This window comes from Thalia democratica, chromosome 1, assembly GCF_965202585.1.
Source record: "Thalia democratica chromosome 1, ktThaDemo2.hap1.1, whole genome shotgun sequence".
In the NCBI taxonomy this organism is placed as follows: Eukaryota; Metazoa; Chordata; class Thaliacea; order Salpida; family Salpidae; genus Thalia; species Thalia democratica.
The window spans coordinates 42,502,927-42,575,015 of record NC_139165.1 but is presented as its reverse complement, the minus strand read 5'-3'; the positions used below and the strand labels follow the sequence as shown (position 1 = coordinate 42,575,015).

At 25.9% G+C, this 72,089-nt stretch overlaps 3 protein-coding genes across 3 annotated transcripts; all 3 read right to left on the bottom strand.

Moving 5' to 3' along the window:
• Window positions 1–16,026: 16,026 nt before the first annotated feature.
• Window positions 16,027–17,489, bottom strand: LOC145847482 (uncharacterized). Its single transcript, XM_082953628.1, has 5 exons — window positions 17,401–17,489; window positions 17,019–17,177; window positions 16,735–16,905; window positions 16,225–16,344; window positions 16,027–16,138 (listed from the first exon to the last, which is right to left on the bottom strand). The coding sequence occupies exons 1-4, from the start codon at window positions 17,447–17,449 to the stop codon at window positions 16,247–16,249; spliced, it is 477 nt and encodes a 158-aa protein (XP_082809754.1). The 5' UTR covers window positions 17,450–17,489; the 3' UTR covers window positions 16,027–16,138; window positions 16,225–16,246.
• A 4,130-nt stretch (window positions 17,490–21,619) lies between these two features.
• Window positions 21,620–29,413, bottom strand: LOC145843325 (eukaryotic translation initiation factor 3 subunit M-like). Its single transcript, XM_082950790.1, has 10 exons — window positions 29,355–29,413; window positions 28,780–28,927; window positions 27,744–27,873; window positions 27,331–27,442; window positions 26,852–27,033; window positions 25,387–25,486; window positions 24,715–24,796; window positions 24,342–24,491; window positions 23,298–23,358; window positions 21,620–22,211 (listed from the first exon to the last, which is right to left on the bottom strand). The coding sequence occupies exons 1-10, from the start codon at window positions 29,382–29,384 to the stop codon at window positions 22,097–22,099; spliced, it is 1,110 nt and encodes a 369-aa protein (XP_082806916.1). The 5' UTR covers window positions 29,385–29,413; the 3' UTR covers window positions 21,620–22,096.
• A 583-nt stretch (window positions 29,414–29,996) lies between these two features.
• On the bottom strand, window positions 29,997–30,942 carry LOC145828460 (cell cycle checkpoint protein RAD1-like). Its single transcript, XM_082936222.1, has one exon. The coding sequence runs from the start codon at window positions 30,925–30,927 to the stop codon at window positions 30,073–30,075; it is 855 nt and encodes a 284-aa protein (XP_082792348.1). The 5' UTR covers window positions 30,928–30,942; the 3' UTR covers window positions 29,997–30,072.
• Window positions 30,943–72,089: the final 41,147 nt, after the last annotated feature.

Here is a 72,089-nt window from a genome sequence, read left to right as displayed (position 1 = left end):
AAGAAGAGTCCTTATGTATAAAAATTATTTAATCTAACGGTACAAAAACTTGTTAATTTTGCACTCGCTCATCCAGTACTAGACGCGTTACGATTTAAGTATAGGAAACTGTTCACTACCTCTCAGTTAACAAAATATCAAACTATGGCAGCTCTAGTCTGCAGTACGTTTTACGGACGTTCTTTAAAAAATATGTTTAAAGTTTATATCTAAACAGTTGTAGTTCTCAACAACACAAATAACACTTTATGTGAAGAAAGTTGTTTTCAAAATCTAAAAAAATTGCTTTTTATCTTTAAAGCTAATAAATTTAATTGAAGCATTTAACAACAAATTTAACAAACACCATTCGTGTAGCTCTTGTTTTAGATAAAGAAATCAAGTTTTAATTACTACTCAAACGATCTAAACGTATTTATAAATTTAATAAACACTTGTCGTTAGATTTTTAGTTCCTATTTTTAACTTATATTTTGTTTTACTTTTTAAATTTTAACCAGTAGTTATTACTGATTATCATTAAGTGCAATTTAAGAAAATGTTAGATGTTTGTTTTTTTATTTTCTATTCTTGTATCTTACTTATAGTTTTTAATATCGTAAGTTTTAAGGAAAAACAGTTTTTAATAACACTATATGCAAAGTTAACAAGCACTTTTTGATTAAAATTTGTAGTTCTTGTTTATTTTTATTTTACTATTTAGTTAGCTAAGTACAAAGCTGAAAATTCTATGTTAACAAAACTTTGAATAAACCGACTAAAAAATTTTCTAATTACTACACTGAACTTTTAAGCTTTATATGTCAGAAAAAAATATTTAAACATTTGTCAAATACAATAAGAGAATAAAAAAAAAAAGTTTTTTTAAAAGAGCTAAAAACTATTTTCACAATCTGATAAACCACGATAAAAAGTAATAGACGTAAATGATTATAGTTCAAAAACAATGATAAAAATTCCCGATAAGGACTTTTTCTATAAAATCTATACTTAGGTAGTTTAGCTATACCTTCAGAATATTGTTTACTGATACTTGTTTTTAAAGACAAAGTTTAGTAAAAGTAAAGCGAAGTATGTGTATAAGTTATAATTATATAATAGGTTTCAGAGCTAGAAAAAACAAGCAAAATAATCAGTTATTAAAAAGTTAGATGTTCTAAAGTATTCCGGTTTATAAAAACAAACGATAAGTAAAAAACGTATGGTAAAGTTAACATTTTCTTTACCTTCAAATTGCAAAGATTGATATACTAAAAACAACTGAATTAAATTATGCCCACAACTAGCATTACTGTTTTTTTTTATGAAATTTATAAATTTTATAACAGTTTAAGATACGGTCAGTATTGAGAAAATAATACTATTACTTTTAAAAAATTACGTATTAAAATTTGTTACTTACTTTTTCTTACATTTGTGCTATACTAGTCCTTATGATTTCTGTAATTTTTATTTTTAAACTTGTATTATTTGTTGTAAAGAGAGTTTTGGGATTATTTAAAGCAAACAAACGTCTAACACATAAGCTTATTATTTTACAGTTAATGACTTTCTAAACGAAAAATAATTGTTTGAACGTCTTGCATTTCATTTAAAAAGTCACATTTTTTTCATGATTTCAACTTAAGGTTTACTTTTTATTCTTTTAAGAATATTTTATTTATCTTAAATTTTTTGACCTAGAACATTATATAAAATAAAGTTATTTTGTAAAACATCTTTTTTATAAGTCTTTATTATTATTTTGTTAATTCATAAGTATAATCAGTGTTACAACAAGCAATAAGTTATCAATCAATTAGAATGTTTATAATAACTTTCACAACAAAGTTTATTAAATAGCTTATTATAAACAACAACAAAAAAAGTAATGTATTACAAAATAAATTGTAGATAAGAGCAAGTTGGGAGTTAATTTCAGGCACGTTCTCGTTGTATTTAAAAAAATTGTTTGTTTTACTACATTTGAACCAAACTAATTTAATCTTTTTTTATTATATCAAGATACTTAATACTTTATTAGAAAAAAATAGTTCAAAACCAAAAAATACAATAGAAAATTTAAACTAACCTTATCAGTTTTAATAAGTATTTGTGTTAAGCATAAAATCTTTAGTTTATCCACACACTTTTTTGATATGTCTTGAAATATTTTAAAATTTTTTTGAAGCATTAAATTATTTACCTTTCTTTAAAATTTTTATGTTTTTTTTTTTGTAATATTTCAATATTTATTTAAATCAACAAAAAATGTAAAAAAGATCATACTTGTTGCTTTGATTAAAAAACATGTTTGAGTTTTTTATTTAAAACGGTAAATGTACTTACAGAAAAATTTATTTTATTAGTAAAACTATCATAAAAAAAAGTACGTAAAGGATAACAGAAAACGTTATCAATTAAAATTTAAGTTGGGTAGAATTCTAAAATAGTTGTCTGAATAGTTAAAATAGTTTAATTTTTAGTTTCACACATTGAGAAGTTTAAAAAAAGAAACAAACGAATATTACTCTAATTGTGTTATCTAATCTAAATAATTAACTCTACATAGAAACGTTCTTTCAAAAACATACTAATAGACTATATAAAAGGTTACACGTCTTAAGTATAGAACCACTTTTTGAAGAAGTTGTATACGACTAATGAAAATGTTTATTTTTAACTGATTAGATAAATTATTTTGTTATTTCGTACAGAAAAAATCAACAGTATAAAAAAGCTAGTATTAAAGACTGAAAAAATTGCATAAGTTTAAAAAAGTTTAACTGAAGAGTGAATAAACTGTAAAGCGTAAAAAATAGTTTTTAGTTTTAATTTAAGCACTGTTTTTTTAACCAGTAAAGTAAGTAACATTTATAAAAATTGTACATGCGGGCGTTTTTGAACATAAAATTTATGAATAATAAGTTTTTTCTTAGAAGACAAACCTTATATCTAAAAAGAATTATCTCTTTTTTTAGAGGTTTTTTAGCAAGCAGTAGATTTTAAATATTTAATGAACATTTGAGCAAGTTTATATTAGTTAGTTTCTTAACTAAAAATGTTCAGAAGCCATGAAAAGTATTATTTTTTATGATTTATTGTACAGGGATTATTAAATTAACCAGAATTTTGTTAATCGAGTTTAAAAATTTGATTGTAACTTGTATTGCTAAGTAGAACACCCGCACTCGCATACAGGGTCGTTCAGAGTCAAAGAGGCCTGGTTGATGTTGTACCTGCACGTGCAAGCTAACTTCTTTCTTTTTATCCTCACATCCCGTAGATCATGAAGCTCAATATGTTCTTGCGTCACACTTCTTGTTTGAGGGCTAACGAACATTTAGTTTGTGTTTAACAACTAACTTTATAACACAATTAATTTTTGGTTTACGCTTTTGTTACATATACATTATAAAACTGATTTACATGAATAACTTCACAAAGTTTAAGTTTTGTACTTACATAAAGTAGTCTAAAAAATTATAAAAATAATACACAAAATAAAGTACTTAGAGCCACCTTAAACCTTACAAAAATAAACAATATAGTCGAAATGCAACACATTTATTCAAAGTACAACATATTAAGTTTATTTTGTTTAAGGTTAAAAATAGTTTTATAAAATCAAATAAAGTTTTGTATAGAATCAGTTCATATGTAATCAAAAGTATACGTAAGATTTCTAGCTTTAAACTTGAACTAAGTTTCAAAAGTAAGTACTAAAGAAAAAAATATACCAAACTTATGTTATCTGTTATTTTACTTAACTTATACAGATTTTAATCTAAAAAAAAGTATGCTTCAGTACAAGTAAAACTATTGTCTTAAAAGCTAAAAATACCTAGCAGTCAACAGCAGGTAAGCTTATCTTTTAATATTTGTAAAGAATTAATTTACAATAAAAAAACAAAATATTCTAAACCAACCATCTCTTTAGAATTTTAATTATGAATATTGTTCCCACAAACATAACAAGTATGCTGATAACCACAATGAGGTATGTATACCAACCAGCCTTATTTTCTGTTTTTGATATACCGAACGTAATGTTTTAACAAATTTTAACAAACAAAGTTATTGATATTCTAAGACTATTACTTGCATGTTTATAGTGTTGAATAGCTAAGTACAAACTTATAATGATTAATAACTGTTTAAGTTTACTATTAATGATTTCAGCGATTGTTGTTATACTACTAAAATGATATTACCTTGTAGTTACAAAGTCAATTTACTTTAAAGATTAAAATATTACTCATATAATCCTAGCAAAATATAAATATCATAGTATGAACAGTTTTGGTTTTAATGTTTGAAAAAATTGATAAGTAAAAATTTTCAGATTTTACCTTCTACTGTTCCTTTGTTCTTAAATATATCAATGGTATCTTTTGAATGAACTTTCGTTTCTGAAACATTAACAAGTATATAACTAAATGATGAGGAATATACTTTTGTAGATTAATTTTTTGTAACCAGTAAATTTATTCTATTTAAAATATAGATAGACCTAGAATATTTTAATAACTGTAAAGTTTTGTTTTACTCGCGCATGTCTTGTTATCGAAGCTGACACTGTCGTAACAATGGCACCTTCTATTTTGGCCACGTTGAGAAAACGTGTCAGTGCACTGACCAAACAAACATAAATTTCTCCCGCAAGCTTCTAAAAAATAAACAGAATGTTTAAAATAGATACTTTGTTTTGTTAATTTTTTTACGGGCTTAGTAACAAAAGACTTACAAACTCTCTAAAAAACTCCGTGGATTTGTGTTATTGTTTAGACACAGAAAAACGTGCGTCACTTCAATAAATCAAATACTTTGCAATTTTTTTTTTGTTTTTTAATTCTATAGTTATATATTTCAGATTTTTTTTTTCTTTTTCAAGGTAAATAAAATTTTAAATACCAAAAAAATACTAATTTCTTTAAAGTTTTGTATTTATATAATACAAATCAGGTTTAGTTTTTCAAAAGTCTATTCAGTTTTGCTTATAAAAATATGTTGGAGAATCGCATAAAATCATTTTGATAAAAATCTTAGTATCAATTGTTATAGATTTTGTACTAGTTATATATTTAGTGTTGTTTTTCATAACTTAAAAATTTTAGATAGTAACATTACAATTTGTTTCAAAACTTTCCTAATTTGTTTTCTAGTCCTTTGTTAGTTTATCAACTTTTGATAATTTTTAACCTTTGGAGCAACAGCTTTAAATAAAAAGATAGCTTTTTAGTATATGTCATAAGCTCTAAAGTAGTATATTAGATATATTGTTAAACAAATTGTTAACATTTTATTTTTCATTATACTTTATAAAGGGGTATAAAAATTTTAAACTCACCAACTAATTTATGATGTGTTGTTTGGCTACCATTTGGAAATAAAGCAGTTAATTTCAAACAATTATATTTTGAAGTTGTTCTCTTGCAGAAATGTCCTGTTTTTTAATAGGTTAAAAAAAAGGTTTATAATAGCTTTAAATTACAATAAAAAATTTTAGTTATGAAATTATATAGCATGTTATACTAAGTATCGAAATAAAAAAAAGAGCTTAACTTTTATTAACAACAATAATACTGTTTTTAAAATCGAAACTTAACTTAAAGTTTTGTATACAAAAAATAACTAACCTAAAGTTTTTTCTATGTTTACATGATCTACTGGAATTAAAAACGTTTCGTTGTTGGGAAATACAAGTTCTACTTTATTGTTAATGACACCTGTTTTATTTTTATACTGTAATTTAAGTGAAACACTTTTTTAAGTTATATTAATTTAACTAGAAAAAGTTATTGAATTTTGTTGAAGCTACTGATGTTTTTTTATGATAATCAGAATTATAGACTGTGATACCTCTTAATTCTTAATTTTAAAGGTATAAATGAAAAAAAACTAACCTTTAATCAACCATGAATTATATTGTTTAACTTTCAACAATATAAGTATCAAAGCTGAAGCAATTACTTCTTTTTTCATTTTATAATTGTTTGATAATGGTCTGTTAACAAACTTAAAACTTTTCAAATAAATTACTTTAAAGGCAACGAACGTAAATATATTTAAGTATAAAATGTAATTGTTTATTTATAAAATCTTTAAATTATTTATATAATACAACTTATACTTAAAACAATTAGATAAACACTTTGAAAGGACATTCAATATTAATAATTTGTACTGCTCTTTTTCTTTCTTACCTGAGTTAAAAAGAAACGTAAATATAATATTTACGTTCTTTTTTATTAAGAATTGCTTTATCAAAAGTTCACATAAAAAAATTACAAGTTTATATGAAATACTAGTTTTATGGTTCTAGTTATTAAAAGTTTGTACAACTGAAAATAAGTTAAGATTCTTATATATTCTTTTAAAATTTCTCTAAAAACACAAAACTTTAGTTACAAGCATTTGAACCTAATAGTATAAGTTAAACTGTTATTGTAAATTCAAAAACAACCATTAAAAAGTACAGAATTCTTCAATAAATCAATAAACATACTTATATATCTATATAATGTTAACTTTAAACTTTACATTTAAGACTATTTAAAAAGTTTTCATTTTATCTTAATACAACCGTCATATATCTTTATTATCAGTTTTTTAAAGTGGAACGACGGTAAAAAAATAGATAAGAATGTTTTGTAAATTCATAACAAGGCACAGTAATCGTTAAGCAGCTTCTACATATTTGGGCATAACCTCATATTACAAAAATTATATTTTTAGCCTTATACATTTAAAAGCTAAACCTATTGTACTTAATAATTGTTCTGAGATTTTTATAGGTTTGTAGTATAACTTTCCTTTTTGCAAAAAGTTCCTTATTCTTTGCATTTTACTTCTACATACAAAAAAACTTGTTTGAAGAAATTAAAATCTATTTGATCCCGGTAAAATCTAAAGTAAAGATTTGATTTAATTTTGTAAATTTAAGTAGTTCTAAATAAAAAAGTAAAAATTTGTTTATTTTATAACTTTACATCATTATTCTTATTTCAAGCTTTACATTCATTTAATTATTTTTTATCTAATAAAATTATATTAATACATATGTGAAGTTTTTTTTTAGTTATCATAAGCTAATTTATCATTTGAATAAGAAAAATACATGATTTATCATACTTTTAATGGTTATCGAAAATGTCTTAAAACCAAACAATGATATAACTAATTTTGCAAAAAATTAAATGTATGTCGTGTTTTATTTAAACAATAAAACTTTTTAAGATTTAATAAAACAAGTAACACAACATTATTCTCTATAAAAACACAATCGATCTACTGTATTATAGGACTGAAACGTTATTAATAGATTGTAAACATTAAAATTTCAAAAATTATGTTTTTTAAATACAACTCCGCGCAATACTTAAACAAAGTGTTATTTTAAATAAAAACAATTTTTTGTAAACTACTTTTGTTTAAAAAAATTTAATTTTTTTATATACTAACAGATTCTATGTTAGCAGTATTAAAAATGTACGTTAAGAAATATATTCGTTTACTATTTGTTTTACTGGTCATGAAATTTTTATACGGTCAGAAACTTACTGGGAAGTTTGACCGAGTTTCCTACTTATCCGGAAACTTACAGCACAACTTTAAAGCTAGCAAGCTAAAATTGAAGGAAGTTTTTAATCAAAATGGTTAGTTTATATTTTTAATAAACTTCTCAGATAGTTAATTTAGCGAAGAAAAGAAGGTAAATATTCTAATTAATAAAATTATTAACATTCTTACAGAACAGGAAATGGTTCGTCCAAAAGACTGTGCATCTATTTTGAATAAATATCAGAGTGTGAAAAACGGACTATTTTCACTGTATAGAGATGAAAACATAAACTTTGGAAGAAAAGTGTTTTGTTATTTTGAAAAAGAAAAAAACAAAGGTAATAATAGAGCATAAGAAAAAACATAATAGTTGAACTTAGCAAAGTATATTTAAAAAAATTACGTATAACTTATAATCAAGTACGTATATTTGTTTTTTAATTACGTAAAATTTAAGGGTATATTGCACCAAGAAGTTGTGAATTTAAAAATTTTACGAAATTCGAGGGAGTATACACATTCACTGATAAACAAGGCAATCCTTACGAAATCTTTTGCAACAAACGTTTAATGCTTGATTATTACTGGAAACCAGAAAAACGTGCGTGGTCTGGATACAATGTGAGTTTAATTGAAATAATCACCAATTTATTTTTTTTAATGACGCAATAAAATTTGTCAATCTTTTTTAAATGAATGGTTTTTGACCAATTGCAGGTAATCCATAAAAGACTAAACTCTGATATATCTTTCAACCGAACTTTTGAAGAATTTGAAAACGGTTTTGGTGACATAAATGGAAACTATTGGCTAGGTTAGTTGTTAGCTTATATTTATTAAAGTTACTTCTTAAAATTTTATAAGAATGCAGTCTAGAAAAGTACAGAGCAGTGGCGTCGCGTGATATTTTTCTTAGGTGGTGCAAAACAAAAATTGAGTTGAAGGTGATCGATTTGCTCCTACTCGAGTTGCCTCTGCTAGAGATGCTTCTGCTCGAGTTTCCTCTTCTCGAGTTGCTTCTGCTCGAGTTGCTTCTGCTAGAGTTGCCTCTTCTCGAGTTACTTCTGCTCGAGTTGCCTATTTTCGAGTTGCTTACTCTCGAGTTGCTTCTTTTCTAGTTGCCTCTGCTTGAAATACTTTTGCTCGAGTTGACTCTGCTTGAATCGCCTGTGCTCTGCTTAGATTTGTTTTCATTTTTTGTTTACAATAACTTGTGGAATAATACTTAAATCTCTACTGTTTCAGGGAATTTTCAACTTAGCTTACTTACCGCAAGATATTGATTTTTCGGTAATTCTTGAAGAAATTTTGCTGTTTTGAGTACATTTGCGGCAGTCAGCTAAGAGTTTGCGGCAGTGAAGTGAGCAAAATAGTCGTTTTCTAAACTGGAGTTTAATAAGAGATTTTGTTCTAAAAAATAACGAAAACGTTGTAGATACTTAATTTTTTCTTACAAAATTTTAAGGTGGTGCAATTGCGGCAGTGCAACACCCCACGCGACGCCCCTGGTACAGAGTATTGCAGAAATACTATGTTGTCAATATTATATTAAAATAAATAAATACTACTTGGTTTTTTATAGTATTTTTTAGTATAACATTTAAAATATATATACCGTATACTATTTAGGTTTGAAAAAAATTCATAGCATGATGTCACGTGATAAACTCTACTTGTTAAAAATCTCATGGGTCAATGAAAGCGGAATTGAGTTCAAATCAAATTATAAGTATTTTTGTTGATGTTGTATTAAAATTTTAAGAAGTTATACCTGTTTGCTTTCATCTTTAAAGTTAAACCAAGACATTTTTCATTTGAAAAAAAAATCAAGTTTAACACTTTTCACTTACTAAAACACCTAGAATTAAAAATTTTTTTAGTACATTTTTTACTATTTTGTTTCAGCCAGTTTCGATTGGGAGAAGCACCAAACTATGATTTAAGCTTTTTCAAATACACTGAGGCTGATGATTATACATTTACGTGGCTTAGTCAGCGTAAGTTACTCTTAATTTGTTTGTTAACACGTTAAAACCAAGCTATTGAAGCCATTAAATAGAATAAAAACAATAAAATTAAACATTTTAGGTGACTTATTAAAACACCTTCGTGGAGCAGAATTCAGTACGTTCGATGTAAATCAAAATAATGTGAAAATAAATTCAAAAAGCGGTTATAATAAAAATGTTGACTGTGCTGAAGAAAAAGAAAATTCCTGGTGGTTCGGTGATAGTAATAACAAATGTGGTGGGATAAATGCCAACGCTTACAATTATGAAGACATGAATTGGGATGGTAGTAAAGTTACAGCTGTCCAAATTTCTCTTATAGAAATGGAACAAACAAAATGGTGGACTTTACGTAAGTTGGATTAAATAATTTAAAATTGGTTTACATTTTGTTTTAAGTTAAATGAAACAAATCTTAGTTAATTTATTAGTTTTTAAAATAGCAATTAAACTAATTTCAGCACCAGTATTTTGGAGTCCTATTGAAGTGTGTAATAGTCAGACCTGTGTATATGGAAATTGTGTTTCAACTAAGGGAAACCCCGAACTTGAAGAAAGATACCCACATGGAAGTTATTGTAAATGTGAGGGGGGATGGACTGGTGATGATCATTGCAGTAAACGTTTGTTTTATCAAAAAATTACACAATAAAAATTATTTCATTCTTTAAAAACTATTTTTTTGTGATTAAAAAAACGTATTAAAAACATTTTTGTTACTATCTAAATATTGAATTTAAAATACTTTTGTATAACCTAAAATAAAATGTTTAATGTAAGAATTGGAAAAAAGCTTAATAAATTGCATTTAAAATTTTGTAGATTTTGTGTTGATTAGCTTCTACTATGAATAAATATGAAGATTTTAATTTTCTTTTTTTTTTAAACGGTATTATAGACTTAATAAGGTTAATAAGTTGATGTTATAGACAACTTCCACTTACTAAAAAAAGATACCATAGTACTTTAAAAAAGATTTTTAACATATTTTCATATCTATATATGCTCTTTTTTAATGTTTAAGCAGATATAAAAAATTTACAAATTAAAAGTCTAATGTGTTTTCATTTCAAATTAAACAAACTTATTTTTGTTTCAGATATATGCCACACACAATATTTATGTAAAAACAATGGAGGTTGCTTGATTTCAACTGAAGAACCTTTTTATAAATGCAGATGTGATATCGGATTTACTGGAGATCATTGTGAATTAAAAAGTATGATTTTAAGTTACACTCTAAAAACTTAAGAATGATATTAGATATTTACTGTGCTTATGAGTGTTAATGTTTATTTGTAAAAACGAAAGTTTAAAAAAGACTTTGTTTCTAGGTCTATAAAGTTTTAAGAAAATAATAAGAAAGTTTTGTTAGTACCTAGGTTAAATGGAAAAATAAGACTATCTCACAAACTTAGATGAATGCTAAACAATTAACCATGACTTAGTATAACAGTTTTCATTTCTTTCAGCCGACTCAAAGACACCTGACAACAAGACGACAGATTTCATGGAAAACAGTGATTACAACGTGATCGTGAACTCGAACACTGACAAGTGCACTCCGCTTCTATGCAACGGAATATGTTCAGTGCCAGATTTTCCAATTAATTTCCCTAGTCGCCTTTGCTGGCAAAGTATAGGGTTGAAGTATTCGGATCGTGGCAGAAGTAAGTACATTTTATTGCTCTGATGAAAAGGTGATTTGTTTTAAAAAAATGAAATTTTAAATCGTCAAATGAATGTATGCAAATCGTGATCTAACTTCTAAGGGCTGCAGCTAACTTGCAGCTAACTTGCATATATCAAAATAAAATTTTTGATAGTTTTAATATTTTTTTAATCTAAACTGAACTATATTCTAACCCACCATACCCAAACATGTAACAAAATTTATATTTAATAATTGTAAATCTACATCTTGTTTTTCTTAGTCTTGTTTTGTACATGCAAAATAGTTGCAAGTTTTTGTATAAATGCACTTTTAAGAATGTAATAATAAGTATAATAAATACAATTATTTAAGTATTTAATACTGAACCAGATAATTTGATAGTATTTATTAATACGATTTTAGATCCTTTTCTTACAAAGTATAGTTTTATTTTCCAAAGCTATTTTATTTCAGTTTTTAAAACATAATTAAAATTTTATTTTTTGAAAGTTCTTTCATGTTATAAATAACAATAGCTTCACTTAGTACTATATTTTTTGTGGCTATTTCTAAAGTTTATTTTTAATAATTATCAAATTATTTTAGTCAAAATAAGTTTGTTGACTATAAAGTGAGATGCTTGGTGATGATTTGAAACTTATATTTAAGTTGTAAAATAATAAGTAGATAACTCTTTTAAATTTTATAAAGCAATGTAACAACGATAAAAAAAAACATAAATCTTTAGTTAAAAAAAAAGTACAAAATGTTTGAATCAATACACTTTTTTAATTTTAATTCAGTATTTAACAATTATTGTTATTTTTGAAGCATATCTTCAAACATATTACTTTATTAAAATTTTTAAAAACTCTGGTAAACTTTTGGTTACTAAACTTAGAAAAATAATCAAATATTGAATACTAAGAAGAATTTTTTTTTCAGTAACAATTTTTTTTACTCGGCGGTTTTAAAAATACTAATACTACAAAACTTTAGTAAGTTTTTAAAAATGACTTTCAAAAGCTACTGATTTTTTTTCACATTTTGAATAAATATAATACTTTGATGTCTATCTTTAAAAAGACTATGCAAACTTTTAATTTCTATCCTAAGGTACAAAACACATCAGATTGAAAAAAGTATCTTCTAGTTCATTGTTTTGTTTTTTCAGCGATATGCCAAGTAGATCCAAATGAATGGGACGAAGGAAGTCAGAAGTGTGAAAACGGAAGCGGTTGTATTGCTCATAATTACTGGCCTTACTACTCATGTGCTTGCTTGGAAGGTTACTACGGAAAATACTGCCAACATAAAGGTAGTATGCAGTTGCTTGTTGAAAGTTTATTTACTTGTTTAGTAAAGTTTTGTCTTAAACAATGCTACTTGAAAAATAAAAACATTACTGAACATCCAGATCTAAGTTTCGGCCATTAGCTGCAAAGGGGTCAAGGGAAGGGGGGAATGTTTAGTAAAGGGGTTATAGTGATGGCTTTAAGGTTTTAATTTACCTAAACTTACCATAGAGTTCAGGAAATGATGATGGACAGCAAAAAAAAGGTATTAGGTGCACTTAAGGGTTGTTTTGAAAATTTTACTAGATAAAATGGGAACATTTTCGAATGATACACTAGATATTGAGAGAAAACTTGAAACTTATACTTGATATTCTAGAAATTATGATGAAAAGAAAAAAATGTCTTCGGCGTATCTAAGGAAAATTTTTTTAAATCTAATTTGAGGGAGCAACTGCTCTTTTATTTCCTGAAAAGGAGGCGTTATGAAAAAAAAAGTTGAGAGGTCCTGATTTAGTTAAGTTTTTTTCCTAAACACTTTAAATTCTGGTAAAAAAGTAAATTAAGTATTTTTTTGTGTAAGTACAGCAGATAAAGTACAAAAGTATGATAATTTGACAGAAATTTACTGTTTTTATATAATAAAATTATAACTAATGTTTGAATTTAGATTAAATTTATAATAGTTCAGCCAGTCTTGCTTCATTAAAAACACAAGAACAACTAAATACTTGATCATCAAATAAAAATTTATACAACTTACGCAGATTGCTTTCAAATAGTTCCAGTTGGCTAACTTTGTTCTTATTTTCATAGTATCATTGTTGTCTTTTATTTTATGTAGTTTTTTTAAATACTAACACCAAAAAAAAAACTGTTTCTAAGTTTCTTAATGATAAAAAATATAGTACATTAACAAAAGTTAAAGCTGTAAATAAAATTTAAACATGATACTATGATTTATTAATAAGTTTTTACTTTCAGGGAGTGAAAAGAAATATTGATATCTACAAGAAAATGCATTTCATTTCTGATAATTTGTTCCTTTAATTTGTTCGCTTTTTTTTAATATAAGCTGAAAAATGTTTATAACACAGAATAAAAAGCTATTACAAAATGTAAACACAATGTGTCCAATTGTTTATCAATATAAGAATTTAAACAAAATAAGAACAAAGATTTAAAAAACTAAATTACATGAAGAAATATTTAAAAAACAGTCTGAATTTATTGAATACAAAGATTGTACAACATGCCTATTAGTGTGCTTATGAAAACGACAACCTTTTAATTTTCAGCTCAATTGTTTTTTCCTTTTTCGAATATCACAAAAACACCCTGTGCAAAATTAAAGATGATTTGAAGAAATATTTATGATGGCACTTTTGGATTTTCCGGAAACAACCCCAATGCAAACTGTATAGTACCCAAAAATGCGACCTTAAATATTTTAAGCTAAAAACTATTTTATATGTGGTTATTATAACAAAAACACATTGTGAATAATTTTAGAAGATTCAAGGAAAATTTTAAGAAAGCCATTCATGATTAAAAAAAACTGTAAGTTAAAGAAAATAATATTGTGATAAAATTAACATAAAATTAAGAGTTTCCTCCATAATTTTTTTTCTAATTCATTTTAAATTTCTCATAATGTACCTTATTTTATAAAAAAATATCAAAGAATAATACTAATCATCATTTATTTTTGCAGAAAAAAAAACATCTTTTTAAAGCTTAAACTTATAGTAACAATTTTTCGTCTAAAATTTAAAAAAAATATTCTTTAAATATTAATTTAAGGAAGGTAAAATTACATATGATGTAACACACTCACTTTTTCCCAGAAAACTTTTATCGTTGCAAGGGGTAGAGTTTGAGACTGCTGATTTTTTAACCATAAAAAAGAAAAAAAGTTACACAATTGAAGGTATATTTGCTTAATAGTACTTGATTTCATTTGAAAAACGTTTTTTTTTTGTTGCTAAATTAAGTAACTTACATCGATAACCCACGTTACTATTAAGATATCGTATTTTTTATTTTTTATTCTTAAGATAACTCTTTCTAAACTACCTTGACAAAAATCTTAGATTATTCAGGAATGAAAAAATTAAACTTTAGGTGACACTATTAGAAAAAATGTATAAAATGTCAAATTGTTAAAGTTGAAATTAAAGTGAGGTGGATTTAGGAAAATTTAATTCTTTTAGCACAAATTGACTTTTTGCTAAAAATATAAGGAATAACAGTAAAAAAATAAATTGCTAAATTTTTTCACTTGGTTAAAATCTCGATAAAGAAAAGCTCTTTTAAAATTGATTATTGCTAAGACTTATAAATGGTCCTAAAAATACTTACACAAATTTATTTTAATTTTCAATTTTTTACTTAAACTAAGTTCAATCTAAATCTAAATTTTTCAAGTTGATCGGTTAAAATAAAAGCTTAAACTGTTAATTAAGAATGCTAAAAATTTAGTTGTGTAAAATATTATAAACACACTCCGTTTGTCTTCAACTTAAATTTTAAAACCTTAAAGTAGTTTTTGTTAAAAATTAACAGTTTTTTAAGTAGATACAATAACTTCGCTTTTAAAGTAAAATTAAAGTTAAATAAAAAAATTTATTACTTTTTTATTCTCAAAGCAAATGTAGTAAATAATATCACAAGTCTTAAGGCGATGACTTGAACAGCAAATCAGTTGTTTAATTTTTATTAGTTGAATTGACAAGGAAATAAATTGTAGTCAAAACGTTACAAAAAGTGATTCATTAAGGTAATAACGTCTATTGTTAACAAACACTGTTTAAAATTTGTTTAACCAAATTTATATTTGTCTAGAAAAAAAAAATTTTAAGTTTATTTTCTTTAACTCAAAAATATTATATAATTTTAAAGTTTTCGGTTCGTTTTTCCGACCCTTAGTTGTTTTATGCCAATAAAACTAAGTATAAATAAATACTTTATGTTAAAGTTATTATCCTAAAGAAAAACTCATCTAGTCAATAATTGGGAATAAAAAGGTAAAAATTAAAGATAATTGTCTTTTGTTTAAAAATTCTTGTTTTGATTTTTTAACTTTTTTTGCTTATTTCTCATCTGATCAATTTTCGTTTGTGTTTTTTTTAAAGCGAGTCAGTTTTTATCATAGAAAATTATGCTAAAGAAATATATAGTAAAATTGCCGATTTATTTATGTCCGTCGTATAAGAGTAAGAACATATTAATTAACAAATGGTATAACTTTCAACCTTATTCATTAAATGAGAAATATTTCTAACTATCTTTTAAAACTTAGTTGTACCTTATATAAAATTAAGTTGTTTATCATATCATACCTTTAAATTGGTGGCATTCAGATAAAAACACTTAAGATTGCAAAAAATTAGATTGGCGTGAAAAGATACAAGAAATAAAAAAAGTACTCATTGCAAAAAGGAACTTTTATCAAACCTACTTGTAAAAGTACTAGATCAAATAAGACTACTTTAAAGTTAGAAAATACGTAAAAGATATATTTTTGCTACCTTTTTACAAAAACAAATACTTTTTCTTTGCAGTTGAATTTTTATTTATGACAAAAACTAAATTAAGATTGTTAAAACTTAAAGTTGACTTCTTCGATTATCCAAAACCTAAAAAAAAGAAAATTATTAACTTTAATTAACACTATTGTATATTTGAATTATTATTCTAATTACATATTTTTATATAACCTTACCAATAAATCGTAACATGTGCACTTATTCTACTATGGGTGGTGGAACACAGTCTTCTTTACACTCGGTCACACATCCACATTCAGTGTCACATGCTCCACAATCAGCTGGTTTTTGACCACCTAAATTGCGATTGTATTATGGTTTGTTGAAGGAAAAAAAAAGCGCTCAAAGTTTTTGGTCCTTGGACCTGGTGCACGAAAAAATCTTTATGTCGCACACAACTTGAGTACCTTTTAATGTCTTGTCCAGGACATGTGTTTGTCTTTTTTTGGTCTAAAAGATATGTTTAATATCTTAAATATTTTGTACTTTTTGCAAAACGTTTTTACCAAATATTGTCTAAACTTAATTTTTAGTTTTTGAAGATAACTTATTTTAGTAAAAACTTCTAGTTTCAATCAAATTTTTAAAATTTTTGTGATATATGTAGAAACTATTAAGGTAACATTTTGTTAAACATTTTTATTTTTAATACAACAAAAACTTTTACTGTCAATAAAATAACTAACGGCAATTTCTTCTAAAACACATTCTACAGTCCTTCTTGCTGCAGTTTTCTTTTCCTTCAACGCAAGTCCTCATGCACTGCTTTTGCGTTATGCACTCTTCTTTGCACTGATCTAAGCAAGGAGTTGCACATCTCGGGTCAGTCTCACATGCAGCACAGTCCTTTCTTTTTTCTTAAAAAAAACAAACGGTGAATAATAGAACCTTAAAAATTCTACTCATTAAAATTGATCTTTTTTAACTGTCTGATAGAACTAAAACATCACAAGTTTTTTTTAGAACGTACCACATCCGTTTTGGTCGAGGCAAGCTTTGCATTCTTCCTTGTTGATGCAAGTGACGTCAGTTGAGTTTCTCAGCTTACGCACGCACTGGCGAACACACATTTTTCCCATCCCCTTTCTTCCCATGCCCCCACCTCGTTTGCCGCTTTGAGCAAAAGCAGCTGAAAAAAATTGTAGTTTTTCATTACAAAACTATTTTTCAATTAATTTAAGCTCTCGTTTTCTGACATGCGCTTGTAAGCAATTTGAAACAAAAGGATGAAAATTTAACTGAACAATAAACTTTTGTTTATATTCTGTAAAGCTATTTTATTATTATTTTATGCTTAAATAACTGAAACTACAAATATTATTTTAAGAGAACAAATGCGAAAAAGAACCTACCATCTAAACAGACAAGTGTAACAACTGCTACCAGAAATAATCCTCTCATACTTAATAAATTACTAATCAACTAATTAAGTATTAGACCTAAAATACGGTAGCCTTATTTAAATTTATTACGATAACTAATATAGTTTATCTTTTGCTGGTTTTCTTTTATTTAAGCTATATTTAAATTATTTTTCAAAAGTTTCAATATAAGCTGATAATAGACGTGAACAAAAAATTCAACATTTTTTGATTTTATGCAATGGTCGTTTTTAGTTTAAATCTTTATGGATCTTTAGTTTGTATCTATAGTTCACATTTGATACATATAACAACATTTAAATTGAACTTTTGAAAACAGCAAAAAGTTATAAATTTATTTGAAAAAAACAATGTACAAACGTGCATAAAGTGCGCTAAAATATTTTATAAGATCTATTACTCATACTTAAGTACTAATAAGCAACATTAGTTAAATATCTGAAAAACTATAAAATATTCAATTTACTTTACTTTCAGTTAATAGTTAACATTTCTGACAAAAATTACTTAAAACTCATCCTTTATAAGTCTTAAAATGATGACACGAACAGCATATCTAGCAGTTGTTTAATTTTGATTGGTTGAACTGACGAGGAAGTAAACTGCAGTCAAAACATTACAATAAGTGATTCATTAAGGAATTGACGTCAATTTAAAAAACAATTGTTTAAACTTTGTTTAAAAAAGGTTGTTTTAGTCTAGACAACTTTTTTTCGAAATATAATTATATATAATCTTTAGTTTTATATCTGCTTTTGACATATATCTATTCTATAAATTAAAAAAAATTGTAAAAATATTAAAATAGAACTTATTTAAATCTCTTTCTAATTGGATAGGAATTATTTTAACAGCTTATGATCTCTTATAGTTTACTTGATTTAGAAACATTGTATTGTTTGTAAAAATCTGGGAAATAAAATCCTATTAAGTTTATCAGAAAACATATAGTTCGCAGTTTATGTAACATACATATTCTTATACCTGAGACTTTATATACATATATATGCAGTCAAAAGTATTTTGTCACTTAGTTAGAATCTAATGGCAACGAAATCAAAAAAAAACTTTTCGTAAATGATCTAAATATTTTTATGAAAACTATAAGCTGAATTTTGACCGTATATATAGTGAGCGCAAGCACTTTCTATGCAATTAACTAAAACACTTTTTTTATCAAAAATAATCAAGTTAAGTTGAGACTTTTATAAAAGCATGTTTTAGAACAATTAAAAAAAAAACATAAATCTTAAATTAAATTTTTTAAAGTAGAAATAATACAAAAATATTAACTATTTTTGTCTTATCAAAAACTACTAAAAAAGTAAAGTATCTTTTTTATTATAATTTTCAGCTGGCTTTTTTACTGGACTTAAATACAATGTCGAGGCACCGCGCTCACTAAATGGCCCTTTTTAATGTATAACCGCATAAAGTAGATAATCAAAAATAAACTATTTTGTAAAGTCTGTTAATTGATATTTTCTGATATTCAGTTTTTTTATTTTATTGCATGGTAAGCATAATGTTGTTTTTTTTTTGGTTTTAAAGGTTGGGAAACATATTAAAAACCTGATATTGCACAGGTTGACATAAAATGGGATTATAATACACACATATTTATAGTTTTAACTGTTTTTTGTTATCATATATTCATATCCAATAACGAAAACGCTCAATTTACAGTAATTCTTGGTAAATTAACTTTATTTTATCAAGTGTTTTGAAACAATCACTTAATTTCGTTGACGGTTTTTTGATCGTGTCTTTTTACAAGGCTATATGCTTATCATAGTAACTATTATAATATTAGTACATATTTTAGATTTAATTTCATCTTGTTATGCTTATCTTAAAGCTATTTACCAAAAGTGCGGCTTTAAGCGACTTGATTTATGGTCCCAGAAAATTTTACTTAAATAAACAACGTACATTACTGAAGATAATATTCGTAAATTTCGAATATGAGTTTACGAAAATGTTATATTTTTTAAGTAAAAAAAAACTTGACCTAACTGCCCCAACTTAAAATAACAATAGCATTAGTTTTTTTCTTCGAATTCTATTCATACTTAATAGAAACTACTACTGCTTTTATTAAATATCGAACTTTATTATTTTGTTTATTTTTATAACAGTGCAACTGGTCAAATAAAAAATTAAGTAAACAACTGTGTATTCTTTATAAACACATATATTTGCACTCCCTATAAATAATTTAATAGAAGTGAAGCTTGAATAACTGTGTTCACGGAAGACTCTTCTTTATAAAAGTTATATATATACAGTTTCGGCTTTGGTTGTATCGTGATTGGTTCAATTAAAAAACTTAATAAAATCTTTACACTTCGGAAGTCAAAACATTACAGTAATTTGAACTCAACTAACAATTTATACTTATATTAGTATTGAATAACCCCTAAAAGCCGGGGTCAAAAAGAAAATTTTAAGTTTTAGACAGCTTGTATTTTGTAAATTTATTTTAGTAAATGCTTTTAAGAGCTATAAAACGGACTGAATCAAGCAAAAAAATTACCCCGGCTTTTTAATTAAAAAACATGACCCCGAAAGTTTGAACAAGTAAAAACAATAAACCAAGACATAGTTCAGCAGAAAAGTTAACTTCTTTCAAATGAAACAAGTTTGTTCAACTTTACTCAAGTTATTATAACAAATAAAAGCGAAGTTGAACTTTTTTTTTATAAACAATTTTTTCTTTTTACTTTCACTGTTATTCATAACCATAGTCAGTAACTTTTTTTTCTCCATACTATTTTTTTTAATTATTACAGTTAACAATAATCCTTGGTAGTTTTTTATTTGTTGTTTACAGTTTACTAACTTGATCAAGTAAAAACAGTCCTAAAAATTTGAATAAATAAAAAATATGACCCCAGCTTTTAACAAGCAAAAATAATGCACCCGGGTTCATTTTAATACTTGGTCCAACAGACTGTCAAATGAAATCAACTAAACATTATATAACATTTTTTTTTAATTAGTTTTACTAGTTTTATATTTGTATCACAAGACTTTTTTTTATGTATAATTGTAATAGCTGCTTTTCATTGACAATTTTGCAATAAAACGACGACAGCTTTAAAAACATTATTTGGTTGATTTAATTGACAGCCTATTTTGAAGCTCTTATAAGCATTTTCTAACATTAATTTAAAAAATATTACTTTTATCACAAGTTTTGAAAAAAGTGTGCAACAAATAAAAAATGTAATGTGAATTTAAACTATACAAAACAAGTTCAGTTATTATTCCCTTCATTATTAGACATTTAAAGTACACAGAAAGATTATTTAGCCTGAAATGTTTAAATTGGCTATATTTAAGAATAAAACCTAAAAATATTATCTCATATTTGTTCAAAGTAGTTTGTTATTTGAATAGTTTAAAATTTTATACAGGTCCTAATAAGTTTTGGAAGTTACATGACAATTCAAATTCGGACAACTCAAATTCTTAAAAAATATTTAAAAGACTACCTCAATAATTAATACAAATTTGAAAAAAAATAAAACTATATATGTAGATATTATTAATATCTACGAGCCAATTTTCTTTTTTTTTTAAAGTCTAAAATACTTTTCAAGATATTCTAAAATTACTAAAAATAATTATGTTTTTTACTTTATTTGAGCCATATGTAAAAAAATATTTAACGATTTGCAAAAAGAAAAAAATTAGTTGTAGATATTAATATGACCCACATATATATTTGATAAATATACATTACTTTATTTGTGGCTGTTTCAACTTTTTTTTCAGAATTTGAATTGTCGGAATTTGTATTGTCCGAACCTGAATAGTCGTGTACACAGTTTTAAAGTTAAAGCTGAAACATTTAGCACAGAAATTATTTAAATTTTAAATTCTTAAAATTTTTATATACATACATTGTAAAAAAATACTCAACGTTTAAGTAGAATCATTAATTTAACAATTTCACAACTTAGATTATATTTGTTTCTGTATAAAAAATTGTTTAGCCTAGCTTTTATACTGTTTTTCTTTTTTTACATATTCAACTCTAAAATATCAGTTGGAAAAACTAAGGAACAAAAACCCACATATATGAACATGCATAAACTTGTGCACAGTTTAAGATGTTACAAAAACATTGAAACTAAAAAAGCTAAAGTTATCTTTAGTAGACCAAATTTGTTATATAGTTTATTGAAGAGTAACTCAAGTACCCAGTAGGACAAAATAATTCACTCTAAATGCATTGAAAAAATGTTTATCTACCAGTATTCAAAGTATTTATAATACAGTAAACTAAGTAAATTTAATATACTTTGCAGTAAGATTTTTTTTTTGTAATAATGATAAAAACATTATTTGAGCTTTTTTTAAAATGTGTGTCCAAATAAATAAGTGAAGTCCTAACAAATAAAATCTTTAATCAGAATTTAACTAGAAGAATATAAAATTATCTAAAAAATTTTAAAAGTAATAACTTAATCACCCAAAAAACACAAAGCTTTAAAAGCAAAATCTAAAACCTGGCTTTGCATAAAGTCTAGTGCAAATTTAATATTCGTTATCGTTTTAATTTCATTAAAAACCATGACAATTTAGGATCTGCTTGACATTACTGCAAAAAACAAAAGACGCCTAAACTCGTCGAAATCGCAAAGCCAGTCGGGAAGATTTATGCGGTCTGCGAGAAGTCCATGGCGGTCTGCTGGATCTGGTTGTTGCACTGCTGCAAGCAGGACAGCATCTTCCTCCAGTGGTCCACCGTGAACAAGCGGTTCAAAGCGTCGCTGTTGTCATTTAAAAATATGCTATATTTTGTTGTATACAGGGTTGCCAAACGTTTTTGGCAAATTTTCTCCAGGTTTTCAAAATTTCTTCCAGGTTTATAAAATTACACATTTTACGGTCTACTTTTGGTTTAAAATCAAGTTTAAGGTAAAAAACTGTATTAAATAGTATAACAACATTGAAAAGATATACTTAAGCTACTGTAAATGTGTATAATTTTTTTTTGATTATGTCAAAAAAAACATTATCTATACGATAGATCTTTTGTGTCAAATCGAAATCTTGCTATTTAACATGTAAAAGTTGTTATAAAGTGTTTCCATGTTTTCTAGTGATTTTTGTTCAAAATTCCAGGGTTTTTTTTGGCCTAAATTGTCAAAATCAGGTTTTTCCAGGTTTTTTGGCAACCCTGTTTATATCAAATTTATGTTATTAAAATATAAATTGAACTGAAAATATCATACAGAAATTTTTCTTTTTGAAAAAAAAAAGTGCTGCCTTTTAATATCAACGTTCTAAAATTGTTTTAAAAAACACGGTTCGGACCGGGTGTACTTGAGAAAATTAAATTTTGTAAAACAAACTAGTTTTAAAAGATTACGATTCAAGCTAAAAAACAAAACTTTGATAGCAAAATCATGGTAAACAGGGTGCGACTTATTTTTTATAATTTTTACCAGGTTTTCTGCTTACCTTCCAGGATTTTAAACGCTCAAGTGATCTTGTCCTTTTTTAGTATTAAATTAGGATTTTTTTTAAATAATAGTAATAAATACTGAAAAGATGCTGCAATGCTACTTTAAATGTGTTTAATAGTAAATCAAACTACAAATACAGTAAAAAAAATTCTATAGTTGACAGTTACTTCTTATACAATCAAAACTTAACTATGTTGTGCATAAAAACTGTTCAAATCCCAAGGATTTTCCAGGTTTCAAGGTAAAACAGTCACAAGTAATCAACTAAGACAAAAATTTTAATGTAATCTGCGGGTCGCAGTTTGGACAGGTAAAATACAATTTTCCATTAATACTTTATTCTGCACTCTCTTCATACAGACAATAATAAATTATTAATAAATTTACCTGACGACCATTTTGCTGTTGACTTCATCGATTCTGCATCTCAGCAATTCCTTGGCCATAGCTGTTATTTTCGTTTATCAAAAAAAAATCTTTGTGTGTTCTTTTAATTTTAATTTTTAAAGAAGAACAACTAAAAATTCTGAAAACTAAACAAATACACATGATGAACATATCAACAAATTTTATTTAATTTGATAGTTTAGTATAAAATTTTTTTTTACGTATTAATGTATAATCAATTTTTTTAAAGCGGGAACCATAACAGAAATTAACTCAAAAAATATAAAAATTACAAAAACATTTGGATTTTAAAATGTTATGCTTATCAACAACAAAAAGTAACAGTGTTAAAATGCATTCAATTATCAGTTATCATTTTTATAATCTTTAAAATTTATTTTTGACAGAAATTTTTACAAACAAAGTTTTAAGGATTATTTTAGACCATCACTTAACAAGCTAAAAGATATAAGATACTATTACAATAAGTTCATCGTCGTTGATATTGATATACTGAAATAATTTACTATACTTTATTCGAAATAATTTCTTATTTTTATGGCAAGCTTGAAATTTGTTTACAAATATTAGGCCTTAAAACAGTTTTAATACTTTATCTTATAGTCATTGATTGTTAGTTTTGGATAATTGTGGTTTAAGTCTAATGATAATGAACTGTTTTTAATGAACTAATTACTCCTAGATGTCAAATATAATTTGACTACTATTAAAAACTAGTTGTTAAAAAAATTAAGTTTTACATTAGTTGCATAACTTAAAATAAAAAAGTTAATTATAATACTGTTAATAACTTAAAACTGAGTACTTTAAAATATACTTTTTGTCTTATTAGCTTATATGGTTATTTCAAAATTAAATGAATACAAACTTAACTTAGTTAGCCAGTATATAAATTCATTAATTCTTAAACTACTTCAGTTTTCTTAATTTTAAATGCAAAAATAGTAAACTAACTTTTGATTTGACTGAAACCGAAATATTTAATAAATAATGAAAAAGATATGTGCAAAAAAATCAGCCTACCATCAAGAATGAATTGTTCTACGAGCTCTTCATCATTTTCAAGCATGAGAGACTGCATAATGACGTCATAATAGACTTCTTTGTTCTTGCTCGCAAGATCGACCAAGGTGAGAAGCCTCAATTTGTCTACGTTGGCTTCATGCGAGACTCCTGTTTACAATAGAAAGTTAATTTGTATAATTAGTACCAAAATTCTTTACCTTAAAACAAAATGAAAACCATAAAAGCATTATGTAATAACGTAAGATTATTGTTTAGATAACAAATGTAAACAAAGGAAAATGTTATTATAATACATTGAAGGTATATAAATGATAAAGTGATTTATTAATTTAATAAAAAAAACATAAAATACATTGGTATTTTAACTTACCTAGTTCTTTTACTTCACCAGCGTTGTTTTCATAGAAGCTTTGGTAGTCTGCAATTGAGCCGCTGATGAAAATTTGTAGCAACTGTTTGAAAAAAAAAAGTGTTTGTTAGATTGTATAAAACTGACTTTAACTTTTAAATTATTAGAAATGTTAGCTTACGTTGTTATGTTTTTTATATTTTTTTTAGTCTTTTAATATCATAGATGCTTAACTTTTACCAAGATGTTCAATAACAAAATTTAAAAGTTTCTAGCATCAAACAGGGTTGCCACTGATTTTTGGCAAATTTCTTCAGGTTTTTAAATATACATATTTTTAGGTCACTTTTAAGTTAAAATTAAGTTTAAGATAAAAACTGTGTTAAATAGTATAACAACATTGGAAATATACTGTAAAGCTAATTTAAATGTTTTTTCGATGTTTTTTTTTGACGTTGACAAAAAATTTACATAGAGATGATAAATTTTGTAAATCAAATCGAATTTTTATTACTTAAAATGTAAAAGTTGTTTTAAAATTCCGGGTTTTATAGTGGTTTTTATTCAAAATTCTAGGTTTTTTCAGGATTTCAGGTTTTGTGGCTACCCTGAAAAAACTATCTAGAACAAAATGAAGCATTAAAATTTATAAGACATACAGTGAACAAATCTTAAATGAAAAGCAAAACTAACTTTGTAAACAACGCTTCCTTGAAGTTGTCTTACTGGAGCCAGTTCCAACAAATCGTCGTATATAAACACACCCTCATCGTTGATGGAGTTCACAATCAACCTAGAATTATGATGTTTCATTTAAATTACATTTTATAGTTAGTTAATTTTACTCGAAGTGATGAATTAGAATTTAAGCTTTTAATATTTTATTTTTAGAGTTAGAAAAAAAAAGATATATCTTTTGATGAAAAAAAGTGTCTATCATTTCTTAAATGCTTTATTAAGCATACTTAGTGAGTTTAAAAAACGAGTAAAAGAACTTTTAATCTAAATAAATACAAAAAAATAAGCCATGTATTTTTATACAAAATTTAAACCATTAAGCATTTCTTACTAGTTACATGGTATTCGATCAGTTGAAAACCTTCATTAAAAAAATTTAATTGAATACTTGTAAATAAACTTGTTAATGATCATCAAACTCTTTAAAAAATTAAAAAATTATTAAGGCGATGGGGGTGGGTAAACCATGTTTTTTACAAGTTGATCTTATTTTATAGAGTTTTTTCTGAGCTTCAAGATGCTTTTTATCGTTTTAAAAAATTCGAATTATTTTTTGAGATATGACCAGTCAAAGTCGGGCCGCATAATAGCTTCCCTATAGGAAGGGAAAACTAAAACAGCGAAAAAAGATTATTTCATTTAAAATTTATCTCCTCCTACATTTTTCAAGCAATCTTCTTCAAACTTTCACAGTCTAATCTTTATACAATAACAAAAAAACGTTACTTTAGAATTTGAAAATTTTTTTGTAAAAATTTTTTTTTTGAAAAAAAAGACTTTTTCTTTTAATTTTTGTGATAAAATTTTCATATTTTAAAATTACTAAAATTCTAAAGTAACGTTTTTTCTTTTTATTATAAGGAATGTTTCCTGAAAATTTGAAGAAGATTGCTTGAAAAATAAAGGAGGAGATAGACTTTTAGTTAATTTTAAAATTTCCGAGAAAATTGACCAGGAAAAATTTGCGGTCCATACGTTTATATTGGAAAATTTTTACAAAAAATTAAATATCTCAAAAGTTAAATGATATTTTTTTATTCTATAAAAACTGGCTTGTAGTTTGTACTCAAAGCTTTCATATAAAAGCAAAAGTTAATTTTTGTAAAAAAAAATGTTGGGCCCCGCCTATGGCCTTAACTAGGAATTATTAGTTCTATTGTTTAAGAAAGATATTTATATCTTTAAAATAAGAAAATACAGAGAGTTGCATGTTTTAAATATCTTGAAAAGTCGATTTCGAAAATATTTTTCAGTTACTAAATATTTTAAGTACTATCTTTTTCGACACAAATTCTAAAAGTTCAGTATATCGTATAGGCGCCGTTTGAAGTTTGCATTAAATGCCACAGATTAAAAAATAGTAAAAGCTTGATAGACAATTACTTTAGGTTTGCATATTACTATATACAATAAAACTCACTTTGCTGCGTCTTGTTGCGCGGATTCATCGCTTGTTTGCTCGCTGAACCTTCTCAGCAGCGTCTTCATGGTCGCTCTCGCCTGCGCGTTCTGGCTCTTGTGCAGCTGAACGCGGTACAGCTGCCGGTACAAATCGCTCTTGAACTCCTCGCTGCACTCCCACTTTTCCATGCACTCGGACAGCTGTGAATGCATTTACAGTTTTATTGTGTTGTAAAATGATAGGTTGTAATGAAAAGTAAACTCTTTTTTTTTTTGAATCAATCTTATATTTTTAAAACACAAATTATTTACTATTATTTATATTATTTTTATAATTTGTTTATTAACTGCTTTATTATGTTTATAAACTAAGTAGAGCTAGAAAATATTCAACCTTTGATCATGAATTTAAAAACTTAACTAGATAACCTCTAATATATAAAAAACTCAAGTTTTCGAGTTAAATATGTATTTTTCAATTGATTATTAAAATCTAACTTTTTGCAAGCTCAATGGGAAGTCTCTCTTTGTTTTCATTGAAATTTTCACCCACGCATCAACCAAGTTGGAGCAGTTGTGTTCGGAAACCTCATAAAACATCAAGGACATCCTGTAGAAAAAAGCATGTTTTTGAAAACAATCTAATCGAAATGTATTAGAAAAAGTTAAACTTTTATTTCTTTTAATTACAGTTCAAACTTGTACAGAATTTTCAAATTTATAGTATTAAAAATGTTGAAGAAATTACTTATAAAAAGCTAGAAGATACACTGTCAAAATTAAATAAAGCTCAAAATAAAAATTTCTTTAAGCCTTTGTTTATCTGAAAAATAAAAAAGTACAAACTTATTAGTAAAAAACTACAAAAAAAGTTTGATACTTAAAAAAATAATTTCATAAAATCCACATACATTTTGAAGATGAGGTCAACTTTTCCATCGGCAGAGCTATCCAAGAAGCTTTCAGCAAATTTATTAGCTGCATTGAGTCCATCTAATGAAAGAGATTTGCAAACCATACCGTTCAACAACTGCTCCATGTCTATTAGCATATATTTTTGTTTTATTAATTTAAAGATATATAAAAAACAACAATATATATCACTTTATACCAATAATAAGATAAGATGTAACGTTAAAAGGCGTTGAATCCTGGAGATCCTGACAAGCTAAGCTTATCGGAATATATACCACAGATGTTTTTGTGTCAAAACTTTATTCCGACTAACGGCGTTTCACTGCTCTCAAATAAATTTAAGAACAGATATACGGAGTCTCAAAAAAGCTTTTTTTGAGACTCCGTAGATCTGTTCTTAAATTTATTTGAGAGCAGTGCACCACCATTAGTCGGAATAAAGTTTTGACACAAAAACATCTGTGGTATCAATTTATACCTTAAGAAATAATACTTATTATTAAGTTTAGTATTTACTAAATCACGACCATGTTTAAAGTTAATTATAAAAACTTTATATTTCAAGTATCATTTTTTGTTCTAATAATTTAGTCCTATTTATTTAAATAAATACATTGTATACTTCATAAAATTAACTTAAACATTACAACTCAATACAATATGGTTTAAAAAAGCACCTATAGATTGTTTATGCTTAGTCTTCGTATCTCTAAAATCATCATTAAAACATGAATAATACCTTTGTGTATTAGTTGTTCATAACAATTAGTTTTATTTAACAAAACTGTTTATGATTTTAAAAGTTTACACCAGGGTTTCTCAAAACAGGCAATATGCTTGTTATCAGGGGGCAATATGTAAGGAGGTGGTAAATATTGAAATTAAATGGGTAATTAAGAAGAAACGAGGCATTATATAATAAATAAGGAACTATTATTTAAATTTTTGTTAAGCTGACGATTACAAAATGAATATTGTGAACTTTCAACGCATTTCAACATCAGCTGAAAAGTATAACAAGCAACAACCAACCTTTCATGGTGAACTTTTCGGTCAAGGGTAGCTGGAGAACGTACTTGACTGCTTGAGCCAAGCAACTAATAACCTCACTGCTGCTCTCAGGTACTTCGGTTGCAACATCCACGCCTTGCTCCTTCAGAAACTCCCAAATCTGACTTAACTGTTTTATAAAGGTAAAATAAATATTGCTTCAACTTTCTTTTTATGATAGTTGTTTAAAATGTTGTTTATAGTACTCAATGCACTTAATTAATAGAGTATGATAATTAAAAATTTAACAAATAATGGATTATCATCTCGTTTGCAAAATAAGTGTTTGAAAAAAATAGTTTTTACAATGAAATATATCAACTTTTAGTCTTATGTAAACTTTTCCAATTAAGAAAAATAGTAAGTATTTCTTTGAAGTACATAAAATACATTTATAGTAAAATCAGTATTATGAGTTAATTGATATACATTAGTATGCAAATAAAAACTTGGTTAACTATAAATAGAAGCAAAAATAATCATTAACATATAAAAAATATTTTAATTATTTTTGTATGAATAGTTACTTTGATACTTTAAATATATAATAAACTTACTTGATCAGCATTTGTTTCAAAGAACACCATTTTGTATTAATAAATAATATATAAATTCTGTGAAAAAAAATTACACTATTACATGAATTTTTAACTAATAATATTTCAAACTATGTTTTGCATTTTTTCAATAATGTAGTATTTGTTAAAATGGGATATTGAGTAACTTTCTACAAAAAATAAATACTAAAAACATTAAATAAATAAACAAGTGTTTTTTAGAGCTGAAAAGAGTTTTTGTAGTTTGATAATGATTGATTTTAAGTTTTATAAATATAAGTCAGATTATATTTTTATAAACACAACTTATAGATGACATGCGTTTTTTAGTCCAAAGTACTAGTAAACAAAATAAACTTTTCAAATATTTTTTTAAACCAAAACAAAAATTACGGACATTTACACTTTAACAAACACAAGGCCTAATAACTATAAGTTATTGATCTTGTTAATTTAAAGATTTTTTTATTTATAAATAAAATTATCTGTTAGCAGCTTCTTTAAGCCAAAAACTAATAATCTACACAAAAGTGGAACATGTTCAATAAAAAATTACAAACTATTTATTTTTAACTCTAGAATGAATCCAACTATCAAACTAAAAGCTAGAGTAAAATCTAATTGTTCGTTTATTACACTCATAAAGTAACAAGCAGAGAAAAGGTACTTTAAATTCTTGGCTTATGTTAGACGTTTCATTTGCAATTAGTTACAACTTTCATTTAAAAGCATATGTGTCCTGAGTATCTACGGCATCATCTTCATTCGGGCAGCAGTAATACTCCACAAAGCAAACCTGGCCGCTCTCATTCTTAATCATGCACTGCAGCGAAAGGAACCCCCTGTGGTCCACCCTGATGCACACTTTGTTCGCCAGGCTGATGGCTTTCAACGTGGGCTTCAGCAGGCTCCACCTGTAGCTGTTCGTCTGCGTTTGGGTGCACTCGAAAAAGTCCACCATGTCAGAGTCCTTTGGTATGTCGTGGTGCGAGTCGCCCTGGTCGCCAGAAGTCGACAGCCTGAAGTAGGGTTGGTCGGGGGACATGAAGATCTCCAGGTTGTCGCTGCTCGTGGTGTCCAGGTCGTTGAAGGCCTGTTTCAGGCACTCCGCAATCACTATGACTTTGTTGATGACGTTTGAGGAGGAAAATTCAAAGTCGAGGATTTCATCCGGCTCGTTTGTTTTTATGCTGCAGTCAGTGACTGCACCATCCTCCTCAAGGGCTAACACTAAAGGGGTGCCATATCCATTGTGAAACATTTTCAAGGCAGTTGAACCAATGGAGTTGTTGCCAAAAATGCTCAAGAGCTGCTGCAAAATGTCCAGGTTTATTTTGAAGGTGACAGAGTCTTCCCTGAGTATGTATTCCTGAAAGATCTGATCCTGAATGAATGCATTTCCTTGAAGGCACTTTGAATCTTCTACTGTAACTTTCAACCCATTTTCAGTGGCAAAAACTGTAGCTGTGTCTTTGAAATGGACAGCTTTTAAGATATGATAAACGTTTTTAGCATTACTGATGCTAGCACTAAATATTGAATCTTCATCTACACTTTGAGACAAAACTGACATACTAATAAGTATTTAGGTCCTAAACACAATTCATGTTTATAATTGAATTACAACATATAACTTATGGCATTAACTTGTTTAGAGATTTATAGTTGATAACACTTAAATATTCAAACTAATGAAAGAAACTAAAAATCTGTTTTTTTTTCAAGTTGTTCAAAATCTTTAAAAGACTAGAGAAAGTTTTAAAATAGTTGCTCAACAACTGTAGGAAAAGATCTACTTTTAGTGAAAAAGTCTATTTTTGCATTTTATTTTGCTTTTTTAACTAGAAACCACTCTTTGAGTCAGAAAAAACAGTCTTGTTTGACCTTAAACTGTCATTCGTCACCTTGAGATTTTTTTACTATCATAAATTTTTTTTTTTTAGTTTTACTTATAAAAATTAATAAAAATCTACTTGTTTATCAAAATTGGTTATAGAATTACAAAATATTGAATCTAAGTCAACTAAATCTCATTTAAAGTCTTTCTATACTTTTAAAAAATAATGAAACTATCTGGAGTTTTTGATTAGAAAAAAAAACAAATTATCCTTTGTCAGCCTGAGTTTAAAAACATAATTCAAAACATCTTGAGTTATCATGAGCTGTCTTGATATTTTCAATAACTTTAAAATGCTATGAGTATCCTGAGTGTGCGGCAACTGTGTAGGAACCTATTTAACTCCCTTACTTTGATTGCTTATATTTCAAAGTTATTTTGAGTTTAAAAAAAGGGCAGCAGGTGCATTGCATGGGATGGAGCATAAAGGCAAACGCTATACTTAAAATACCTTATTATAATAATATAAAACCACTTAAATTATAACTTATAAATTAAATTTTGTCTACAAACAATTTGTTGTAAATATGGTATTTTTATATTACTAAATTTAAGTTTATTGTATCAATTTTTTTTTTGTTAGCTTTTGCACCCCTTACAAAAATATATCACAGGCTGTAAAAATATGGTTGCCACTGATCAAGCTGAGAAAATTTTCCTGACTTTTTACTAAAACTTTCCCGACTTTTCCAAATCAATTTCTTAAACTAAACTTATTCTAAAATACATAATCTAACACTTGAAACTATATAAAGCTTTCAATCTAATTTTAATACAGGGTAAAAACAACAGTTTTTTGCTGAATTCTATCATCAAACTTTGAGTACATCACATGAACCATCTGTGTATGATTGATGTTTGTAATAAACAGCTCTATCAGCAAAATACTTGTATTATTTCCTTATAAACACAGCTTAACTGAAAATAAAACTATTAATACAAATATAAACTATTTTAAAAACCTTATAAACTAATTTATACTAGATGAAGGCATTGGAAATAAAATTAAATATTTTTGTAAATTTCTAGGAAAACTTTGGAACTTTTTCTGAATTTTAATTAATTTAAAGGACTTTTAACTAATTTTTACCATTTGAAGGCTTTGGAAAACAAGGAATTTTGTAAATTTAAACTGACAAAATCTGACTTTTTTTTTAATTTTATCAAATTTCCTGACTTTTCCTGATTTTTTTTCAAAACTCCCCATTTTTTCCTGACTTATGTCATTTTTTTAAATTTTTCCTGACTTTTCCTGATTTCCTGACTTTTCCTGACCAAGTGGCAACCCTGAATGTATCACTTACAGGGTTGCCACTGACTTTAGGCAAATTTTCTCTAGATTTTCAAAATTTCTTCCAGGATTTTTTAAATAGTTGTTTTTAGGTCTATTTTTAGTTTCAACTAAAGTCTAAGGTAAAAAAACTGTGTTAAATTAAATAGCTTAAAAACATTAAAAAGATATTTTAAAGGTACTTAAATGTGTTAAAAAAACTTTTTGATGGTGACACAATTTTTTTTATCAATGTGGTAATTTTTTTTTTGTAAAATCATAATTATTTCTTCTTAACATGTATAAATTGTTTAAAATTCCAGCCTTTTCCAGGTTTTTAAGTGATTTTTGTTCAAAATTTCAGGTTTTTTCAGGTCTTTTTCAAAATTTCTTGAATTGCATGTTATTACAAGTTTTTTTTTCCTAAATGGTCAAGTTTCAGATTTTCCAGGTTCCAGGTAAGTGGCAACTCTGTTAACATAGGTGTAGTTTTTTGGTTAAACAATTGTTTTGTTGAATTTAATTAAACTTTTTTTTTTCAATGACAGACTCTAGGAATGACTCCTGGTAATTGATTATAAAAAAAAAAAACAAGCTAAACTTGAGGTAAACTTAAACATCATTAAGAGACAGGTGCTCTCAATAATCATAATTTCTAATAACGGAAAGTAATTTATAATGTATTTTATATATATATATCAACATGCAATTGAAATGACATTGCATCAGTAATATCTTTCTGCCTAGCTGAATCAACACATTTTATATTCTTAATCAAAAAACTAAAACAGCAGAAGAATTTGCTTTTTATATTAGAAAAAAAAAAAGATTTTACAGACAGTGTAATGATGACGTCATAATACAACAAAAGCAGTTGTTTATATAGGCTTTCATTTAAGATATAATTATAAGTCTAGGACATGTATAAGTAATTATATTACTGTTTAAGTCAAAAAAACAAAAATTATGTGATTTTTTGGGTTTAAATCAGTTTTTAGGCAGCAATTTTTTTTTGTAAAGTTATAAATTTTTTTGATTCTTTTTAAATAAGCAAAAACACATCCGAATCGTATGTACTTATTTGAATTTAATTTTACAATATGACCAAAAAAATGTGCTGTAATCCTTATCCCTACATTTTACAGACAAATTTTGCACATTTAGGGTGATTATGACGTCATAATACATCAAAAGTAGTTAACATGTCTTTAAATATATGTCAATAAGTATAAGCTTTAATTTAAGACACAAAATATAAGTCTAGAACTTAGTAGTCATCTAGAATTATAAGTGATTTTATTAGTGTTTAAGTCAAAAATCAAAAAGTATGTAATTTTTGGGGATGAAATTAGTTTTTTGGGCAAACTTTTTTTTTGAAAATTCTTTTTTTTCAGATTCTTCTTAATGAAGCAAAAACACATCCAAACCATATGGACTTGAATTAATATTACAATATGACCAAAAAAATGTGCTGTACTCCCTACCCCTAGATATAGCCACTTAAAGTTGGAGGCAACAATAGGTTCCTTATGGGAGGCGCAAACTAAAACAGCAAATAAATAGAAATCACTAAAAATCTATCTCCTACGTTTTTTTGAGATAACTACCTCAAATTTTCAGGAATGTTCCTTGCAATATTTAGAAAATTCTGTATAAACAAAATTTAAAAACATTAAAATATGAAATTTTATCAGGGTTGCCACTTTTTTTTCAAAAATCTTTTCAGGTTTTCCAAATTTCCTCGAGGTTTTAAAAAGTAGACATTTTTGGGTCTACTGTTAGTTTAAAGTTAAGTTTAATGTAAGGAACTTTGTTAAATAGTATAAAAACATTGAAAAGATACTATTAAGCTACATTAAATGTGTTTTTAATAAAAAAAATGTTGATGATGAAAATATTTTTTTATCTATATGATAGATTTTTGTGTCAATTCGAAAATTTACTATTTAAAATGTTAAAATTTTCAAAAATTCTAGGTTATTCCAGGTTTTTTTTAGTGATTTTTGTTCAAAATTCTAGGTTTTTCCAGGTTTCCAGGTAAAGTGGCAACCCTGTTTTATCTAAAAAATAAACAAAAATAAACATGTTAACATCCAGAATTTTATAACATTGCAACATATCTTAAATAAAACAACTTGAATAAAGTTCTTCAAAATCCTCATCATAGCATTGTAAAAAACCTAAAGTACTAATACAACTTAAATAGTCTTAATTATACCTAGTTACAATTTAAAGTTTTTGTATATTTTAATTAGTACAACTTAAAGCTTATACTTTCAGTATTACTGAAAATGTAATATAACGCCACTTACAAAATATTTTTTATATTTGCTAAAACTTTGAATAATTTATTATGTATTTGTGTAATGTAATAACTATTTTGTATCTAATCTGAACTTCATCATTTTATCTATAAAAATTGTTAAGTTCAAAAATCGTTCAGGTTTACTATTGAGTTTTTTTTGGCTACATTTTCCTAGGATACAATATTGTACAATAATATCTAATACCATTAAAACTTGTATTATAAACATTTTTTTATAGAAAAAACCTAAACTTTGCAGGCATGTTGTTTAATGTATTTTTTAAAGAAACTATTTCTTTATTTTAACTTATGTATTTGTAAATTTATAACCATTCAAACTTTATCTAAAAATTTGTATTTTCAACATGTATGCTAATACCATTTGACTTCTTATAAGAACTACCCTCTATATAAAAAGCAAATTAAATATTGAACAAATTCTGTTGAATGTTGTATCTTCATGATTTATTTTATTTAGGTTCAATATCAGAGGTCAACAGCCTTTTTAATTTGGTTCTTATTTAGTTTTGAATTAAAAGCTTTTAAACCTTAAAACAACAATAACATATACAACAAGTTTTTTTTATTTTATTTTAAGCTAATAGAATTTAAACTATAATACATACAATTTTTTACATAATCAACTAAAATTTGCAGGCATGTTGTTCAATGTTTAATCAAAATGAACCTATTTTAATCCAGTTGTAACTTATGTATGGTAACTTTTTAAAATGCTAATAACAGTAGCATATAAAAGTATATTCTAAAGAGACAACATTATTTTTGTTTGAATAAATATTTTTTTTCATAATTTTTATTTAAAATTCAAAGTCTTTTTCAAAAATTATCAATTTTTGGTTTTATCTGGATAAAATGACCACCTTCTTACAGATAAAATGGCAAACCTGATGAACAAAAATTGATAAAAGGTTTTAAGAAAAACCAAAAGAAAAGACAGTAAAATAAATTTACACAATATTTTTTAATTTACTTTAATTTTTTGTAAGATTCGTATTTACCATGTATCTGACACTCTAAAATAACCTTTACTGCTTTATACCTTCACACAAATAACTACCAAAATAAGAATTGTTAATTTAGTATACTAAGAACTTTTTAAAAGTTATATCTTAACAAGCACTATAAAATAAAAAAATAATTTTCATGTTGTATATTGTTACAACAACTATTTTATAAAAAAATAATATAAATTGCTTACTAATTTTTATAATGCTTTCTTTAGTACAAAAAATGATTGGTTCATAGCAATATAAAGTTATAAAATACTTTATATAATTTGAGTAATGTAAATTTAAGAATAGTTAAGTTGTAATTTTAAAAACTTAAGCATTTTGTAATTCTTAAATATCATTTTTATCAGAAAAATGTTTGCTTCTGTCTACAAAAAGATGTTTATACCATCATATTATTAATAATAAAAATGTAACTAGTAACAACATAAATATTAAACACAAAAAATAATTCAGAAAGAAAACAATCAATATTCAACTATCAATAATAGGAAAAAAGTCAAATATTCAAGGATTTATTTGAGGCGACCAGGTTTTGATCTAGGAAGGTTGTACTTTAGATATTAAGATAGATAATTCATTTATGAAGAAGATAAATAGTTACAAGTATTTGGGTATTACAAAAGAAAGTAATTTAAATTGGACTGAACACAGATAGTTTGGAGCTAAATTACTAAAATCAATACCTATTCTGTATAAAACAAGATATTATTTAAATGAAAAAGCTTTGTATTATATTTTCAATTCACTTTCAATGAGCCCAGTAAGGTATTGTTTGCTATGTTGGGGTTGGCCAAAAAAGGTAAAATAAATGAGATTGAAGGCATAGGGGGGTCCAACATTTTTAAAACAAAAATTAACATTAAGTCTTATATGAATGCTTAAAATATAAACTACATGTCAGTATTTATAGAATAGAAAAATTTAATTAGTTTTTGATATATAAACGTTTTTGTAAAAAGTTTTTAAAAAAAATGTAGGGATTGAAAACTTTTCTAGGTCTATTTTTTTTAAATTTAAAAATTCACTAAAAATCTATCTCCTCCTTAACTTTTTGAGCTAGAGACCTCAAATTTTCATGAAACATTCCTTTTATAATTTAAAAGACTTTTAATGTTGGATATTTTTTAAATGAAAAACAAAAACATTGAACAAATTAAATTGATTTAAATCTTAGTAATGGACTTAATATGAAAATTTGAAGAAAATTGGTTAAAAATATGAAGGAGGAGATATATGTTTATTTAAAGTTTTTATTTCCTGTATTTAACTTGTGCCTTCCATTAGGAACCTACGTAGGTCATCTACTCTGATAGCTTATGTCTTGAAGTTACATAGAATTTTGTAAAGTGGTTAAAAACGTCTGCTAGCTAAGATTAAACTGTACAAAATAAGATCAACTTGTAAAAATCAAGGTGGACCCTCCCCCTCCTACACCCTTAACAGACATATAAACAGAGCAATAAGATGTGTCTATTTTAAAAATTTGAAAGAAATGTTAACAAAATATAGAAAACAAAGAAAATATTAGATTTTGAAAATGTGTGCAAATATAAGAATTTTGATGCACAAACTTAAAAGAGATACTTATCAGTTAATTTAAAGCCTTAATCTTTCTATTTTAATTTTAACTTATAGATGATTTACTTAAAATCAATCACAAAAATGTCAAGCTTGATCGTTACATAATTCATGTTGAACTTGTCTTTGTTATTAGTTTTTTTTTTTGGCTTATTGCTGTTGGTCTTATAGACTGGTTGTAAGCAGAGCTGGATTAGTCTAAGTTAGTTTTATAATATTTATTTATTGTTTTTTGTATCTAAAATATAATAGTGCTGTTTTATCTTCATTGACAGTGAGGTTAAAAGAGTAGGTGTTTTTTTTTTTGTTTTACTAGATTTTAAGACTTATATCTGGTTTCAGAAGATTGAAACCCTAAATTTAGGTGTATAAAATTTATATTTTTTATTCTTTATTGTTTATTTAATTTTATTTGTTAAAAAGTTTTAGTTTTATGTTTATGTAAAGTTATTAAGCTGACTTATTATACTTATTTTTTCAGGGTATTTATTAGTTTTATTATAATTATTTTTTCTTGGTTTAGCTGTTCAGTAGTAGGAGTGACTTTAAATAATGTAGATTAAACAAACTCATTAATTATCGAGCATGATGTCACACCAATATTGAGCTGAAATTTATTATATTCAAGGTCTATTTTAACTATAATTTAAGGCTAAAAATAAATGTTTTATAAATACATTAATAGAATTAAAAATACTTATCAGAAACTAATAAACCTTAAATATGTAATTGCTTTTATTTTACAAAATAAAGCAAACAAATCAATACAATACTGTCTATCGATTACACTATTGAAAAATAAAAGCAATTATACAATCAAGTATTATTAGTCTATGTTAAATAGTTTGATTCTGTTTATGAATTTAAACAGCTTGTTTAAAACAAAGTATCTTTTCAGACTAAAATGTTAGGCTTAAAACATTGATTAATACAAAAGACATCTAATAAACATAATTTGAACTTGATATTGGTGCACCATCATCCTAGGTATTTACCACAAATTCAATCAAACAAATAAGTAACTTTAAATTTTTACTTACCTACAAGCACATATACTAAAAGTTTATAGACACTATTTAAAAATACATGGTGCTATTACAGTATTGTTATATCAATAAATATTTTATTTAGTAACACTATCAATTCTCCCCTTGTATATAAATTTGAGTTGTTTGTTGCATTTTTTATGGTTGCTCTTGTAAAAAGGGCAACAATAAAATTAAGAATGTAAATGATGATAAAAATCAAAATATAGGGAGAGACTGTGTAAAGCCCATGGTAGACTATGGTTGCTATGGTCAATATTGAGTGAAATGTGTATGGGTTAAAAAGGGTGCTTACCAATTTGAAACTTAAATACTTTTTTGGTTGTATATATAACATGGTTGCCACAGATCAAGCTGAGAAAAATTTCCTGACTGTTTCCTCAAATTTTCCTGACTAAAATCAAACTCTTAATTTAAGGGCAACCGTTGAGTTATAACAATGAAATATAATAATAACATAATAAAAAATTTATAACAAAAAACTATTTGTTTTTTTTTTATATAAAATTTTATTTTTTAATTTTTTAAAACTCTTTCCGGCAGAATTTTCTTTATATATTGCAAGGAACATTTCCTGAAAATTTGAGGTAGTTATCTCAAAAAACGTAGGAGATGATATATTTTTAGTGAAATAGTCTATTTTTACCGTTTAAGTTTGCACCTCCCATAAGGAACCTATTGTTGCCTCCGACTTTGACCGGCTATATCTCAAAAATTATTTTGAATTTTTTTCAATCTGTAAAAAGCATTTTGTAGCTTAGTTAAAACTATATAAAATAAGATCAAAAACCAAAAAAGGGTGTTTACCCCCCTATGCCCTGAAGCTAATTCTAAAATACATAGTCTATCACTTGAAACTATGAGAAGCTTTCAATCTAATTTTAATACAGGTTAAAACAACACTTTTGTTGCTGAATTCTGTTAGGGTAGTTGTTCAATATGTTAATAGAAAAAAATTGCAGTTTTATAAAGGATAATTTATTAATTTATACCAGATGAATGCATTGGAAATTGAATAATTTTGTAAATTTCTAGGAAAATATGCAATTTTAGTCTGACTTTAGAGGATTTTTATTTATTTTTTTACCATTTGAAGGCTTTGGAAAATAAGGAATTTTGTAATTTCAAACTGACAAAATCTGACTTTTTTTTAAATTTTCTTTAATTTCCGGACTTTTTTGCAAAAACCCCTATTTTTTCCTGACTTTTGTCATTTTTTTTAGTTTTTCCTGACTTTTCCTGACTGAGTGGCAACCCTGATATAATTACTTTTTAAGTTTATTTCATATTTATTTGTTTTTGTTGTAAAGTCAACTCAAAGTATTAATTACAATCAAATGGTGTGCAGATTGATGACCAAAAGGTCTTTCTCCACACCAATTCATTTACCTTAGTTGTGAGCATTCACATTTTTCTTTCATTCAACACTTTCAATTTTTTCTTTTTTTAAATTAAAAGTTTTTCTAGGAATTTTTCAATAACTATCAAAATCCATGACTCACTAAAATTTTCAGTATTTCAGGTTTGATTCCTGCTACACTGATTTTTCAAACATTTATTGAAAATTTGTCATTTCATCTTTTTTTTTTTGTCTTAAATCTAATATTTTGTGATTGGTACTCTAACAATATCAAGTTAAAATTTTACAATTTCAGCCATAGTAGTGTAATTTTTTTATTTATAAAAATAAAACACCATTTGCTAAGTTTGAAAAAAGTTTAAGTACAAAACATGTGAAATTATAAAATCAAATAATTCAAAATATCAGTTATTTTGAAGTAAAAATTTTATTCCAAAATATTTTTATATTCTACATAATTTTGACAAACTCAAGTGTAGAAACATAGTCACATTGATTTTTGTTTGTTATTTCACTTGAGGTCTTTTTATTTCTTATTATGTATACTGTGAAATGAGAAGAAAGCAAATTTAGACTTAAAGCTCAACATTCACTTTTAAGTTTGTAATATTTGTTAAAAAATCATAACATTTTTCAATATCTTTGTACTTGTCTACCTTTTTAATATGTGTTAAATAGTTTCAATCTTTTTTAAACAATAACTACTATATCTTAGTAAGTATTTACTCTACTTAAAAAACTGTATATAGCAAAATGATATTTGTTTTGTAAGCGGTTCTACAAATATAGTTTATCGAACTAGAAAGTATTAAAAGTTGTTCTTTATTTTCAAAATAAAAATTAATCTATTGTAATTTGCGGATTTTCAAACGCCTTAAAAATTAAAAAAATTGGCCTACTTGCATAAGAGTTTAAATGACGACTTTGAAAACTCTCTGAGTTGTACCTGTACATTACAAGATCAAAATCTAGTGGTCGACCGACACAAAAAAAGTCCGCTAAGCGTTGAAACCGTTGATAATTATTGAAGTAAGTTAAAAGCATATGTATAATAAGATTAGCTTTAAACTAATTTAGTATTTATTTATTACAGTTGTAGTATTACATTTAAATATTATAATAAAAAATTTAACCCTCCTAGGCAAGACGTTAAAAGGTATCCGTGGTGTATGACTCGATAACCGGAAGATTTTTTCGTGCACCAGGTTATAGGACCAAACAATTCGAAAGCACTTTTTGTCTTTAATAAACAATTCACAACTCTCTATAAAATTTGTTTAACTTTGTTTGATTAAAAAAAAAGGAAATTATAAACTTTAGACCAGCTCTTTTTCCAAAAATAGTTAAAAGTAATTATATAACAAAACTCTTATTCACTAATTATATATACAACACAAAATCGTTTTTTTTTTGTATAAATACTAAGTAATAAAAGTTTTACTTACATTTTTAGTTTACAGGTGACAGAACATTGAGTGAAACAAACTTTTATATATATATATTGTTTATTAAACGACAAAATAAGAGCGCTCAAAGTATTTGGTCCAAGGATCTTTATGTAAGTTTTAAAATAAAATATTACTTAATTATTACAAGTGCATCATGGAGTATAATATAGAAAAAAAGCTTGTTTTTTGAGTTTTTAAGGCTTATAAAAGATTTTAAAAAGTTTAATGAATAGTTGCTTTTCAAATATCAACACCAAAACTCAAGACAGTTAGCATTATTGGTAAAAGATTGACAAGATATCAAGTGGTTTTGTAAAATTGTTTTTAATATAAAATTGGGTTTTTTATAAAGGTACAAGTATCCATTAAAACAACAATTAACCAAAATAAATTGTAAATTATATTTTTCCTATGTTAATTTATAATAACTAATCTGTACATCATTGTATTTTTTTGTACTATTTATTGCATAGAAAAAAATCATAGGCTAATTCGGGCTTCCATATTTTTTTATGAAATGACAACTTTAAGAAAGTAATATAAAAAACAGCAACAAGCTAAGTATTATTAAGTGCTCCTAATTTTTATTTACTAGTACTAATTAAAAAGTATATTAAAATGTTTTAAATAGGTTTATAGCAGGGTTTCATAGTTTTTTTTTAAAGGCATCCTTTAAAGAGATTGAAAAAGCTATAAACCCTCTAACAAGATTACTCAAAAACAAACCATTAAAAACACCTAAGACCTTTTTTTTGTTCTTCGTCATTAACTCCAGAACATCTTCAAATTATGACCTCATGGCCCCCTGTGGCTCATGGTCCGATTTGGGAAACCCTGTTTTAAAGTCTAAAATTAATTTAGTTAGCAAAGTCTCTAATTCTAATTAGGTTTATTTTTACTTCTAAGTTTTCCTCTTAAATAATGTATGGAAATATATTTTTATTGAATTATAAATTACATATTTACGTAATAAATATGTAAAGTTAAGTAAATGCTGAAAATATTTTGAAACCAAAACTGTTTTATAGCATTTTGAGCCCTAAAATTATGAGCAAAACTACTTTTAAAGACGACTATTATGAAAACTATCAAATTAAACGTAACGAAAAGAACAGAAGGCTTGAAAAGGATTTTTTTAAACTATTTTTTAAACTATTTTCTGATAATATGATTTTGAAAGATAGTAGAAATTTTAGTTTTTTAAATTTAAGTAAATCGGCTGCTATAAATAATAAAATTATTTTACAAAATCTAAAAATAATATTATAACACGTTTGTAATGTTTTAATCTTGTCCTTTTAATAACAAGTTTTAGCTCATTTTAGAGAATTATTTATATATTATACTACAAATAAAATAGTGTAACAAAATTTTATATACTTTTTGGTGTACTTAATGGACTACTTTAAAAAAAAAACATTGAGTTTTAAGACTTATAGTATAACTAATAAGACGCTGCAATGTTTTTTTTTAAGATAAGTTATAGCTAATATAAGTAAAATAAATTGTTTAAAACAGGTAAAAATTATTAGAAATAAAATTTTTACGCATATCAAAAATTAAAAGGTGTTTTATACTTCATCTACATGTTTGATAAAACTTATTGAAAAACTATTATACTTGTAAATCTAAAGGCTTACATTTTTCAACTAAAAAATAGTTTTAATTGGCAAAACTGTATACATATTATTCTTAAGTTTTTAAAGAACAAATATATATAGTACATTTCTAGTATTTAATTTTTGAAAAAATATTTAAATACATTGAAACATAACTAACTATTAATTTAGCTCAACACTCAGAAAACATTAGAATACTTTTCTCTTGAACTAAATACTAGTTTATTAAAAATCAACATAAATTGTGAAATGCAACACTAAAAATGTTTCTGACATAATTATCGTTTTAAGCAAGATTTCAATGTAAAATCTAAATGAACAAAACCAGTGAGAAATTAAAAATAATTATTCTAAATATATAATTTTAGTGTTTTAAATTTGGATGAAAAGTACCTTATTAATTTTTAAAAGCCAACAAAATTTTGTTTCTTGAAGAACTAATAGCAAAACTTTCACGAAGTTATGGAACAAAGTCAATTTACAATATGTAATTATGTACTAACAAATTGCAAGCGTTTTAAATTTACTGAACTCAGAGAACCATGTTTATATAACGTTGAGAGTTTTACAGTAGTCAGTGAACATCAAAGTTTTTTACAGCTTGAATTTTTCATTGTTTCAAAAAAATATTTTTGTTCCGAGTTAAATATTGGTTTTGCACTTGAAGTATTGATATCAGCCATCAGTTCGCTCAGCTACGACTTTGAGAAAAAAAATAAACTAGTAAGCGGTCTCGTATCAAAAGTTCGGCTAAGTTTATTATCAGACTGTGAATCAAATAGTTGACTGAGCATTAATGCGTTAACAAAAATAATGGCTAGTTGCGATGGTAAGAGATATTTTAAATAACAAAAAAAGTTTATGGTTAAATAAAAAAAAGCTCTCCTTCAAATAGGTACAGTAGTCAAAAGATCTTTATTGTTTTTGTCAGTGGCGGCGCTAGGACACTGCAGTGATAAAACGCAGCAAATCGACACCCAAAATTTAAACGATGCTAAAGATCTTGTTCCAATGAAAACCGGCCGACACGGTCACAAAATGATTTATAGCAGAGGAGACGTTTATGTCTTTGGAGTCGTCGATAGAAAAGTTCAGTTTGTAGTGAATAATTTATAGTTTTTAAAGAAATATTTTTTGCTGAACGATGCTTTGGTGAACTTGTCTGGTTTGTTTGGTTACAGAAGAAACTTTTGTGCTTGTGCGTTCATTGATCAAACATTTATACTAGGTGGTTACAATAAAGCTTGTAAATGTACTGATTCTTGTATGAAGCTTGATACAAAAACTCACAAATGGACAGAAGTTCTGAGAATGAACGAGGCTGAAGCGGGGCACGCTTGCACAGGCAAAATCGTGGTTTCTGATTGTGGCGAATATTCGTCAGGAGCTTCCGAAACACATGATTATTTAAGTAGTTCATGTAAGTACATGCCCTATACTTTAGCGATTGCAAGACCCGCACACATCTTGGTGCCGGTCTTAAACAGAAACAAGCTGTTTTTCTTTGAGAGTTGTAATCTTCCAAATGGATATTTGCAGGTTTATGACTCCGACAGTGAGCAGTTAACTGTTCTGAAAGAAATACCTTTTGATTTTGATATTTCCCTTGTAAAAGCGGATTTTTTCATTGATAGTAAACTCGTATCATTTAGCTATATCTCTGAAACACTTATAAGTTATGATACAGAGAATGGTAAATGGTTTGAAAAAATGTGAATATACTGGTACACACAAATTTGGTTGCACGCTTATACCTCAAATAAAGTTTTGAATATGTGTTTTTATGTGGGTAGAAAAGTTTAAAATAATCACACCTATTATAAATTAATTGCTTTTTTTTAACCTAATACAGTTCACCTTTCAATTTTGTCTAGTAATAAGTATGAGAACTTTTGATTTGTTGTTGGTTTCAAATGTTTAGTGTTCTTAGTTTTACTTCTTAAAACTATAGAAGACCTATTTTTTGATCTTTTGATTTAAATAAAGGCGCTTTGGAACTTAAGTAAAACAGTTTTTAACGGTATCTAACGAATTTTGAATATATTTTGTAATATAAGCCTAAAACTTGATCTTAAAATTGCAATTATCAATTAACATTATTAATTCTTCATGTGTACACACCTTTAGGTAGTGTTCAAAGTGTGTTACTTTTTTTGTTACTCAATTGTACTTGATACTATTTTTATTAACTAAAACGTTTTATGATTTTAACTTTAGAATGTTTTTTTCTTTCAATGCGAATTTTTTATATAGTTTTATTAATTAATATAGCTGAAGGTAAGTAAAATGGTATATGATACTTTTACTACAATAATATCAAGACAACATTATCAATACTATAATATTCAATATAAACTATAATCATTTTATACGGTTAATAGTATAAGTGAATTTTATAATAATTTAATTTTAAAGCTAAATTACAATTTTAGTTATAACTTTACTAATTATACATTAAACTAAATAAATAAATGTAGTTCGTATTTGAATTAATTCTAAGTTAAGTTATACTAACAGAGTATATACTAAGTAGTAAGTAAAATAACATTTTGCCTGTATCAGTTGAAGAAACTAAAGTTATAAAAAAAACATAAAAACATTATAAACAATTTGTTACGAGTTTATTCTTATACTTACTTTTATGTAAGCTATACTAAACATATTCTATAGTTCGCTGCTTGGTTGCTATAAAAACTTTAAGTGGGGTAGCACATCACATACTACAACTGTTTTGTAATTTAGAGTTTAGTATTATTAACAAGCCACTTATTAGTTGTTGTGTACGAATCGATAATCAAAAGGTTATTTTGTACAGCAAGTCCTTAGACCAATCATTTTGAGCGCTTTTTCTATCGTTCAATAAACAATATATAGTTAAAGGAAGAGTTTAATGTTTAGTAATAGCATTTGTTTGTTGTAATAACGATGTTTCTAATTAAATTAATTTATATAAACACTATTTAGTAATGTTGTTGAAAATATTATCATGTTGTTAATCCTGTAAATTTTAGTTAAAAGCATAACTCTGTAAGTAACACTTTTACAAGTTGTTATACTTTTGAGATATAATTTGTAAATATAATGTAATTACCTAAACTGTGTGATGATTTGAAATAAAATAATTGATTAAAATGCAACTCTTATTATTCGAAAAATTAACAAAGCATAAAATTTTGGTTTCCAAAACTTCTTTTCATAAGAATTCCAAACTAAAACTTTTATGAACGACACATTTTTAGAAAATTAAAGATGATCGCCCCCAATCTTTATAAACCCAAGAATATCTAGTGTAAATTTCAAGTCTCCCATAAGTTATGTTTAAGACCTTTTTATTTGCTTTTTAATACAAACTAAAAAACATATAGCTTAGTTTTGAAAACGTACGTGAACAAGTACCAACTTTTCGAAAACCTCTTTTAAATAAATGCTGTTTTTAATCGCACTAAATTTTAAACTGAAGACCGAAAAAAAAAAAAAAAAACACACTTAACTTAACCCATATAAATAAAAACAAAAAATAAAGGTTTAATCTAGTCTAAAGTTTAATATTAACTTTCTTTATAATATATTTAAAAAAATATCTAGACCTTTAAAAATAATTAATAATTTATTGACAAAAATTGCAATTTTTGTCAATAAATTATTAATTAATTTAGCTCTCTATTTCAAGATTGAGCACTATTACTCATTTGGTTTCCAAATTACACAAGACTTTTAAAAATATAAACTTTAATATAGTTTCTTTTAGTAACTTCTAAGCTTTTTATAAATATTAACTTTTTTAGAAATCTTTTGATACGAATACTTTTTCGACAACATAAAATATTATACTAGCAGCTTTGGAAAATGCAAGCAATCTTTATATTTGACATCATATAAAATTAAAATTGGTTTTCTAAACTCATTTATTTGCATTATGTATTAAACTAGAGTACAGCTAAAATTAATGTATATATCCTGTTATATCAGTGTATTAAATATTAGTTTACACATTTGTTTATTAAACAATAGAATATTTTATTTATTAAAAATTATTATAGTTAGTTTTTTTTGAACATCAACTAGATAAGTCTACCCACAAAACTATTTTAAAAGCAAACAAAATATGATACAACAGACATATTAAAATATTTAGTGGTTAGTTAAAAGGAATTGATATAAAAGCTTCTATCTTTAAGTCTATGTAGGATAACAGGAAAAATTAAACATATAGTCTATGTTTATTTTTAAAGTATATCAAAAAAAAATTGATCATTCAATTTGTAGCAGAAAAAACAAACAATAATTATAACTTCAAAAAAATTAGACGTTGGTTTTATAAATCAAATCTACTTTTGAGTGAACTCTTAAAGCATATATGTTATAATCATATTAAGTTTGTTTGAAATACGTAAAATAAATTAAGAATCACATAGTCCTATAAGTTGGGTTTTTTATTTACACTTCTTAAAGGTACAAATTGAAATAAAATAAATTTTAATTTGTTTTTTATTGTTTATAGTATTTTATTGTTAAACAAATTATTTTTGTAGCTCCTTATATTCTAAAATAAATTTTAAATATATTACTATAACGATTTTGTGAAAATTGCATTTTAATTTTGTATAATTTTTATAAATTTAAGTTTTATACAATGTAGTAGAAAAATGAGATATTTTTTTATAATTTCACTTAATTATGTCTTTAATAAAGCTAAACAGTTTAAGAAATTTAAATAGATTTATAAAAAAAAAAAAAAAAAAATAAGTTTAGTATCAGTAAAAAATAAACTAACAGAGGAATTCAAATGTGTTATGTAAAGTAAGTAGTTTTTAAAATAAAATATTTTAAAGTATATAAACTTTTGCTAAAGAGTGGTTACCAAGCTTTAATAAATAGTAAAGCGCATATATGGTACATATGTTAGTTTGTAATGGCTTCATTTTTAGTCAGATAAAATAGTTTGTTAATATATAAACAAAAAAATCTAAGACAGTCGATAATTAAATTTTAATAGAGTCTAAAAAATTTTGTTTAAGTAAAATAAAAATATGCAATAATTTTTGTTTAATGAATAATGCGTGCATGTATTCAATATAAAGAAAAATAAAACTATAAACTAGCAGTTGTGAAATATTTCCAAAATACAAAACTTAAATATGTAAAACACTCTCATATACAATTTTTGCATAAAGATAGGTAATAAATAAATGAAGATTTTAGCATAATGTTCGTATTTCACAGTATAAATTTAACTAAGCGAGAAAAGTTAAAAACAAATAAAAAATTTTAAACACAATAAGCAATTTAGAAACTAAAGAGGTGTTTTTAATCTTAAAAAAAAGGATTCTAAGATCAATTGCAAGTTGATAAACAAAAATCTAAAGCTGAAAAATTATGTGAAATTGTCTATAAATTATTAATTAAACAAAAAAGAAACTGAACAGAATAAACAGAGTAAAAACTTTGTTATAAAAAGTTCATTTTCACTACTTGCTATATGAAGTTTTGTGCTTTCAGTCTTTATAAGCCAAAAACATTACAGTCTTCCATTCACGGGAATAAAACTCATTTTTCACGCGTGACGAAAAAGACTGCCTCAGCTCAAACAGCAACTTTACAAAATCCCTGCAGAGCAAAACTACAAACGCCAACGCCACAGCCATCAAAGCGAACTTGACGTGGTTCAAAACAACGCAAATTCTGTCTTCTATTAAGCAAGTAAACACGTTCTGCCTTTTCACGTCCACTTCACTCACGCTCAACTGCGCGAAGTTCACGAAGTTGATCAGGGAAAAGGCCACGAGTATGGACATGACGCTGGAGAAGAACTTGATCATGGTGCTTCTGACGTCCACCTTGGCGCTGAACTTCAATGCAGAAGAGAAGAGGTCGTTCAGGACCCAGTAGAAGAAGCAGATCAGAACGAACCATGATAAAAATGCAAAGTTCTTTTCTATGTCGTCCGCGGTGACCAAGTAGGCCAGCGGCTGCTTAAGTAAGAGCAAAACCAAGTTAACAGAAATCGCCAAGGAAAAGGAGGCGCATAGCAGAAACGAAGCCAGCTCTGTGAAGATTAGTGATGTTCTCGCGAAAATGTTCTTGTAAACTTCTTTGGTTCTGAACTTGTGCTGGCACAGCTCGCACTTCCACGGCTTCTCCCGCGTCCTGCACCATTTCAACAAGCACTGCTGGTGCACGAAGTGGATGGTTCCTCTGCACTTGCAAGGAGTGATTAGCTCGTTGGCGTCAGGACACTGGCAGATTCGGCAGCACGCTTGGAAGTCGTCCATTTTTTTAACTCAAGTTTTTATAATTGCACTAGTCTTTTTAAAGATGTATTGATAAATTTGCAGCTAGGAAAAGTTTGTTTTCATCTAGTTAACTTAATTTTATGTTTTTTTTATTTTAAATTAAACTATGTTATGTAAAAATAATTTACTGTTATACGTTTTGTAAGTAAGGATGAAAATTAAAAGAATTTTTAGTTTTGAAGAACTTGTGTATTTTAAAGTTTGTGGAATTAAATAAAACACTTGGATTAAAAATATAATTTTATTTATTTTGTTAAAAATTATTTGGTAACAAAGTTATATGTTTTCAATTTTAAAGAATCTATATATTAAATATAATCTATGCTTTAAATTTTTATTAAAGTATAGAGCACTAAAAATTAACTTTAAAACAAAACATATAATAAATATAAATTGATGCACATTTACCAAAAAACTTTAAATCATTAGACTTAAAATTTATTAAAAGTTTGTGTTTTGTTATAATATTTCTAGCAAAAACAAAATTCTCTAAAATAAAAACTCTAAATATTGAACCTTATACCAAAAATACTTGTATTCTTAAAGGAGCAACTACTAACTAAACTTTTATTACAAAAACTTTTAAAAACCTTCTCTATTAACAAAAGTTGCATAAATTATAAATGAAAAAAATACATACACGTTCACTTAGTATTTATTTTTGATAAAAACTAGAAAGGTTTGTTACTACTAAAAAATATCTAGCAAAACATAAAAAAAATAGCTACCGTCAAATTTTTAATAGAACATTTAAAATAAAAACAATCAGCTACTATCATAATTTTGATAGAAAACAGTTGCATGCAGATTAAGCAAACACAGATTTCAACAACAGTTCAAGTGACTCTCAAAATATTTAATTATGTCACGTGTTATTAAAAGCTGCACAAAAATATTTGTTTTTGCTGATTTTATGCTTAATAGTACTTTTACTTAGAAGTAAAAGCGTTAATTATGAAGGAACTCTACTTGCTAGTAATTAGTTTATATGTTTATAAAAACTTATTGCCTACAGAGTAAGAAAATTAGTCTTAGTATTTAAATGTTTTTTCAATGGTTATAAAGTACGAAAATAAGTACTAATAAATTTAATTCTGAAATTGTAAAACCAATCTTAAATATAAAAAATAATCTGTTTAAAAACAAATTGTTAATAAAAATACTATGACTATAAACATCGGCAAAGTTTTATAGCGATTTTTGAAATACGGTTTATAATGAATATACTAAAAAAAGGTTTTAGTACTTAAACTCATCATTGTTCAAACAAAGATACATTAGGTAAACAAACATGTATTTAAAATGTTTGCATGGCTTTTCAAAACCTTGCAAAGTTTGTGATGTATACTTTTTATATTTATAATTATTTTTAGAAGCTGTACTTTGACATTTTAAACAGCTTTTTAACAAAATCCAAAAAAAGAAAAACTACTGTCCGCAAATTTAAACTTTTTATTATTTCATATTATTATCATAATTATATATTGGTATTACAAAATGAACATGTTCTAAAGTTTGAATATACTCTTAACTATTTTTACGGCTTTATTTAAAACTTTAAGTTAAAAATTAACTTAATGTTAAAAATAAAATACTTAACGAATTTCAATTATCGTTTTTAGAATAAAACATGTTTATAAATTTCCGATTTAGTCAATAAATTTTATTTTCATTTAATTGCGTAGTAACCGGATTAAGAACATACTTCAATTTTTCTATATTAGAATTTTTTAAATATAGTAATTAACTGCAGACGTACACTTCAAAAATTTCCAACTTAAATATTGCATGTTTAGATGCAGCTTAGAATGATTAATTGAACTTTAAATTAAAAAATAGTTTTAAAAATATTTTCTCAAAACAATCATTCGAGTAGTTACAGCTAAGTTATTTGTTAAGGTTTTTGTATTTTTTAATTAAATAGTTCATTTACTTTTTGCTTTAAAATTTATAGGTTTTTTAAAACTTAATTTAAAAGTAAATTTTAGTACTGCAATTTTGTAAATTTCTTTTCTTGAAGTAGTATACTAAACTAAATTTATAGTTTTATAACTTAAAGCTAGTAAATTTAGATAAAGAATAAATTAACTTAAAATAAAATTTCAGTAAGAAAGTTTTAACAATTTGTTTTATTTGAACCTTTTTTCTGCCTCAGTTATATTATAGTTTTAAATAATAAACAATATATACGGAGTTAAACAAGTTTTAAATAAAACTAAAATTTACTCTTAGTTTGAGTTGGTTTTAATTAGTAAAACTATAAAGCAAATCCACAATACATTCTATGTTTAAAATCTAGTTATATTTAATAATGTCGTCATTGAGTTTTGTATAAGAGTTTCAAGTGCCATATTGACAAAAATAGGATGTGAAGTTGTACTGTCTTGTTTTTGCTTTGAAAGTTTAAATTGTACACTACTTTTAATCAGAAGCTTGAACCTCCACAAAATTTAGACTTTTTAACGAAATATAAATGATAGTATTGTAGCTTTAAATTTTTCTATCTTTTCATCTTTAAAACATTGCTTTAACAAATAATTTTTTGAGTCTTGAACAAAATAGCAAAGTGTAGCTTCGTTTGTAACGTGTTAAGTAGACGGTATGCTTCATGAAGCATTATACCAAAATTAGTAAATCCAAAAATAGAAGTACTTGATAAAAGATACAATCAACTGAAAACTAATCTTATAATGAAAAGAAATAAAACTTAGAAGTAAAATATTACATTTAGTTTTAGTACATTCGTTTTGCAAACCTTGAACTTTAAAACAAATCAATTCATTGATAATTTTTAAAACCTCTAAAGATATGTTCCTTAAAGTTTGCCAAATAATTTAATTATTTATCATACCAAAAGTAAAATGCTTTAAAAAGTATTTACCTACAATTTATAAAGAGCTTAAACATTTTTAAAGGCAATACAGTAAGCTTTAAAAACTAGAGACGTAATACCTGTGAAATCTAACTTTTGTTGTGTTTACAAATGTCATGTCACTTATGCAAAAAAAATCCTTTGATTTAGATAAAATGCATTAAATTTTCAAAGCAAGTTTGAAGTTTACGTAAATGTTTTACTTTTATTGGGAAAATTTACATTTTGCGGGATTTAATTGGTTTCTTGGTGGTTGTAATACTTGAAAACAATTAGTCACAGATCAAATTTGAAAAGCCTGGAAATGAAAAATGACATAAAAGAGTCTAGCTATAAAAAATTAATTTTATTTTTTAGTTGAGCAAATCAAATACCTAAAAAGTATGTATAATTAGTTTTTATTTAAAGTAAGCCAAGTGTTTCTTGGTATGTAGCAGATTATAGAAGTTTTATAATGAAACTTATATAGAATCTGTTTGACACTATACTTTCAGATTCTACTTTAAATACTTTAACCAGTACATTACAACTACTTAAAAAATGTGAAAACTAACTAAAACATCAAATAGTATTTTTAACTCAGCAACTACTTTAAACCAGATAAAACATTTTTTATTAATATCTTTTACCACGTGTCATTTCTTTCTGCAAAAATGCGTAGTTTATAAAGGTTAGTAAAAAAGCATCATTTACGTAAAAAGTTTGGTTTTATAGGTTTTAAACCAACGCTGTTTGGTTTCTATGCTAATCATCCAATCAGTCAAAATCGTTTTATTTCTAGAGAATACTGTTTCGAGTTTAATGGCTAGCGCAGATATTTTTTTAAGATTTAAAAAGAGATGCTGAAGCAACAAAATTTTTCTTTTTATATTGATTAATATTAACGGCTGATAAAAAATTAGGTTAAAACTTTATCAAAAAAAAATGCAGCAAAAGTCTATAAGCTAGAACTTCTATTTCTGTAAGATATAATCAAACTAAAGAAGTAGTTTTAATTTCACCTTTAAAACCATTTATCAAAAACATTTGACAGACTGAGACCAAAATATGAATAAAAATTGATTGTACAACAAAAAAAAAAGCCAAGTACTTATTAATGGTAAATTTATTAGTAGTTATTTTAACACATAATAGTATTTTTTTATATTGCAATAGCACACGAAGTATTTACGTAATGATAACATCTGTAAGCATGTGGCTTAATAAATAAAATAAATAAAAATAAAAAGGTTTGCTTAAGGTATTTACACGTATATTTTAATTTCATTTTTTAAATTAGAATCGGTATTTTATTTCACACCAAAAAGTATATACATATACATCGTATTTCAAAGTCGCAAATTTTAAGCTGAAGTAAAATTGAATTTAAGAGAATAAAATTAAGCATAAACAATTTCTTAATAATTTTTATTTTTTTATTGTTAAAACAGTCTTAAGTTTATCAAGGATTACTTTTATTTAATAACACAGAGCTACAAGTGTCAAACTTTACTTTTTTTTCTTCCATATGACTTTGAAAACACGTTTTATATATTACATCATAAAAAGAAAAATTTTGATAAATTCTAGTTGTTACTAATTATATCGTACGTACATATTTTTAAAAATGAACTTCTATAAAAATAGTTAACAATTATATAAGTAATTTTAAAGTAAAAATTGAGTAGAAATGTAACAAATGGCTACAATGGGTTAAAAAAGATAGTTGCTGTGTAACTTTAAAGTGTCATTAATTCATAAAAGCTTAAGTAAAGGTAACTGTACTTTGCTATAAAATATAAATTAAATATATGAGTATATACTAATATAAAAATGTTTAAAGATGGTTATGCAAAACTTAAGGAGAATCATAGTCAAGAGGATTTGAAAATAGTACTATAGGGTGAAAATTAAATAATTGAAAAAAACTGCGTTGCTTTGTTATATAACTTTTTCACTGAATAATGATAATGTTTCGTTGTTCGGTTCGAGAATATGATAGTGTTGCTTACACTTTTGCAAAAAAACAAAAAACAATGCAATGTACAGTATCTTGATAATAAGCACTTGTTTACAACTTTAGAGCGTGTAGACAGTAACAAAAAAAAAAGTAACATCTAGCTAATAATCAGTAAATTATTCGCCTTAAACGTTAATAGTTTAAGTTTAAAAATAATCGCGTTGAGTATTGTGAAAGCTGTTATTAAGTTTTCTCCCGTCTATTTTTTTAAATAATCCAATAAAATAGTTCAGCAAGACAATCTTTTACTGAATTATACCAGAATCATCTAACAAATCATCAATAATACCAGAAAAAAGATAAACAGCAATGTAAAAGATTTTTACTGTTTTGTAATTTCCCTCTGAATTATTTTTCTGATCAAATTAGCTTGAGTTAATGTAACAAGGATTGTTAAAAAGATACGTAAAAGGTTTATCTAATTTGATTTATATAATTTTTGTTTAGTGGCTGTAACAATTCAGAAACAGCCTTTGAACATATGTGCAACTATTTATATTGCTGCAATTTTTTTGTCTATAAGTTTTCATTGCTGCATTTTTGCTGAAAAGCTGATAAAGTTTGGATTTATGATTCTTTTTTTCAATAAAAACTTTTTTTTTTCGTGCAAAATTCGTGCTAGATCTTATTTTGACTCAAAAAATACGCAAGTCCTTAAAAATTAGAACAATCGCGTAGCAACATGTTTTACTAAAAAAAAAAGTTTGTCTCGTAATATATATTACAAAAATTACTCCTTTTTTTTATAAACGATAGTTTAGATTTCTTAAATAAATATATATTAAATAGATTATATAAAGATAAAACTGTTAATGACAAAAAAAAAATTAAAATTTGTAAGATTATTTTATATTTTAAGACTTTGAATGTTGATACATTTTAATTTGAAAACTACTGACTATACCAAAATTTAATTTACTTATGTTTTGCACATTTCAAAAACACTTATAAATACGTTATAAATCGTTTTTGAATTCAGATCTTTTTGACTGTAATCGATTTTTTTCTTCGACATTTCTATTTGTTTGCAAATAAAATAAAGGAAATCACCCTATTATTGATATATTTGGTGTACAACATTATGTTAAAAATTTAATCGAGACAAATTTTAATCACCTTCTTCACTGTATTGATTGTTGATTTTTAACTTACTCATATAAATAAACATATTAAAAAAAATTCTCAAAAAAGAGATAAACTTGCACCATGTTCAGTCAACTACAATGGACAGTTTCAAAAGGACTGTGATGAGTGTGTAAAGGTTTTTTTATTTTAGAAAAATATGCAAGTTATACACTTAAAGTTTATTTTTTGAGCTTAAAAGAGTAATTTTATACATGAAATATCAGTAGGTAACACTGTAAACACGTAGTTTAATTATAGGGGTAAAAGGGGAGATAAGGATATAGTAATATCTAGATTAACTAAAAGAAACATTAACATTTATATTTTATTAACAAGCTAAAAACATTTAAAGATAAATGCACACATGAAAAGCTAGACTTAAACTACAATTAAAAACAAGTTAACATTAAGAACACAAACAAGTATCTTAACACTTAATGAAGCATATTTATTTAAATCTTACATACTTATGAGTAATGACACACATCATCACCACCAATTCAACTGATTGATATAAATATGACAAAAAATTGTCTTATTTTTATAAAAAGCTAAAAAATATTCTCGTTTCTTATGTGCAGACTTACTTATTATTTTTACAATAACTCATATCCGTCTACGAAACTTAAAAGACACAAATAAAAACGTAGACAAAACACAGTATTTTTACCACTGTCTAAATAAAAATGTGATTTTCTATCACACATTTCTGCTATTAAGCTTGTTTTATATTTTTTATTTCAATTCAAAGAATTTTAGTCGCTTTTTCGCTGCAATACTTATTTATATGTTAGTTTGTCAACGTGTAATACTCAGTTTCATTTATGTCTTCTTTTTCAAAATTAAATTCAGTTGTTATTCCGGATACTGAAACTTAGGCAAGATTAGTTTCCTAAGCTTCGTTGTTTACGGGGAAAGAGCCGATTTTTTACTTGAGTTTTAGTAATTTAATTAACTTTGACGTCAATGTACCATGTGGATTTTATTTGCTTTGTAATACACAATGGATGTGGGTTCTATTGATGTATTTTCCACTTCGTTACACTCTTTTACAATTAAACATTTTTCAAGAATTTTGTTTGCAAAAACACGTCATGTTTATTAATTATTGACAGACAACAAGGTTTGCTAAACATATTTATTTATTTATTTCTTAAAAAAAACAAGTTTTGTTACATTTATAATACCAATAGTTATGTTAAAACAACGATATTAAACTATTAAATTGCTTAATTACAAATAAATAACCCAAAACTATTGACAATTTTTACTCTTTTATGGCAAACAGCATTAAAATCACAATACAATTCAAAGAAACTGTTTATAAAAGCTTAGTTTTGATAATTTTAATTTTGCTATTTTAGCTGCTCTAAATATTATGAACATGCTTGAGATTTATTAAACGTTGAAACAATGTTTGCAAAACGACTTCTTTCTATCAACGCTGCTTTAAATAAAATTTTTTAGATATTAAACTTTTGTTTGTCTTAAACATAAAGCTAACTAGAAGAAACCATCTACATTAGAAAAAAATGAAAATCTAAACAACTTTGAAAAAGTGAATGAAAAAAAAAACACTAAATATTTTTTACAACAAACATCTGTATAGTACTGAATTTAATAAAACAAGTTAAACTAAACGTTATATGAAAGTTTCAGCAAATTAACATCAGTAAGTTTTTTTGTTTCAAAACCTCCACACCAAAAACAATAACTTCAACCAAACTTGAACAAAACTTAACTTAGTTCTCAATAAAAGTTTTTAATTCTAGCAAATTATTTGAAAAACATTTTATTTCACTTTGCAATGACTAAAATCATTTTTTTTTGTCTTTTATAACTTTAATGACAATAAGTATTTTTTTCAAATATTTTTTTAAAATCAGACTTCGCTAAATTTGATATTTACATAAACATCATAAAAAATGTTAGCAGGTTATATAAAAGGAATTTTAGTAATACAACTGCTTTTTGCAATCTTTTTACCCGAAGGTTAAAAAATAATTGTAACATAAAAGTTCCACTAAAGATGCTTATTGAAAAGATTTAGTGATGTTATTGATAAATAAAAACAAACTAAATGATTCGAAGACAAAAGTGGTTTGTTAATATTATATTTGAGTTCAACTATTAATGGAGGTTAGAAACCGTATTTTAGATAAAAGATAAAGCAAACTTGATGAAGTTTCTACAATGACATTGAACTCTGCAGAAACAGTTTACTTTTTATTTAAGCTTAAACGTTTATTTATTCTATTTTTATTTTTAGAAGTCAACAGCTTTATAAAAAAAAGGTTATTTTTTATACAATGTAAAATCAGTTCAATATTATCTTAGTTTAAGAAATTAAAAAAGTAAAATTGTCAGCTTTGTTGGCGATTTTAAACTTACCCATTAAAAATTAAGGATGAGTATTTTAATAAGAGTGTTTAAAACAAACATTTGTTTTACATTATAAGATAAGACTGGAGATTTAACATATCAATGAGACAATTGCAAATTGAGAGTTTATTATTTAACTCTTTATCAATTAATGGGACCACGCCAGAACTTCATCTTTAATATATACAGGTTATCAGTAAAAACCACTGCTGTTAAGTTTAGTGGTTAAAGAGAAAACCATACATGTTTCATGACAATGTTTTTAACCTATCTAATGTTTATTTCATGTTGCAAAATGTAATATATACTTGTCATGTGTTTGAATATCTTTTAGTTAAGTTGGTTTTATATAACAGTTGTCCAAATGACGTAGAAACTCGTGTAACCATTTTCAAATACGTATTTTATTAAATTAAGCACATTGACATTATAAAGCACCATTTAATTTAATGTATCAACGAAATTCGTTTACATTTTTCTTTTTAACTGACGAATGTTTTTACCTACGATAAGCCAACTTATTTATTAACAAATGTAGCTAAATAAAATTATATTTAATCAGATAGGATAGATTAAATGCCACTTGATAAATTTTATGAAGTAGTCAAACGATTATATACAGTAAAAGTATTAAAAAAAAAGACTTTCTTCGGTACTTTCTCATGTAAGCTATTTGAATCCCGATAACTCCACTTCACAAACTATAAAAGATCAAACATAAGTTTGAACTTTGAATTCTAAAATAGCTGATCATTATGAGTGTAAGTTAAATTGTTAAACATATTCTATATTAAAAATTTGTTTTAAACAACAGTATAGATTATAAAATTTTGCAGCTAGAGTTACTTATATTAAACACTGATATATAAACTTCCAGTAAATATAAACTGGATAAACATAAGTTTCAATATATCAAAATAAATACTAACTGTAATCAGCTAAAATTAAATTGAACTCAAACTTTTTTTCTTAAGTACTAAGAAAAGTTTTCCAAAGTTTAATAGTTATGTTAACAAAAACTATACAGTGATTCTTTTTACAGATATTGTCGATTTTCTTATTATTATAGGTTTAAAATACTAAATAATTGACGTGAGTAAAAAACAAATTCTTCTATAATTTTCAATTTAGTTATTCCAATGAAATATTATGCTTTGCACAAAATGTCTCTATCACACACCTGATTTTTTAAATTTGTAGTTACTTAATGTTACTCGTAAATTAGAATTAGCTCTATAAAGGACACCAACAAAATTTATTTATATTAGATTGTTGCAGTTTTATTTTAAGTTGCGTTAACTTTGCCTTAATGTAATTAGAAACTTAGTACTTAATTTGTTTAAAGAGCTTTAGAAAAATCTGTAGATTTTTTCATCGTGTACATAAAACAAGTTTTACTGTAAAAATTGATTTTTCTGTTGATAAAGTAATACTCAACTTCGACTTTCAATTTCCGTTCTTAGCATTAAATCTATTTTCGAATATTTTTTTTCTTTACTAAATAGTTAATTCCAACGTTTTCTCCTTTGTACACATTACTTTTTATACATGTATTGTTTTGTTTTCATTGCAGAAAGTTTTGATAGTTTGCAAATTGTTTACAGCATGAATGTTAACACAAAATGATTTTATTTTGGAACTGTTTCTTTTATAAGTTGTAACGTTAAGAAATTATATTTATACAAGTTTAATAAGCAAGCTTTAAGGTGCAACAAAAAAAAATCAATTCACAAAAAATTATGTCGAGCTATATTTTTTTTCTCATAAAAATATACGCTTGTATTATACGTCAAAAAACTTTCAAGCTAGCTTAACTAAGTTATAGTTTATTATAATAATACACTTCGGCCTTTAAACAAAATTTCTGAGTATAAACAAAAATAGCAGCGCCTAGCACGTCATTGATATTTCTAAAAAATGTAAACGTCAAACGTAGGCATCAGGTTATATATTTGCGTCACATTTTTTACTTTTATTAAACTTTTGTAAGTTTTAGTAGATTTAAAGTTATTGGAAGAACAGTTTCTCTCTGTTAAGTTTCATTTATTCATAAATAACATTAATATTATATAAGTATAGGTACTTTAAGTTTTTTCATAAGATTATTGTTGTTTAAATTGTCTGTGAAAAAAAAAAAATCACTATAATGTCGAAAACAAATGAAATGAAAAAATATGTATTCCTTAACGCTAGTAGTTAAGGGTAGTACTCAAACTAAAAAAATAATTAGTTCTGTTTTATAGGAATCAATTTATGCCTTTAAAAATATTAAAAGTAAATTGACAACTTGATTTATACATACTTATTATTCAAAAAATTTTGTTTAAAACTAAAGCTTTCTTTCTAAGTCACTATATTTTAAAATTTATTATTTTTTAATTTATTGATAATAGCTAAAACTATTCAATATATAGCAAATACTAATTTTTTTTTTCAAGTTAGCTAAAAATGGCACCTTAAATAACTTGAAAGATTGATTTCAGCTCATATCCTAAACAAAAACAAATAGTTTGTTATTTGTACTAAATTTTAAACTAATTAAACTTTGTTAAACATTTTTGTTTAAAATATAAGCTTATACGAGTTTACTTGAACTCGGAAATTTGCAGTCAAAATTTTAAATATAAAATATAAAAAGAAATATATAAAAATATAAAAAATTTTTTGTAACCTGATTTTAGTTCAAGTAAGTATGAAGACACTTGCGTTAAAAGGTATAAAATTAAATCATTTTTTTAATTATTAGATAAATTTTAACCTGACATGTTTTTAAGTATACAAATATTTGAATCTAAACTAAAATGTAAAATAGAATTCAATTAAGCACTAATTGTTCAAATTTTTCAAGGAATAAAAAACAACCATCAATTTTAGGCAGTTTTTAAGCTTAAACTACATATTATAAATTAGATACAACTAACTAATTAGACAAAAGAATTAAAAAGCAATTAAATAGTGAGTAAAAAGATAATGGTTCTCTAAAATTTAATATTAGTCGTGATAAAAGTAGTTGTTTAAATTTTGTTTTTATCCAAAAAAAATTTTTAATCACTTAAAAATTGTAACTACTTTAAAAATAGTATTTAATTTCTTATAGAAAATTGTTATGAAAAAGTGTATTCATTTTTTATTAAATATTGAGTTAGTTAGTCCTGGAAAAGACGTCAAAAGGTATCCGTGGTGTGCGACTCAATAACCAAAAAGATTTTTGTGCACCAGGTCCTAGGACCAAATATTTGGAGCGTAATTTGTGTCGTTCAATAACTTACAATATTAAGTAAAATAAAAGGTTTTGTTTTGGATAACTTTTACAGTTAAGAAGCTTTAAACAAATAAAAAATTAAACACTGAATTGTGTGCGTATATACGCGTAGGTGTTAAAATAAGGAGAAAAATTAAGCGATTGTTTTTACTACGTAAAACTTTACTAATTAGTCGTGATTGCTGTATTGGTATTTAAAAAACAGTAAAAAATAAAATATCATATGTTATAAACACGTAAACAGTAAAACAATATAAAGATTGAAAAACAAGATTTCTTTAACTAAAAAAACAATTTTTTATAACCACTTGAAAATTTATTAAAAAAAGTTGGAAACAGTTTTTGTTTTATGAAAATCTAATAATTTCATATTTAATTAGTTATTTAGCGGTTCATAGTTTGAATGAAAAATATGAAAGGAAAAAAACAAGATTTTCTTATTTAGTTACCTATTTATAATATAACAATTAAAGTTTTGGGAGTTGCTGAATATACAGAAATGTATTCAGAAAACTCTTTGGTTACATTTAAAAGTACCCTGACAAAAATCTTTGAATAAAGCTTTGATTAACTTTTTATATTACACTGGTTTTTAATACTGTTATCTAAAAGCGTTTTAAGCGTACTAATAAAACTACAACTTTCTTTAATTTAACAAATAAACTAAGACTCAAACTGTTACCAGTAAATTACATATAAAATTTAAAAAACGACTAAAACTATATTCATAGAATTAAAAAAATTGTGGTTTACTTAAGCTAAATTAGAGTCTTATAAGCACTACAAGAAATCTTAATTTGTTTTAAAACTGTAGCTGTAAAAAATTAACTTTTTCAGTATTTGTTTAAGGTTTTCACTCATACTTCACTTAAAATATATTCTGCTGATTGTTCTACTAGTGTTTCCTAAGTTAAAATTAGTTTTAACTCGTCAGACTAATATCTAAGTTATCGTTAGTAAATGAACATTTTTTGTGCCAGAAAAAAATCTAAAAGTATATAAAGATTTCTTTATTATTTTCTTATACTTTTGATTGGTATTTGTCAAACTTTTTTTCTAATAGTTTATAATAGGAAAATATTTTTGCTAACTAGTTGGAATTTAATTTTCTGGTTGAATTTCAATTTTCATTAAACTTTAGTTCGTTTAAACAGCAAAAAAAGTATACATATACTCGAAAAGAGTTATAAATAATTGCTCATATTAAGTCAACTATAAAAATAAACTTTATTAATTTTTCACCACTCTAGTCTGCTTTATATTTAAAATGCAAAACTCAGATTTATAACTTTTTAAAAACAATTTTTTTCTTTTTAAACAAAAGCAAATGTTTTATACGAAACTTCATCAATTTTTTTTTTGTTTTTGTTTAACAACAGAACTAAAGCTCTTAAAGTTTCAAAACAGCAAAAATGTAAACTAAAAAGCTAATTTAATAATGCTTTTTAATAGTAGTAGAGTTTACAAATCACAAAATAAATGTTATTTTAGTAAAGAACTACTGCAAAACTTTAAGTAAACTTAAAACATGCATGCATAAAAGCATTAAACTATTTTAGTAGAAAAAGTAGCTAAGAAATCTAGTTCTCGTGTTTCTATAAATAAATGAAATCAAAAAAGTCTTTAAGCACAATTTTCTCGCGTTTGAGTTGAAACAGAAGCAGAGTGTGTGTAGGGAAAAGTGGGTGCGGAACTAATTCGATTAATGCACCGATTCCACGCTTAAAATATCTTATAAATAAATTGTCTGCAAAGTGAAAGCTTCCCGTTGAATTAAAAACGTCATTACTTAATCAGTTTCATTCTTTATTTCGATACTTGCATTGAAAGCTTTAATATTTAGCAAAATTATCTAGTAGTCACAAATGTAAAAGTAAGTAATGTATCTGCATAGTTGGCTAATTGTTTGTCAATAAACAAAAAAAAAGTTACTTTTTAACATTCATAATGCAATAACATGTGTATATGTAAAATAGATGATACGTTGTTTTATTTGAATTTGGTCTACACTGCTTTTTGCTTTGTAGGGAAAATAGAGCAACACATATATTAGATAAAACAGACACTGTATGTAAATTAGATTTCTGTAAACAGTGTTTTGAATAAAATAAAGCAGCTATTTTTTAAACTTAATGCATATGTATCTTTTTTTTTGCAAAAATAAGGTAACAACTTATAAAACAGTCTTATCAAAATTTTCCTTTAAAGTTTCAAGAAAATGATGAAAAAAACTTCATAAACTTTCAGATTTTTATACACAATTTTTTTTCAAACTATAGTATGGGAATTTTTAGATGTATTCTTTATTCAATACTAAAATAAATATTTTTATTTTTACACTGAACAAGTAACACTAAGTTTAATAATTTTTGAACATGTTAATACGCAAACATATATTTCTATATGATCCATTTTTAAAAAGTTAAAGAGTATTAAATACTTTTATAAAAATTTAAATAAACAGATTGTGTTTTTTAACTTCATTTTCACTTTTACTACTTTATTTAACAACGAAGATTATAAAAAATTCTTAGCTTGAAATTGTGCTAGTTTGTGTAGCGATCGTATAATGTTCTCTTTTAAGATCAATCGTAAGCTGAGCGTCAAAAGTTTATGCGCTTAAATTGTTTAGACTTCTAAAAGACTTATTTTTTTTAAAAGTTTTTCATTATATTATTTGGGAAGTTACTTTGTTCGACGTAAAATATGAGTACTACTTTTAGTTCCAAATCCCTAAGTGGTTATATACAAGCCTACTAAGTAAAAAGTAAAAAAGAAAGAACAAGTAAAATCGTTTTCGAATATAATAGTATAATTTTGAAAACTATTTTTTTCTTAAACGAAATCATAATTAAACAGTAAAACGTTATAATAAAAAAAGGTTTACTGTTATACATTTACAAGTTGATTTAATTATAATTTTTCTTTTAGTTTGATCAAAATATTTTTTATAAACAAAAGCTCATAAAGTAAAAAAGAAATCTACAGCATTTAATTCCATAACATTTTTAAAAATAAGATAACAGAAACAATAAGAATGTATTTTTTTCAAATCATGAAAACAAAAATGAATATCGATTTTGAAGCGAACAATTATTAGCTAGCCTGTAAACTCTTTCAAAAAAAGCGCCAATGCTGAACAGCAAAAAAAAAATATACAGGCGAGAAAAAAAAATCTCTCGTGAAAGGCATCGTGTTTTAAAAGTGCCGACATCGCTGTGGGTGTCTACTAGTAATGAGTTGTACGAGTGCTTTGCAGAATCTAGAAAAAAAATGTTTGTTGTTACTAAAAAAAATTAATTTCACTTTAAAGCTTTGTGTTTTATAGCGTTTTTATCAAGCTGATGTGTTTACTTCTAGAAAAAGAGCACAAGATGTTTTGTTTAGTCGATTTTTGAACTAAGCTATATAATAGAATAAACAATGAGTAGTATCAGAAGATATTACCCTGTTAAGATTTACCTGTTAAAAAAACTCTATAAAGTTGATTAATTTTTTAAGTTTTTGTTTTTTATAGGTGCAAATAGTTTTAGATTAGTTTAATTCTATAAATAATCAGGTTTTATAACTTAGATTTAAATTTATAGAGTAAAAAACACTTAAATTAATAAACTACGCTATTGGTTTTTTCCTTCTTGTTTTTAAAAAATATGAAAAAAAAGAACTATTGAAACTTATTTCGAAATCTTAGTTTTTATTACAATTAACTGTTATAAATTAAAATAAAAATCAAAAACATAGAGTAGTTATAAATAATTTCAACATAAGTATACTAAAAATTATGAAGTAGTTTAATAACTCCTGCTTTCTCAGTTTATAAAACATAAATTATAACTTAAATGATTACAAAGTTATGTTAAAGTTTTAGTTACTAAACTATAATTGTTTATTACTTGTTAACTTTTTTTTTGTTATGAAAGGTCTTTGTATCATGAACTTTATAGACGGATTTCTTACAAAAAATTTTTTATTCAGAATTTATCGAAATATATACTTAAGTTAGATAAAAACTTACAATTTTGCCAAAAAAAAAAATTACAGTGCACAAAAAAAAGTTTCATTAAATGAACTAATTAAGATTTCATAATTCATTTTGTACTCACTTTTTTTTTCCATTTTAAAACAGACATTTCATTGCTTTTCCATACAAAGATCTATGGTGACTTAAAATCGATTTACCAACGTTGTCAGCGAGCTTAATACACAATAGAGATCTAGAAATTAAATTTATAAGTCTTTTGTTAACGTAATAAATACTAGATCGATTTAGTTGTTTACACGCTGTATTTTTCATTTATTTCGTAGTAAATTAACTGAAACTACTTAAAAATGGAATATTTATACTTGATAAAAAAAAAAACTAGTTTTGATTGTTTAAACTTTAAACAAACTTTATCAAAAAGCTCAGAACTAACATTTATCTGCTACAATATACTATAGGCCTTATTATCTTTTACAGATAATTTCAAAATTATTGCATTTCGTAAACCGAAAATCATACAGTAAAAATGGACAGCAACCAAGTGAACTCGTCAGCAAACGAGACGCTGGTGCCCTTCTGCCCTTCCTTTCTCCTCAACTCATGCAACAACGCCACCCTGTGGTCGCAAATTCCCACCAGGTGCCGCTGCAGCCTGCACGTTTTCACTTTGTTCCTGGCCCTCCTCTGCCTGCTCACCACCGCCTCCAACCTCGCCGTCCTCACCACCAGCCTGTCCAAGTCCACCCGCCGCGCCCGCCGCCGCAATCCCACCATGCTCAACTACTCCAACTACGTCATCTCCATGGCGACGGCCGACCTGCTGACGGGCGTCGTGGTGATTCCCCTGACCGTGACGTCGATGTTCGAGGGGAGGGACATCCGGGTGGTCGGGGTGGCGACACACGTGAGCATTTTCTCCTCCCTGTACACGATTGCCGCCGCCTCCATCGACAGGTTCATCACCTCATCGCACCCTTTCACCAGCGTCACCATTTCGAGGTTGCTTGTTTACTTTGTTTGTAAATTTCCAGGTATAAAAAAAAACCATTTCCAGGTTTTTTTTATAAAAACCTTTAAATGCTTTTACTTTAAAAAAAGTGCTAGCTCAACTTCTTAAACTCAATGACTAATTAAAGTTAATGTTTTTTTATTGCACGTTTTTAAAAATAACGTTAAAGACTGCATAAATATAAAATAGGATTTTTTGCTGGTTGTTATAATTAATCTTAATTTATAGTTCAAAAGAAACCAAGCTCTCTCTTACACAGAATAAGCAAATTTTATTACGAAAATTAGTTAAAGTGCTTACAATTGAAAAGATACCATATGTCTACAAACGTTAAAGTCTAAAAGCGTCTTAAAGTTAAATGAAAAAGTGAAAGTATAGTTTCTAGTTCTAACTGAAATTAACATTTAGGAATTCATTCCGGAAATCGGGAGCCAGAGCTTCAAGTAATAACAAAACCACTGAGTTGAGTGTGACCAGGTCCTTGCTGACGATAGCTTTCATTTGGACGACGTTACTAGTTTTTTCACTTCTGCCTTACGTAATACCCGATGTTATCCAATACAAACATATTGGATATGTTTTTGTTATGATTGTTTTCGAAGGAGATTACCGAAAAACTGTCTTAATGTAAGTTAGAGTTTTGTATAATAGCTTTACTTAACATATTATATTCAATAAAAGTTTAGAGTATACGACTGTTTTAGAGTTTTATACGAAATGCGATTTGTAAAACTTGTATATGTAATGTAAAATAAAACTAAAAAGTTACTTTAGTATATAGACATATTTATAAACACTCGTACAAATAATTTTTTTATCGAAAAATTTTAATAATACAATTTTTTATTACCATTATTTAGATTAATCAAACTCAAGTAATTTCTAGCAGACTTTTATTTTCAACCTAATGTTTAGTAAAAATTATATAGACCTAATGTTATAATGAAATAACTTAGATAGTATATTAATTGTATCAAGTATTATAAATTATTTTAACAGATATACCGTACTTCTTTCATTACCGCTTGTAGTTACATGGACGTTTAGCATCTTAGTTTACATTAACATAAACAAAAGAAGGGAAAAACTGAACTTTTCTCCCAAAAGTTCACTCAGAAGGTCAAAAAACGAAAATCAAACTTCTACGGCCACACCGAACAATTCAGAAGAAATCAACAAGACACCAAAACTTCCCTCCAAAAAAATAAAAATAGTCAAGAATTCAAAACAAATGCAGAGGAAAAAAATTGAGAACACTTGTTCAGAAAAAGATCTTGACACGTCATCACTGAAGTCAAACAAAACACTCAACAAGCAAGTAGACGTCAGAGTCAGAAGACTTTCAAAATCAGATTGCCTTAAGCCACTTTTTGCATGCAAAGGTGAAAAGTTCCCATTTCAAATTAACACCAAACAGCTGATGTACAGCAACAGTTGGAGCAAAAGCTCCGCTCACTTCACCAGATCGTTCGAGAGCCTGGACCGCCTCACCAACGCCCCCTTGCGGAAATGTATCTCCTTTCCGCACACTCCTCGAGCAGGAAGCTTCAAAAAGCCACTTGCTACCAATTCGCCAGCAGCTGATGCAAAAAGTTCGAAAAAATCCACGAAATTGAACAGCAGCGTGAGGTTCAAAAGAAGCGGAAATTTCGGCCAATCGACGATCAGACGCCGGTTTCTTCAGCGCTCTTCAGCGCAAACGGGGATCGCCAAAACGCTTTTTTATGTTGTTTCGGCCGTCACCATGACGACTTGCCCCCTCATAGCAACATTGTTGACGAAGGGCGGCGATTGGGGCAACCAGGAGACGACGTGGCTGGTCGTTGCCATGACGATACTGATCAGCAACTCGTGGTGGAACTCGATCATCTACGGGGCGCGGATGCCGTACTTTCGCCAGATGATGAAGAGGACCTGGTGCCGCTACTTCGGCGACGTCCGGTGCTGCGGCAAGATGCTGAGGAGTCGTCGAAAACGTTGAAGTTTCAAAACTTTTTATTTTTGTGATGCGTGAGTAGGTCGTGTTTCAGATTTACTCTCTACAAAAGAACTATTTGTCACAACAAATATATTTTTAAAGTTTTTATAAAACTGTTGATTTTGATTTTATACAAACCTGTGGTAATAACAAGTTTAACAGTTTACACAAAGAAATTCTATTACTTTTTGCTTGTCAAACAGGCTGTAAAACTTTAAGCGACTATCAACCAATTTGTACTTTTTACCTTATTTTTTGTAAATAATATGTAAGTTACTTTTAAGTACTCGTCAACGATTTGTATCACACTTTTTATAAACTTTTGAATATTTAATTTTAATTCTATAGAAAATATAGTTTTCGAAAACAAATTCTGGGTAATTCTTACATTTTTAACACAGAAAAATTCTTGTTAAACTATTCTACAATCATTTTTCTTATAAGAATTTTTAGAATAGGCTGTAAATTTTTATTTTTCATTATCTCTTTTCATAATAACGACAATAAAACAACCAATACAATGTACGGTTTTAAATGGCTAGTTGTAATTTTTAAAGTAAATACTTCTACGAAACTATAGTTAGTAATGAATAGTAGTATAAAAATGCATTTTTTATTGTTTTACTGAGCAAGTTAGTGTGTATAACATTGCAGCTCTTTAATAAAACTGCATACATCAGTTTCTGGGAAAACTTCGATACAAAAATGAAACGAATCGCTTGCAACATGTAAACAAGAAGAAATTAACATAAACAACAGGATTTAATATAATATTCCGGTAAACATTTATTTCTAAAATGCGTATGCGGCGTAGGCGCTAAGTTTTTATATTTTTTTTACTAGAAATTCTAATAAAAGTGATGGTACTTTTTTTTTTGGCTTATTACTTTTATTAAAAGTCAATATTGAATTAGAAATCTAAATTAGTTTAAAAAAGTTTGTTCTGTTCACTTGAACTAATTTTTTAGAAAACTGTAAAATATTTACTATGACTTTACTATATCTCATCAACAATTTTTTGCAATAATTCCGAATTATTTGTACATTTACACTTGATGAAAACTTTTTTTTGAATCAATACTTTAGCTAAAAGCTTAACTTTGTTATACGATTCCCTAGCTAAAAAGATCGTTGTTATATAACTAAATAAGAGGGTATTTTAAATAAAATAGAATAAGCAAACTTTACATACTTAAAAGTTACAAAATTAAATACTAGGTTGATTATTTAAAAAAAATAACTAAATTTTTTGTAAATGATCTAAGCTGAAATTTATCTTTTTTTTTTTTTACTTAAGTATATACTTTATCACAATTTGTTTAACATATGTCATGATTATTTTTCAACTAAAGAATTTAGTTTCATACACAGTGTTGCCTTTTAGTTCGCTTAAGACACAAAAAATACAAGATTTTCCATTTTAATAAAAGCAAAAAAATAAAAAATAAAACAAGATTATACTAGTTAAAAAAAATGTGAGTTAAAGTTGTAAGTATTTTATACAAACAATGCTTAGAAGTTGGAAAGGAAGCCAAAAAGTGAACAGTTTTATTTATTTAGAAATCTTAATTATTCTTTGCAGCAAAGTTGAAATCTACTAGCGACGAAAAATAAGTTAGTCAAGTTTGTACAATAAGACGAAATAAATATGTGATTTCAATAGCTTTATCATTCAAACAGTAAAAATATCAATTGATAATTGTCAAAAAGCTAGTTGGTTTCCATTGTATCTTAATAAGTTTAGTATTTTTTCTATTTTTATATTTCAGTATGTTTTATTTTCTTATAAAATAATAACAACAACAATTTTTGATCACAGAATGTATTATAAAAAAATGGCTAAGACTTTTTTAAACCAAGCAGTATTTATAGTTATCAAATAGAACTATAAAAAAGTTTGATTGAAAGTAAAAAATATGTTAAACAAAACAATGTATTCTAAAAAAAGTTTTACTTAAAATTTTTTGTACCTTTTACTTTATTAAACCTTGATATATTTGTCAAAATGATATAAGTAAAATACAAAACAAATGCAAATAAACTAAATAAATTTAATTTTTGCAAGTAATTGAATAAAAAACAACTTTCAGTTTAAAAACATCTGGTTATAATGACTCATTGTACGGAAATTTGCTTGGCCAATCTAGTTTTATAACTATTTTATTTACTTTTATATGTACAAAAAATAAATTGAATACTTTTATTTAAATTTCAACAAACAAATCCATAGCATTGTAGTAGACATTTACTTTATTATTTAAAGTATATTACTGAAAGCTATTATATGAATTACTCTACTAATAATAATAAAAATATTACACCCCACTTAAAAAAGCCTAGACAAGCCTCGACTATAGTTTCCTTAAAAAAAATTATTTAAAATTGGATTTAAAGTTTTTTAAAATTTTAAACATTTTCTGTAAAAAAAACTAATTAGTTCTAAATACTTTAGTTTAGTTTATAGAAGTTAGAAATTGATTACTATAAAGTTTTTAGTACTAAATAAAAGTATTAAATGTAAATTGTAAGAACTAAAAGGTTTTTTAATTGATTATAATTTTAGTAAATGGTCGAATTGTCACTAAATTATTATTGTGGTCTAGTATTTGAATAACATACTAGTTTTCAGTGATACTTGTTTTAGACTAATTTTCATATGGTAATTATACAAGGGGAGCGGTTGAATTATCATTCAAATCAGTTTAACGTCATAAACTTTATGATTAAAATATATTTCAATCTGATCATTTTTTGTCTGATTTATTCACAACTGAATTAATTCAAATTCAGTGGGTTCTTATGTTCACAAGTTTGTTTGCGAAACTCTCTTTTAAATAAATCCAGTTTTTTTTTTCCAATATAATATTAATGACCTAAAAATTTTTAAACTACGCGAAAAGCCTGTATTACATTGTTAAAGCATGTTATAATACTAAGCCATAGTAATTTTAATTACGGTAGATTTAATTTTGATAATTTTATTTAAATTAGAGTGGTCATGAACTACATAAATTTTCGCACTTCAGTTATTATCAAACTATTTGTATTATAAATTTTAGGAGTCTATATTGATCTATGCTAAACAAAGTTCAAAACTTTTATACTTGCTCTTTTCAAATTGAAAGTAAACCGATTAAACGGAAAATAGTTTGTTGCGCCCTAAACATTAAGTTTTTTGTTTAGTTTAAACAATAGTTATTTGTTCGCAGCTACTCACCAAACATTAAAACTAATAATGTTTCAGATTGAATCGTTTAAAAATTGAGTGAGAGTTTTAACGGGAGCCTTTCTGCGCTTTCCACGAGAAGAGCCGTCGAACACGACGCCAGAACAACGAGCTCGTCCGACGCGAGCTGTGACGTAACAAAGAAATCGTCCGACGCTATCTGTTACGTAACGGAGCACAGCTTCGCCAAAGTAAAATGCTGGAGAACTGCGGCATGGTTGCGGCGATGGCGACGCTGGCATGCAACTGCGTCATGCCGCAAAAAATATTCAACCAATCAGTTTCGAAAGGCTTGATCTTTACAAGTTTGGAAGGCTGCGCAAACTTGCCTGCAGACGAGAACGGGCTTGTGTACTGCAGAAGCGGAATCTGCGACTTGGCAGCTCCGATGCTGGAAAAAGCTTTGGTACAGCTGCTTTTCGACGGAAATACGAAGCTTCAGAGTTTACTCGAGGACATCAGGTTTTGACGACCTTCGAAAACAGCTTTTCCGACATGCACTAGGAGTATGTAAGACAGAGTAGTAATTTAGTGAACGTACCGGAATTTAAAGTAAACGAAATGATTGAACGCGGGTTAAACAACAATTCACAAAATATTGTGACTTTCACGGGTGAATATTCTCAATTCGTGAAAAGATGTTTTCAGATAACGTAGACTTCATCATATCTTACTTTGAAAGCAATATTTTCAAAATTGACGAAATCATATATTTTCGAGTTCACGGACACCTGGTCGACGTGGGAGGTGAGGGGCGAGTAGAAAAACGACTGAATAAAATAAATTAAGTGTAGTTTATAAAATAAAATAAAACCAACATATTTTGATACTTGAGAACATTATGATATTTTGTATTACATACAATCAAGTTAAACATGCCCTTCAATAAAAGTTTTTTTTTCCTGATATGGTTTTAAATCTAAATATATAATTTCTAAACTATATCAAAAGTCATGTTAATATAGTTTGAACAAAAAAGAGGTCTTTATAGTTTTCTTTTAACATACTTTAGTTGTAAGAGTGTAATTAGTAGAACTGACAGCCTATGAC

Coding starts and splice junctions, on each gene's coding strand:
- LOC145847482 (XM_082953628.1), bottom strand. CDS start 17,449: ATGAGAGGATTATTTCTGGTAGCAGTTGTTACACTTGTCTGTTTAGAT. Junction 17,178..17,400: donor TACACTTGTCTGTTTAGATG/GTAGGTTCTTTT, acceptor AATTTTTTTCAG/CTGCTTTTGCTCAAAGCGGC. Junction 16,906..17,018: donor CCTCGACCAAAACGGATGTG/GTACGTTCTAAA, acceptor GTTTTTTTTAAG/AAAAAAGAAAGGACTGTGCT.
- LOC145843325 (XM_082950790.1), bottom strand. CDS start 29,384: ATGGTGTTCTTTGAAACAAATGCTGATCAA. Junction 27,034..27,330: donor TCCCATTGAGCTTGCAAAAA/GTTAGATTTTAA, acceptor ATGCATTCACAG/CTGTCCGAGTGCATGGAAAA. Junction 23,359..24,341: donor AGAACAATTCATTCTTGATG/GTAGGCTGATTT, acceptor CGAAAATAACAG/CTATGGCCAAGGAATTGCTG.
- LOC145828460 (XM_082936222.1), bottom strand. CDS start 30,927: ATGTCAGTTTTGTCTCAAAGTGTAGATGAAGATTCAATATTTAGTGCT.